Source organism: Lynx canadensis, chromosome B1 (genome assembly GCF_007474595.2).
Source record: "Lynx canadensis isolate LIC74 chromosome B1, mLynCan4.pri.v2, whole genome shotgun sequence".
NCBI lineage: Eukaryota > Metazoa > Chordata > Mammalia > Carnivora > Felidae > Lynx > Lynx canadensis.
The window spans coordinates 95,798,535-95,870,623 of record NC_044306.2 but is presented as its reverse complement, the minus strand read 5'-3'; positions in this window follow the sequence as shown (position 1 = coordinate 95,870,623).

The window sequence follows — 72,089 nt, the reverse complement described above, 5'->3', positions numbered from 1 at the left end:
ACTTAAGAGCATTTTTAATTTTCTCTCCAGATATCTGGGATCATCTTTTAAAGATATAAATCTTATTATTTCATGTGAAAACATTTGTATGTCTTTCTTATGCCTTACAGATAAAAAGGAAAATATTCAGCATGATCTATATGACCTTACATAATCTGGTCCTTCCCAGCCATTTCAAACTCATGTCACACCCTCTGTGTCACTTTCTGCCATTCAGTCTCTAAGGATCTTTAAGTTCCTCAAATATACACCTTCCCTGAGAAGACGTTGTTAGATGCTTTCAAGTATACCATAACTCTTCATGCCTTTTATCACATTTATTTTGTAGCTGTTTAATGTTTTCCCTGCTTATCTGTAGGCTCCATACCCAAAAACCCTGTGTCTTTTTTGTTCATTACTGTATCAATATTATCTAATGGAATGCAAATATAAATTCAGCTCTCAAAAATGTGTTTATTGAAAAAATACAAAGGAGTCCAATTTTGTATTTATTGGGCATATTCCATTTATGTATATTTTCTGATTCACTGTATGGTCACCAAGATTAGAGAATGACAGAATTTTACAATCTGGCTAGTCCAAAGATTATAAATATAAAATAGGGTCAGCTGTTACCGACGTGTCTTTCCTTTAAACCTTCTGCTTGCAGACAGTTCTCTCTCTACTTGGCTAGGCTCCTCACTCTTTCCTCATCTCTTTCTGATATTTTATGACTCTTAGCAGAGGTCGAACAGGAAATTATTGGAATAGTGGAAATAACCCCCACTGCTAGGTGTTTCTTTTTTTTTTTTTTCCTCCCCAGGTATTTCTTAACAATTTTCCTTAAAGACTTTGTTCTGTTTAGATACAATGTCATTTTTGTTCTGTTTAAAATGGAAATCTCTTCTTTTAAGGCACCATATGTTTATCTACTAAATAGTTAACACATGCAGGCTCTGACACCAGTAAATTCCACTTACTTGCTATATGGCCTTTAGCAAGTTTCTGAACCTTTCTACAGTATTCTCACCTGTAAGAAGTATGAATGATAGCACCTACCACATGGACTATAAAGTGATAAGAATGTTTGACACTTATTAAATACTTAATAAATATTAACTTATATCTAGTTTCTCTTGCTATATATTACACCTTTCCTCTCAAATTATGGGGCCCATTTGCCACTTAATTGTACACAATCAGAAATCTTGGGGGAGAGACATCTATATCTTGCTCCATCAGATTGTACATTCCTCAAAAATGGGGACCATGTGCTATCACAGTGCAATATATTTAAACAATTCAGTAAATATTTGTTGATGGGATGTCCTAATTCTGGAGTGCCTGGGTTGTTCAGTTGGTTAAGCGTCTGCTTCTTGATCTCAGCTCAGGTCTTGATCTTAGGGTCGTGAGTTCAAGACTCATGTTAGGCTCCATTCTGGGCCTGGAGCCTATATATATATATATATTCTCCACTTTCCACTCAAACTATCAATTCGTTTAATTTTAGTTTAATTTAGTGTATTTATTTTATCCCATTAGAAACCCCCAAATTAGTTTACATTAGACTAATATCAGAAGTCATATATTTTTAATTAGCACTGATTAAGGCAGTTAGTTACCATTAATAAACAAGGAAAACATGGAATAAGCTGACTCTTTAAAATCTGTAAAATCTTCTGGATGCGGGGCCTTGGTGAAAGTCCACTTATTAAAATGTTTAAAATATCAAGGGCCATGAGACTGCCTTGGTATCAAAGCAAGGCCAAACAAAACAAAAAGAAACATGGAAAAAAGATATGCCAGCTTCAAATAGAGTAACCAGCTGCTGTGGATACCTTTCAATCAGTCGGAGTTATGAACCAATCGCACAGTGTAAAGTTGAATAGAGGTGAACAAAATTAGGTCAATTGATGGAACTATTTTAACAAGCTAGTCAGAGCACAAAAAGAAGAACAACAACTTAACTTGGTATACTGGCATCTGCTGGATAGGAAGCTGAAGTCCAGTGTGCTTTTGTTATTAAGGTGATTCACATTTGATGAATTTTAAGGAAATATTCTGTCTTTCTCTAATTGGTTGGTGTTATAGATAGACCTACTTTACTTTTATTGCCACTTTTCACTTCTGTCATCAGCTGGAAGCACTCACAGCTGAGGCTGGAAGGAAGCATAATAAAGAGGTTTTGCTTGGTTCTCTGTGGTCTTCGCATCCTTAGTTCTCCATGGGAGAGCAGTGCTGATTGAGAAAGAAAGGGACTTAAGGAGTCAAAGACAGGGACACTGGCATCTGTCAGAATCACATCTCTTAGGCTGCTTTAATCAGGGTCAAGGGCTCATGGGAGAGGAGAACAATTCCCTACCTTCTGTTTTCTTTTGTATGATATTTATCATGTTTTCTTTCTGAAAGAAAAAGAAATCCCCTTTTCCCATGTAATTCAAACCTGAAAAGTTACTTTTATTTTTCCATTTTTCTTAAACTACTTATTTCCGTGATTTACATGAATTGCACGCGCGTGCGTGCACGCATGTGTTTTAAATTCTACATCCCTCTCCCCATGGCCATTCAATTTTCTCTCCCACTCTATTTAAGTATATTCCCAGAGAATGTGATAAGGCTGGTCAAAAAGTAGATACTTGTAATCGCTAACTTCAAGTAAATCATGGAAGATTAACTTTATCTTTCTATAAAAGATAGAATAGTGTGTGAAATGGGCAATTTGAATATTTTCAGGAAAGAGGATTCTTGCCTTACTTGATTGCTTTAAACCAATTGGAGAGATAAAAAACATTGAACACTTGCTCCCCCCAGCTCTTCTCCTACCAGGCATTCTCTCCTTTATAGAACTCACATTGACAACATAATGAACGCACAGCACAGCTGTCAAAGGAAATGTTTGAGCACTTGTGAAATTACAGGCTGCTGCAGAAATGACTTAAGCATGCCATTACCTCTTGCTGCATTTAGAACAAATAAGCCACCTGCCCTTTAGGTATTATCTGATCTGTTTGAATAGACTGCCATATAGACCCACATAGAAGACTCCAAACATTCTCTCCTACAATTCTGCTCAAAGAACTGCAGCTTCAGCATCTCAGGCTTCCTTTTCTCAGTGCTTTCCTCTTCAAGCCAGCTTTCGCATACATTATATAAACAGTCACACCGTGTTAAAGGAAGCCTCATTCTTGTGATGGCAGTTACTTAGCCCTGGACTGCTGTATCTGCAAGCTATGCTGGTCTGACTTAAAGTCTGTGTACCCTCTTGCCTCTACAGCAAATTGCTTGATCATGAATCCACATCATAACTAAAATCCCTTTCTTTGCAGACATGGATTGAGTTTCAGAAATGCTTTGTGATTGCATCATCAATCTAAAACGGATGAATTAACTAAGATATCATGACTGGATTACCATAGCTATTATCTCCTCAGCAAGGAGGAAGCTTTTAGGTTTGTGCCCTTAGGAGCACCACTCTTGCGTTTCTATGCTCTTGGCCAACACCCTGGCTCAGGGATGCTTAGTGGCTCCTGCACCAGTCAGGGCCCTGGCAAGACACCAATGGCTTCCTGAAACTAAGTGAGTGTGAGAAGTATATGGAGGAAAGTTTGATAAAACATTTATTTGCTAAGGTATGGGCACAGTACAGGAAAACCATCAGGGATAATATGGTACTTCAGGGCTCCTGGGTGGCTGCTGTTATCACCTAGGAGTGAAGGGATAAGGAGAGAGAGCAGCTCCCTGGTCTTAGGGTATGGGGGGGTGGTCATGGAGCAGACTGGCTGACAGGAGCTGTGACCTTATGTTAGGACAGGTCACAGCCTGCCCTAGGTAACCTCATAGTGGAGGGAGGTTGAGGAAGTATACACTTCAAGCTCACTCTCCTGCTTCCCCCAGACCTCCTGTGGGTCTTCATCATTGGCTAAACTAATAGAAATCCAGACATAAAGGGAGATGGTGATTCAGTCAGTGTCTTAGGTGAGAGAGCAGATGGATAATCTTGGAAAGTGGCCTTGAGGACAAATAGACGTTATCTAGCTCACTTCTGAGGAGAATAAATATCTAATGGTTCAAATGATTTTTAATGATTTGTTTCTTAGTAACCTCCTCCAATTCCCATTTATGCTTTAAGTGGCAGCCAATGTACTGTTCTTAAAGTATAGCTTTTTCTATTGCATCCTTACTGAAAGACCTGTGATAATCACTCCATAGGACATAGAGTCCAAATTCTTTTTCATGGAATTCAAGGCCATACACATATTCTTTCCAACCCACTTTTGAGCCATTGCTAGTCACCTCTCTATTACCTCAATTTATTTCTTTAACCTGGTAATGTCCTAAATTTCCCCCCTACCCATTCACTCTTTTCCCCTAATCTAGATTTCTTTTAACGCTTGATAACTTCTTCCTTTTTCTTTAAGACAAATCACGAACATCACATTTCCATGAAGCTGCCTTCTGCCATCCTAGCCAGAAATCATCCTTCTCTCTATTATGCTGTGATGGCATTTTGCTTGTTTGTCTGTTTTCCTTATAACGTTTAATACATTCTGTCTTGTGATTAATTGTGGATATGTCTGCACATGTCTCTTGGTAGACTGTAAACTATATTGGGTTGAGATATGCCAAGAGTGAACAGTGATAGGTGGAGTTCATGGGTGAATCCAGGTTATGTCTGAGTCCATACATAAAAAGAAGGGCTAGAAGTACAATGTTCGTCTGATAAATGAATGAAGGTATGAATACAGGAGAAAAAAGCCAAGAGGGAATCAGCTCTTGGAACACTTCTGGAAGCAGTGAGTGTTAGGATGGGGATAGTGTAGATGATTACAATTCCCTGACTATGAACAGAGCTGTGATGGTGAGAACTGCACTTGGGGTTCTGGTCATCTGGAGCATTATCCCTCTGGCTGGCTGTGATGAAGAGTTGGGTCAGTCCAGGAACATGAGTATTTTGAAGGCAGGGATGATGTTTCATTCATTTTTGTTATTATCGTTCTCTCCTCCCCCTATGTCCCCTTAACATAGTGTCTGGAGCTTAGCAGGTGCACTAAATATGTTTGTTGAATTGACTGGAAGTCAGCAGATTTTATTTATATAAAAATATTGTATGGAATGTGAAAAGATGTGTGTACATAATGATGATCTGTTAAGAACAGTTAAAAGATATCCTGCTGTAAATATTTTTCAAAAGTGCATCTTTTGTATTTTCAGCGTACGCTGTTGTACCCACCTCAGGTGAACTTGCCTTCAATAATGTCTGCATAATTGGGATCCATTGGGTACCTGATGTCTGTATCCATCAAGTGCTTATGTGGGGACTGAGTAACGGAGGAGGAGGAGGAGATAAGGAAGTGAATTTGAACTGTGGTCCTGAACGTGTTGATGATGTAGGAAATACTTGCCCATTTCTCAGATGTCTTCACTTATGGCGCGTTGGAGTGGTGTGAGAGAATAAAAATTGTCTAATTCTGTGCCTTCTGAATCAGAATTGCTTGGGCTGGGTCCTGATGAAAATGTCAGTTTCTGAGCCCCAAGCTATGTTCCTGAATCAGAATTTAAGATGATTTCTGTGAACACTAAAGCTTATGAATCTTTGCCCTGGATCACTGAGGGCACATTAAAATCACTTGAAGAGACGTAAAAAATATTGATACCCTAGTCTTCCCTCTCTCCCTTCTAGCAAGTCTAATTTTAAGTGTCTAGAGTAGAATTTCTAGCGTCAGCAAACCTCAAGCTTGTCTTCAGTAATAGCACTTCTTATATGGGCCTTTGAAGCCTACCACATTGACTGATAGGTTGGAAACAGCTCATCCTAAACTCATGGGGACATAAAAGACAGACTAACTGTGCTAAGGAGAGCAAAGAGAGTGGTAGGAAACCATCAAAGCCTAGACGGTAAGGGTGAAGGCTCTGGAGTCTGAAGCCTGGGTCCCAATCACGGCTTTGGCACTTGTGAGCTCTGTGCTGGCAGGCATCTTTCTGTGTGCCTTCTGAGGATCATAATAATACATCCCTCAGGGTGTTGTTCTAAGAATTCAAATAAGTTAATATAAGTAACTTAATATAAATAAAGTATTCAAACAGAGTCTGTTTGCAATATTATGACTTATAAAGAATATATATTTGGTCATTCGGAGGACCAAAATATATTTTTCATATATATTTGGTCCTTGCTCACAGTTCCTGGTTCATGGCAACCAAAACCCTTGGAATTTCTGAAGGGTTGAAAGTGATAAATATTGTCTTTTGTTATGTGAATGAGGCTACTTTTTTAAAAAAAATTTTTTTAATGTTTTTATTTATTTTTTTGAGACCGAGAGAGACAGAGTGCGAGTGGGGGAGGGGCAGAGAGAGGGGGAGACACAGAATCCGAAACAGGCTCCAGGCTCTGAGCTGTCAGCACAGAGCCCGACGCGGGGCTCAACGCGGGGCTTGAACTCACAGACCGTGAGATCATGACCTGAGCTGAAGTCAGGCGCTCAACGACTGAGCCACTCAGGCGCCCCATGAGGCGACTTTTGAAAGCACCTGAGGTTGGCATCTGGTTGCCAAGAGAACGAGCCAAGTGGTTAGAGGGCTGGAACTTTCAGTCCTACTCTTCAGCCTTTTGGGGAGGGGCGAGAGACTGGAGATTGAATCAATCACCAATGGCCAATGATTTGATCAATCATGCCTGTGTAAGGAAGCCTCCATAAAAACCCAAAAGGACTGAGTTCTGAGAGCTTCTGGGTGGGGGAACATATGGAGATTTGGGGAGAATGACTCACTCTGAGAGAGAACATGGAAGGTCTAGGTTCTTCCTGCTTACTTTGTCCTATATAGCTCTTCCATCTGGCTGTTGATGAATTATATATATCCTTTTGTATTAAACCAGTGATCTAGTGGATAAAATGTCTCTCTGAGTTCTTGAGCCACTCTACGCAACTAATTGAACTTGAGGAAAAGGTCCTGGGAACCTCTGATTTGTGACCAGTCAGAAGTATAGGTGACAACCTGGGCTTGCAACTGGCATCTGGTGTGTGTATGTGCAGTCTTATAGGACCGAACCCTTTACCTGTGGAATCTGATGCTGTCTCTGGATAGAAAGTGTCAGAATTGAGTTAGGTTCTGACACACTGAGATTTGCTTGTTGGTTCCACCATGTTGGAAATTGGGTGCTCAGAATACCAATTTCTTGTCATACCGTAAGACTGAATAAATGTTAGCCATTGTTATTATTATCAGTAATTACAGGAAAGAATTATGTTTTCCAAATATGGTGATAGGAAGATAAAAGGGTGTCAAAGGACTAGAGGTTATGCATATTTTGTGAGACTCTCAGTGGCCAGAAATAGGAACAAGGAGTGGAGGTAGCTGGGAATTTGATTAGGATCATAATGTGGAGCATTTTAATAACTAAAGCCCTCTAAACTAAGGAATTAATGGCTGTGTAAGGTAATGAATTCTCAGTCTCTGGAAATTTTCCAAACAAGTTGGTTTAGCATTTATTTGGAACTTTATAGACAGAAATGCATGGAAAGGGTAGCAATTTGGACTATAAATACAATTGATAAACCCTGAAAGTGCTTTATAATCTGTAAAAGCACCAAAGTCCAATTAGTTATTATTTCTACCGTAATTACTTTGAACAGCTAGCTCTTAGAGTCCATAGTCCTATGGTTTTATCTTAGTTTTTGGAAATCATTTTGGTCACTTTTCTCCAAATCTTGTTGGAGGAAGCAGTTAAGACTAATCACTAAAGGATGAAGATGTGTAGATGGCTTTAAGGCTTTGGTTTATCATGAAATGTGACTATAGCCAGGTTTGAACAGATGTAAGAGTGGCTGCTACATAAGACATAGACCAAACAATGCTCAGAAAGTTTATTCTGCTAGGATTAACATTTTAAAACATGATGTTGTATTTTAAACATGAAATTCAAAGAACAACTCATTTGTATGGCAATAAATCACTTTCTCAGAGCACTGGAGATTTTAATTAATGCATTAGAGGCAGCACCCCTTGAGTCTCAGCTTGTAGACAAAGCTAGGGCTTTCACCACAGTTCTTTTATCTCAAGTCCCAAATACAAGCAGAATTGCCTTAGACCTCTAGTATTTGTTTGAAAAAGATGTATAGAGTAGAGGGAAGAATTAAGTGGGAACAGAGTGAAGTGTGTGCATGTGCGTGCAGAAATGCACGCATGTGTGTAGCTTTATGAATATATTATTGCTGTGGGTAGAACTGTGTTCTCTCAAGACAGGAATGTTGAGGCCCTAACTCCACACGTGATAGTATCTAAAGATGAGGACTTTGGGATGTAATTAGGATTAGATTATGTCATGAGGGTGGGGTCCTTGTGTGAGATTAAAGCCTGTCAGTTTATAAATTGGACCCTCAACACAGAGGGCGAGGAGAGACTGAAGAAAGGGGCAGACCATCCAGATTGGAAGGTAGCAGTTTTAGTAATTAAGGGAACCTATCTATGAGGCTTATCTTGCAGCCATAAGACAAGGCCACAAGCTTATCTTAGGCACCCATCCACCAGAATCTTAACAGTTTATATAGAAGCCTTAATTGAGTTCAGTTATGTATTCAGTCAAGATGGTCTCAGAAACATATTATTTTCTCAAGGGTGTATCTTTGAAGCTGGTTCCTACTGTGGGAATGGTGGGCAGAACATACATTCCAAGGAGAGGGGAGAGGGTGGGAGCCTTCAGTTGCCTGGGTCTAGCTCATGGGTCATCTGGTGGTCATATCCTCTTAGTAATTTCCCCCAACAGTGCCCTTCTAAAAGGGAAAGAGAGAAATCTCCTGTCCTCATTCTATGTTGCACAAAAAGATCAAGTCATGTGAGCACACAGGGAAGTGATGGCCACTTACGACTCCGCCCAGAGCAGAGGCCTCAGAATGAAACCTACCTTGCCAGCATCTTGATGTTGCACTTCTAGCCTCCAGACTGTGAGAAATAAATTTCTTTCATTTAAGCCACCCTATGTATGGTATTTGATTATGGCATCCCAGGCTGACTAAAACAATTATCAAATGGTTTTCAGATTACAAAGTAATATGTATTCATTTATTCACTCAATAATCTTTAGTTGAGCACCTAGTATGCATGAGGCCCTGAAGGATAGAAAGATGGATAAATCACACCTTCTGTCCTTCAGAAATTTAAAATGGTGTATGAATAATGTAAAACAGAACAGAATAAGTGAGGATTTGAGGAAGGTATTTCAAAATATCTTATTCAAAAAATAAGGATTTAAAAAAAAAATTTAATGTTTATTTTTTGAGAGAGAGAGAAAGAGGGGGGGGGGCAGGGGCAGAGAAGAGAGAGAATCCGAAGCAGGCTTCAGGCTCCAGCTGTCAGCACAGCCTGCAAACCGTGAGATCATGACCTGAGCTGAAGTTGGATACTTAACAGACTGAGCCACTTAGGTGCCCCAGATATACCTGATTTAATCCTTACTGAGGGATGGTTTTCCTGGAAGTTTTCCTGGAGACTGGTGTATTTGACCCAAGACTGTAAGGAATAATAAGCTTTTTTAAAGGAGAGAAAGTGAGGAGTGAGGCTAGTGCAGAGTTGGAGTAAAGGCATGGAGGATTGAAAATGTGTAAGCCTATTAGAAAACTAGTGTAGGGGCGCCTCGGTGGCTCAGTAGGTTGAGTGTCCAACCCTTGATTTCCGCTGAGGTCATGATCTCATGGTACATGAGATCGAGCCCTGCATTGTTTTTTTTTTTCCTGACAACTTGGAGTCTGCTTGGGATTCCCTCTCTCCCTCTCTTTCTGCCTCTCCCCTGCCAGTGTTTTCTCTCTCTCTCTCAAAGTAAATAAATAAATGTAAAAAAAAAAAGCTAGTATAAAGAGAGATATATATCTGTGATCTGAACTGAGAAGCTTCACTTGTTTCTGCAACTTAGCCAGCAAGCCCACACTACCCAGTGAGAAGTTGAGTGGCAAAGAAATAAAATAATAATTTTCTGGAGTGAAACTGATCTTTTAGGAAACTGATAAAAATATTATTAATGTAGAATTAAATTTTCTTTCAATTTAAATAGCTGCTGTGTGTTTTTTAATTTTTTAAAAAAATTTTTTTATGTTTATTTTTGAGAGAGAGAGAGAGAGAGAGAGAGACAGAGTGCAAGCAGGGTAGGGGCAGAGAGAGAGGGAGACACAGAATCTGAAGCAGACTCCAGGCTCTGAGCTGTCAGCACAAAGCCTGATGCGGGACTCAAACCCATGAACCATGAGATCATGACCTGAGCCAAAGTCTGACACCTAACCGACTGAGCCACCCAGGCGCCCCAATAGCTGCTGTGTCTTAAGAAATATCCAACTTCTTAACAGCAAGAAGACTTAGGCTTGCCTCAAACTCACATCTGTGTATTTATAAGTAGAATTTAAATATAAAGGATGAGCTCAAATCCTAATGATAAGGTAGCTATAATATATTAAATGGCTCTTGTGGATGGAATATTTGTGGAGGACATGTGAGGCAGGTTATCTAAGGAGCTTCAGTTGGGAAGATTGAAATGTTGATATTACAAGCTGGTGCCAGAGTGGAGGTAAGGATAAGGGAAAGTTATAGAAATTTTGTAAGAACAGAGGTAAGTTAGACCAGACATTTCTCATGCTATCACACTGATTTCTGCCAAGTCAGTTATCTTTCACCCTGTACTCCCAAAACAGTTTGTCATTCTGATGAGACACTTCCATGTTGTTGTCTGTTTGTTTGCCTTGTCTGATTCTCCAGCTAGAACATGAGCACCTTGAGGTTGGGACAGAAGCAGTTATTTTGTAGTTCTAGGGTCTAACATGGGGCCTGGCATATATTATTTACTTACTTAAATAATTGCTGAATGGTGGATAAATTGATGATATGGCATGGCTGAAATTTTGCAAAACAAAAATCTATAATACAGGATGATTGAATAGACTTTGAGAGTAGGAGTAGTTAATTTTGGGACTTAAGTTGAAGGACACAGATTAAGACTGCAGGTAAACATTACATTGATTTAGTATTTTTTAAGGTAGGGAGCATTTTCTGGGGGGAAGGAGGAAGAATCATTAACAAATAACTGTTCTCATGGTCTAAACAGTGGAACAAGCAGGATGAAAAAGACAGGCACACAATAAGCATCGAAACTGATGTTTGATTAAATACGATAGAAAATCATATTTAAGGTGTAACTTTACAACATCAAGACTGATCTCCATAAACTATACTGGAAAACATTATTAACAACTCATGGAAGCGTGAGGCATCATTTTCTAATAACCTTCCCCTTTTCTTGCTGATTCACATCTAAAGATCAGAAGGTGCACTGAAAGCAAGGACCAGCAATGAAGAAGCCAAGAAGTGTTTACTTAGCCACCACGGACTAGTTTTATGAGGGGCTACTGGAGACCCATACTCATATGTATGTATATTGCAATCCTTCAAGGATACTAACAGACGGAAGTTTCATTCCAGTGAAAACGGCTTGTTCTACCAAGTGACTGGCTTTATTCTATCAGCTATTGCAGCATCATATCCCATGCCGAAAACAATCTGCTATGTCAGTTGCCATTTTCCAATTATTTCCTAGCACCTTTTTCCTTCATATCTGTTGAGACAAAATCAAAATTTTAAAAACATGTGGAATTCATAGCTCATAGTAAAACAGACTGTAAAATGCTGAAAACTTGAAGCTTTCATCTGGCCTGGCAGGAAAAACTCTCCGATTCTAATTTGAATGAGGCCAGAGATGCACAGAATAATTTGAGTAGCTGCTGGTTAATGAGCTGTGGTTTACAGGTTGGGCCTCTGCATGCTTCCCCTGGAGTACATTGCATGCTAAGTAATCCACTCTCATTATACCCTCAGCCCAAGGAGCAGCCCATTTGGAGGCAATGTAATGATGTGATGTTATATATCACAAAAATTAGAGAGAGGGAACAAGAACTGGTAGGTCATCTTGACTCTCCCCTGCTGGGGAAGGCTTGTTTCCCACACTGTTTCCTTGAGTGCTTTTGTCCAGTCCAGTTTTAAATGACCTGGACAATGGAGCTCAAACCTCTTCCCTTGAGAGGCCATTTGGCAGTCTAATAGGCTTTGCTGTTAGCAAACTCTTCCTTGATGTTCAGCCTAAGTTTTCCTTTGCTCAATTTCATCTCATTACTGCTGTTATTCCGCTTTTGTGCACCCCAAACAATTCCTCTCTCTCCTTCATGTTTACCCTCTCCTTGTGCTTGTAAATGTTTTCCTCATACGTCTTAGTCATTGCCTGGCCACAGAATATTTGCTACAGTCTTTTAAACCTTTCTGCTCTTCCTCCATCCACGTTTGTAACTCCCCTCTGAGTTCTTCCCTCTTTGATCAAAACTTTCCTGATTTGCCAGGGCTGGGAGCAGTATACTGTATTTCATAGTAGATGATGCTCCTAAGGGCAACATTGGGGCATTCTTACCCTGCTCTATGACAGATGTGTTTGTGTACACAGGCTAAAATTGCATTGCTTCTCTTTGCTGGCAAGCCACCCTAAGAAAGTTGAGGCCTGATGTACTATCAGGGCTCACACTCTGTTGAACCAGAGAGAAGAGTTACTCACCTGGCAGTGGTGATTGGGCATGTGTATTTGGCCATTTTTCTTTTCAGAAGTCTGCTTTAGGCTCTTGGCTTGATTAAAGTTTGATTAAGTACTGAAGAAAAAAACAAATTGCCCAAATAACAACATTAAAAATAATAATACCTTGTCCTCTGAAGCAGAGCATTAATTTTTTTTTCTCTCTCTTTTTTTTTCTTTTTACTCTATAATTGTAATGTGATGATGGTAAAGTGAATAAGCTCTAACCTTAACTGTTGGAGGGAAACACAGGGTGTTACAAAAGATTTTTTTTTTTAAGAACATTGCAGTTGCCCAGTTTGAAGGGATTGATAAATGAGAGAAAAACAGGAATGAGAAGTTATTAAGCCTCACCTTCCTTTTGCTCCTCAGAAATGAATTCACATACATGTGGAGGTCAGACTCCAAATGGAAAGAGTCTCTGAAATATTCCACTTAAATTATATTTCATGAAATGCAAATAAATATTCAATAACATAATATTTACTACAACATAATTTGACAGATATTGTGTGGATGCATTAGCTGTCTGTACTGTTTACTCCAGTCATCACAGTATAATGAGCAAGAGCTGTTTGTTATTTATTGCTATTCATGATTCTACTTGTTTGCCTTGAAGTAGCATCGAGCTCATTTGTTTTATTATTTTGGGGGTTGCATCCTAGATTGGTTCCTATACAACCTGCAATGATGTGGCATCACTTGAAACACTGGTCAGGAGAAATCATATATATATATATATATATATATATATATATATATATATATTTTTTTTTTTTTTTTTTTTTTTTTTTTTTTTTTTTTTTGCCTGATTTAGCTTACTGCACAGGCAGGTGGGGGTTGGGTTGGTGCTGCAATCTTCTGCAGAACTCTGCTATAGTAAAAATTCCTACAAACTAGGAAGTTTGACTAATGGCAAAAGCTGCCATTCATGTGCCAGGCACATTTTTTGATCTGTAGTAAACTGTAGTAAAAATATTTATTGGCAACATGATTAAAAATGTGACCCTGCGTTACCTGTTATGTAGCATTTGACAGTCATATGCTTTTGAGGTTTGCGGGTACTGTGCTGGTCACTCTTGGCTTTTTGGGAAAAGGTAAAGCTTTAAGTATGGCCCACAAGGAGATTCAAATTCCTTGTTAGAGATAAAAGACTATACATGGACATTTAGAAAACTATCAATGGTAGTAAACCGGTAATGTTCTATAAATTCATACTTTTATATGTTAAGTGATATAGGAAAGCCTGAAAGAGGGGGCACAGGCTTCAAAGCTATGTGAGCATTTACTGAATGCTTCCTACCTTCCAGCAATCGTGCTAAATAAATACTGCAGACAGATTATCTCTTTTAACTCACATTTGTACTCAGTAAAATCTCAGAGATGTTAAATAACTTGATTAAACTCACACAGGTATTATGTAATGAACATGAGAGTCATACTCTGAGCTTTTTCAATGCAGAGCTTATGGTATTAATTGCTATAAAAAAAGATTTGAACTTGGCCTTTTAATGTGGATATTATTAGCAATTCAGGTGCGGTACATATATGTATATATATGTATATGTATACACAAGACATAATGGTACATGGTAATTGAAGTCCCACTCTGCCAACAGAGTAGGGATCTGCATATGACCCAGCATAAATGGAGATCTTTCTCTACCTGTTTTCAAATATTAACCTTAATCTTTGGACACACAGAATGTCAGATTCCCTGACAACATTTATGGCAAGAAGAGAGACAAAGATAGCTAGATTTTTCCAAGGATACAGGTTCTAGTGCTGTGGAGTATAGGGTACTGGAGAGTACCAGAGAGAGAAGCTATACCAACATATGTGAATCACTAATGCCCTGTCACTGCAAACATTGTGGTTCAGTTGCATCCATGGAATATGATTCAACTCAGATTAATATTCAAGAGAGAAAAGAGTCATCAAGACCTTTTCCCTCCTCATTCTACTCATGATAATAAAGAGGAAGAGAAGGAACTAGGCATCCCATGATAGGGGTGAAGTGTGACCATTAACCACATTAGAGAAAGGAGAATCTTTGGTTTGCTGAATGTACAGATTTTGATGGGCCACTGGATCATCTGAATGGATATATCATATGGATGACTGGTCCTACACTGGTGAGGAGCCAGGGCTTGAGGTGCAGGTTTGGAAGTCATTTGCATTGAGATATCAGGAAAGAGCAGAGGGCAAATAGAACCTTCAAGAGAATTCACTGGAAAGGGGTTATTAGTTGGAAGACAGTCCAGTAAAAGAAGTAGAGTAAAAATGGCAGTAGAAGGTGGTAGGGAAGAAGGGAACAGAACAGTAACTCCAAAAAGATGAGAATTTCAAGTAGACTATAATTATCTATACAAAACAGTTTAGAGAGACCTAAAGGGATATAATTTCTAAAAGAATTTTAATCAAAAGGGAGTTAATGATGACCTTTCAGAGAATAGTTTCAGTAGATTGGAGGAAATGGAAACTTAAATTATGGGTGTCTAGTAGAGAATTATTGATAAAAAAGATAAGTTATAGAATACATATATCTCAGTTGTGGAGGAAGAGCAAGATATCTCTAAGAGGGAAGCAAGATCCAAGATTATTATTATTTGTATGGAAGAGAGGTAGGAGAAAGCAAAATGGTGAACTGATCATGAATTACAGTAATGCTTATTATTACCTGATATTCTTGTTTATTTGCTTATAGTTTATTTATTTGCTTATAATTTATTTGCTTGTAATTTATTACCTGTCACCTCCAACTAGAATGTAAGATTCAGTAGAATGGGGGCCTTGTTGACCATGATCAAATGGTAATATCACTACTGGAATATAAGCTTTATGAGATTTTGTCTCTTTTGTTCTTTGGTAGATTGCCAATACCCCAAACAGTGCCTACCACACTGTAAGTGTTCAATAAATATTTATTTAATAAATGAGTAAGTTAATGAATTAGATTCTAGCATCTACAGTAGTGCTTCACACACAGTTGTGTGCTCAAAGCCCCACATTCAATATTTAACAAATTAATGGTGAATAAGAGATGAATAAGGCAGTGATAAGACCCAGTGGAAGCTAAATGACATATATTTGTAGTGGGTGAAGGTAACGTGTTCTATATCTTCCTTTATAAGTGTGGCCAAAAGTAATGGAATAATATTGTTAATAAGAAAAAAACACATTTAATGTCTTTTGTAACTCCACTGTACTGTAGGGGCTATTATAACTGCTTTCTGTATTACAGCTTTGTTTAATTCTCATAGCAGCCATATGGTGAGAACCATCATCATTCTCATTCTACCAGGAAGAAACTGAAGCAAAGGGAGGCTTAGCAGAAAAGATGATCATGACAAATCAGGATTTGGAGTTATAACTGTTGTAACAGATTGGGCTGACAAATTCTAATATGATGGTGAAGACAACATTAAAATGGCTTTCTCTGAAGTTCAACATGATGTGGAGCCCAGTGTAATCAGGAGGCAAGCATTCAGAACTAAGTGAGAGTGATGAAAAATGGCTTGGTGAAAATAATGGAATCATAATATCAGAGTCAAAAGGTATTTTAGAGATCACTTAGCAGAATTCCCTAACTTACAAAGACATTTTAACTAAACTTTTACTGAATTTTTGCATTTTTCAGATTAAGAATGTAGGTCATAAATCATAGTATTATAACAATACCTGTAATTTTTTTCCCATTAAAAATCACAGATATTTTCAGATACTTATAATTAAATCAGATTTTTCCATTTTTATTTAAATTCTAGTTAACAAATAGTGTAACATTGGCTTCAGGAATAGAATTTACTGATTCATCACTTACATATAACACCCAGTGCTTAACACAAGTGCCATTCTTAATACTTACCACCCATTTAGCCCATCCCCCACCCATCTCCCCTCCATCAATCCTCAGTTTGTTCTCTATAGTTGAGTCTCTTACGGTTTTATTCCCTCTTTTTTACCCCCTTCCCCTATGTTCATCTGCTTTGTTTCTTAAATTCACCGTATAAGTGAAATCATATGGTATTTGTCTTTCTCTAGCTGACTTATTTCACTTAGCATAATACACTCTAGCAAATGGCATGTTTTGCATGTTGTTGGAAATGGCAAGATTTCATTCTTTTTATGGCTGAGGAATATTCCATTGTATATATACCACCTCTACTTTATCCATGTATCAGTTGATGGACATTTGATTCTCTCCATAGTTTGGCCATTGTTGATAATGCTGCTATAAATATCAGGGTGCATGTACCCGTTTGAATCTGCGTTTTTGTATCCTTTGGGTAAATACCTAGTAGTGCAATTTCTGGGACATAGGGTAGTTCTATTTTTAACTTTTTGAGGAACCTCCATACTGTTTTCCAGAGTGGCTGCACCAGTTTGCATTTCCATCAACAGTGTAAGAGGGTTCCCCTTTCTCTACATCCTCACTAACATCTGTTGTTTCCTGTGTAATTAATTTTATCTATTCTGACAGGTATGAGTTGGTGTCTCATTGTGGTTTTGATTTGTATTTCCCCAATGGTGAGTGACATTAAACATCTTTTCATGTGTCTGTTGGTAATCTGGATGTCTTCTTTGGAGAAGACTTTATTCATGTCTTCTGACCATTTCTTCACTGGATTATTTGTTTTTGTGTGTTGAGTTTAAAAGTTATTTATAGATTCTGGATACTAATTCTTTATCAGATATATCACTTATAGCAGATATTTTGAAGTATCATTTATAATCATTTCTGCCTCAAACTTACAGTGATTTTAGACCTGCCAGTAAACCATTTTATTAATTGAATTAATAAGGAAGCATAGATATTATTATATCATAATTTTGTTTTTAAAATATTTGACAACTATATTTTAATGTAATTGGTTTTCTTTGTATTCCTATTATTTTATTTTATACATTTAAATGCATTATTCTGTGGGACACCTGAGTGGCTCAGTTGGTTAAACGTCGGACTTTGGCTCAGGTCATGATCTTGTGGTTAGTTGGTTAGAGCCTGATGCTGGGCTCTGTGCTGACAGCTTAGCTCCAAGCCTGGGGCCTGCTTCCTATTCTCGTCTCCCTGTCTTTCTCTCTGCCCCTCCCCTGCTTGTGCTCTGTCTTTTCTTTCTCTCAAAAATAAATAAACATTAAAAAAATTAAAAAAAAAATTTAATGTTTACTTATTATTGAGAGACAGAGAGACACAGAGCGTGAGCAGGGGAGGGGTAGAGAGAGGGCGAGACATAGAATCTGAAGCAGGCTCCAGGCTCTGAGCTGTCAGCACAGAGCCCCAGGCAGGGCTCGAACTCACAAACTGTGAGATCATGACCTGAGCCAAAGTCGGTTGCTTAACCAACTAAGCCACCCAGGCGCCCCCCAAAAATATTTTTTAAATAAAAAAAATAAATGCATTCTTTTGAGAAGAGTTTCACAGGCTTCATCAGACTGTCAAAGGGGTCTTTGGTCTAAAATGATTATCCCTGAAAGAAGAAATGGAGGCCAAGAGGTCTTATGGCACCAAAGATCTCATGGGTAAGTAGTGTCAGATCTGAAGCCAAAACATGGTTCTCCTCACTTCTAATTCAGTGAGATTCTCACCACCACCATACCGGTACACTTTGGTGTGGAGGAGAAAGAGAAGTTTTGCTTACAGAAATGGAAGAGTTCTGGGAGTGTTATGAACTGTATGTGTTCCCCCAAAATACACATATTGAAAATCCTAACCTCTAGTGTGATGGTATTAGGGAGTGGGGACTTTTGTTGGTAATTAGGTCATGAGTGTGGAGCCCTGATAAGTGGGATTAGTGTCCTTATAAAAGAGATACCAAAGAGCTCCTTTGGTCTTTCTGCCTATGAGGACACAGGAAGAAGATAGCTGTCTATGAACCAGGAAGTGGGCCCTCATCAGATTCTGAATCTACCAGTGTCTTGATCTTAGACTTTCCAGCCTCCAGAACTGTGAGAAATAAATGTTTGCTCTTTAAACCAACCAGTCTATGGTATTTGTTTATAGCAGCCTGAACAAAAGAAGAGGGCATATGGAATGGTTGGAGATGGGCAATTGCTCATTTCATCTCCTTCTTCAACTCTCTCTTATACGCATGTTGAGTAAAGAGAAAGTGAACTCTTCAGTCTAATGTGGTGGAGAGGGTATTGTGAGCAGCTTCTATTTGGGAAATCTGTGCCCAGTATTGGATGGATTATTATTTCTTTTATTTCATTATTAATTCCCAACTTACCTGCTCAACTTCAAAAGAGCTTGAGTCAGAACCCAGTCTGTTTGAGATTCTGACATTTCTTTTTGCTATTTATGCTTTTGTATATCTACCAAAATTTTCCAGAGATATTTTAATATTATAACTTGCCCAATTTGGACACTGTTTCCATGGGAAGCTTTCCAATCGTCTTTGTCTTCCTGGAGAGGAAGTACCTGGATACTCCAGGGGAAAATGAATTGGGAGAGGAACTAAGGAAGTGCTAGAAGAAGAGAGGGAGAAAGGAGAGGGTGATTGGGGACATTGGTCTGAAATGCAAACCAATGCAAAATGCAAAAGGAATTCGATAGGGTACAGCCAAATGGTCTAACTGATAAGGCTTATGTGGGTATTCAGTTTAGGATATAGTGGCATTGTTAGACTATTTGTTCAGGAAAGTTTTTGTGAAGAACAGTGAAAGGGGAAGCTCTTAGGAGTACTTCAGTGAACAGGTGAGCATGATGGATGGGGCAGGTGTCCTGAAGGAAGGTAGGAGGAAGGAACTAACCTTGACTGGATTTCTATCATGGGGCAGACACGTACACACTCAATATATTATTTCATCTAATCTTTAAATAGTTGTGATCCCCATTTTACATATGAGGAAAATTAGATGCATGAAATCAAATGACTGACTTACCTAGTGTTACAGAGTTGGGAATTGAGACTTCAACTCAAGTTTAATATATACCAAATCCTGTGTGTTTCCCTCTGTGCCTTGGTGCTTTCCAAAGAACAAGGAAGCATTGAGAGGTCCAGGAAATAGGACAAAGTGAGAAGATCTGAATGGGAATGCATGCATAGATTGGTCATACAGTCTGGGAAGTCTGCCCAAGAAAGAGGCAAAGAGAGGATTAGAAGTTTTGTTACTTTTTCTTTCAGGTGTCTGTTATTGATTGCTCCTCCATGTGAGATATGGGTTTCTTTTGGAATGAAAATTACTACATTCCTGTATTGCAGTAACACAATATAACAGCCCTCTAAATAGTTTGCTAATAAAACAACAATGCATTGCACGTTGTCTTTGCTTCTGGAGATTTTTATTGTAGTATCCTGCTAAGAGTGAACTTTGTTTGAACTGCAATGAACAAACTATTTGGGAAACAGATTTTTTTTTAATATAGTGCATAAGAATAAACTGTCCTAGCTGCCAGCTTGCAATATCACATAAGCCTGAAGAAAGATTCTCATTGTTAAGGATGATATATAGCCTTCGGACAGACAGGGGCTGAAAGACGAAGGTGTCATTCTATTGAAATGGAAGATATTGGCTGGAAACACTTGAAAAATATTAGATGTTGAGTACTTTTAGAGGATACATGTCCATTTGCCATTTCTCAAAAAGCAAACATTTAAAAGTGTAGCTCTGATATTTTTCTCTCATCTGATTAATTTTACAGAAAAATAGCATACTTCCCAAGTTAGATTCTAATATTTCTGTCATACTCTATCAGGAAATCAAATTTCCCTAATAAAAATGAAAAGCCAGAAATGGTATATACTTTTTTATATTTCACTTTTCCTTTATAATCAAAGTTAAGGAAATAGAAATTAGAATTTTGAAAATGAGAAATTTTTGTAATGAGTCAAATTAATAAGTCCAGTTTGTCAAAAATGCTTATTATTTTTCATTCATTCAGTAAGCACAGTAAATATAATCAGCGAAAACTTTAGTCATGCGAAGAATTTTTGTACATCTATGTGCAATGAGAACCAACAATTTGATTCTGTTAAGCGACCTTCTTAACTTTACCTGTGTGTATTTGTGTGTGTATGACCTCTCTTTCCCTCAAATATCTCAAAGCAGGGTATTTTAATCCCCATTAGGTGCTCTGGGCAAATCTAAATATCACCACCGCTATAGTAAAACAGATTTTCTGTGTTTATTTCTTCTTGGATGAACATTTGGCTCTCCTGTTCATTCATCTTTCTTATTTGTTTGTTTATATGTGTCAAATAAGTAAAGGTATAGAAAAACGATATTTTCTGCTCTTTGCAATTTTTCTGGGATGCCAGGTTCTGTGAGAGTCCTGGCTTATTAATGTACCTGACTTTTCCAGCATTTATCACAAATGTAAATGAACAGTCTATGGGGTAGCCTGTTTTCGGGATTGCTCTGATGATCACGTTGCCATGGTGATAGCAGAGCATACAGGTTCATGAGATAGTATTAGTAATGCAGCAGCTTGAAACTTAATCAGTGCACTGCGACTTCTCCCCCATATTTCAATATCACTTCGGCAAATTGAATTCCAGGCAGTTGTCAGTCCAATGTATTCCCTGTGGTTTCTCCTCTGCAAAATTGCCTCTTTCTTCTATACACTGATGATCATGGAGTAATTGAAATCTGCAGCTGTTTGTCATGCTATTTATACAACTCTGTCTTGTAGCCAGCAACCTTTGTATGTTGTGCGCTGCAGGTAACAATTAGATCTAGAAACCTTTTTTAGGTTGAACAAGTGAATGATTGTTTTTCCCCAATACCCCTGATTTTGGATACTTTATGTGATACCTTGTTTTGTGAGGCAAAGTTCAGCCAAGGTTTAATCACAGTCTATTACGGCAGCGTGACGGGCGGGGCTCTGCATTCTTTGCCTCCAATGACTTCGAGGCAACTGGCGCGTTGAGAGAAAAGGGCTCACTCCTCAGGGAGGGTGCCCCCGATCCCCGACAATCTGCTCTCCAGCCGTGTCAGAAACAGGACTCACTAGCTTCTAGTGGCCTTGAAACATTTGCAACAATAGATGTGAAAACACAATTCGTTGTGGAAAAGAAAGCAACCATCGGGGCATGTGGCACGACACGGCTGGGGCATGGAATAATGCTTTCTCTTGGGGCTGTTTTGTAACTCAGGAACTTAAGCCTTTTGCTCTTTCCCAGTGAACTATTCCATTATCAAGTCTCCCTGTAGCCCTTTTGGGGTTGTTTAGGGGGTCACTATGTGATTTTTTTTTTTCTGAATGTGAACTCCAAGGGAACATAAACAGAGCTTTATTTGGAGCCCAGCAGGCAGAAAGCATCCCTTCTCCTCTCCTTGTAATATGTGCTGACAGAAGAGGGAAGCTGTGGCCTTCCCCATCCAGATGAAGGTAGAGGACTTCATTTTATGCGTTCCCCTTAGCAAAAATGTGGACGTGGAGCACGAGATGGGAATGAGGAATTTTCTGTTTTTATAAAAGGAATTAAAGAAATGACTAAAGTCAGATTTTTAGAGGTTGGAAGGGATTTGGTCTTTCCTGTCTCCCCATGACCCATCAATAGTCTTCTCTACCACATTCTGTCCTTTTCCTAGCATTGACTGAGGACCACAATTACCTGTCTTCCTGCTAAGACTCTTCCCTGCTGTGTGCATTCTTCTCTTTTCCTCCCTCCAGCCCTGGCCTCTCCTCCCTAGGGCTGTTAGGGTATTCAGAGGCTGACATTGTCTAGGGGTTCTTTGTACAGTTTAGAAGTTACTGAAGGTCAGTCTGTGAACAGTCTTTTTATAGTTGTTGTGGAATACTAACTGGGTATAGAAAAGAAAGTTGCTAGAGAACCCTTAACAGAATAGTCAGAACAAACATGGATTACATCTCCACCTCATATAGCCAATGCAAATATGAGAGCTAAGTTTTGCACTATTTCGAAATACCAGGTTTTAAATTTTAATTTACACAGAAACTTGTCCAGCAATTGACAGTATTCTGACTTAGCTAGCTATCACCTTCTGGCCAGCGTGCTGCCATATGATACTGACCTCTTCACAACATACGGCTTTATATGTTCACAGAAAGCCATTTACTGGATATTGGGAGATTGACAGTAGCCAGTGATCTTGGGAATCTGTCTTTAACATCACTTAGATTTATCCTTTATTTTCTTCAAGTCTTCGTAAATATATCCCCCTCCCAATACCTTTCAATGACACTTGAGATCAGATGTCGATGAAACAAGTTTCAAGGGCAGAGCTGTAACTAAAGCAGTGGGCACAAAAGTGTAGAGGATATCCAAATTTAAAATAATGTTTAAAAAGATTGTTACATTTACATGTTTACAGCATGTGCACTCCTTCAGCACTGCAGGAACAACTGATCTTAATATCTACTTAGCAAGAATGATTGGCTAAAACAGGAGGCCACCAGATGGCTCAGCATTGTTAATAATGCCCCTCTGGGAGGTGCATCATGAATCACAAAGTTGAGGACAAACTTTAAGCCTCCAGGTAAAACAACCAAGAGCTTGTTTCAACTTTTTAATTTTTTTTTAAAAAATAAAGGAATGAATACTAAAATGCAAAGTGGAAACACTCTTTCTTGCTATATACTCATTATTACTCCATTATACAGAATTTGCTGTAACTTGACTTGCTGTAAAAAACCCCAAGTTGTCTAAATATGTCATGCCATGGGTTTTTTCTTTTCTTTTGAATTTTTTCATTTTGAATTATTTTCTTTTCCAGCTTTCTTTCTCGTGCTAGGATTATCTTATTACAACAAAATTACATGCTGATGTTACTAGAAAGTCTGTACAGTTATCAACTTGGGGCATATGGGGTTTTGTTTTCAGTGACCCCAAGTAATTCTTTTCGTATCATGGAAAGAATCATGGTTAATTATGCTTAAAAGTGGTTCTCCAAGTTTGAGACTTTCATAGGTTCCAGTCTGAAGGGGATCCGGTGTTTCTTAATTACTCCACCTAAATCCTCAGGATAGCTGAGAAGTCAGTCTGCCTGAACTGGGCCTCTTTAGACTACTCCTTGGAGCTCTTAGCTGAAATCCCAATTATCATTTCCCTTTAGGAACTGACTAGACAAGAATAATAAATTAATAAATAAATTAATTCACTAGCCCACCTTGGATCCCAGATTGATTTAAACTTATGCATACTCTTAAAAATTATTCTCAGTTGCCTCATAGGCATGTATGAAAACATTGAGTGGCCAAAGCAGCCTACTTGTGGGCCCAAGTCACTTTTCTCTGAGCCCCTACCCATTCCCCCCATATGGAACCTGCCCCTTTAAAGTTCCCCAGGCTATTTTTGGGAGCCCCTGAATGGGTGTCTCATGCGTCTGCACAGACATATCCAATATGGTCTTCTATTTCCAGGTCATGGGGCCTCTGAAAGCCTCACCCTGGTTGCTGCTAACAGTATTCACCTTTTTGTCAAGGGTGCTGTCTTTGAATGGTCCCAAAGCTCCAGTCCTCAGACAGACAGAGATGAGGAGAATTTTCTCTTCAGCTCTATGCTATATTTGGTCATTTAAGCTCTAAGGCAGCTCTATTTGTACCCAAATTTATTAATTACAGTTTCTGAGTGCTTATTATGCATTATTGTTTTGTTTGTTTGTTTTCTTTTGGTTTTACAAAAGGTTCAATGAATTGTTTCATCAGTACCAGGCCCTCAACCCCTCACCAACTTCTCAGCTTCTTATGAAGTTCGTCTGTTAGTCATCTGCCTCATCCCATAGATATTCAAATCTTCTCCAAGCTGATGGGAGGAATTTTCAACACCCCATCTCTGTCTCCCACAGCAACCTAATCTTCCTCATGTGATTATCTTATCTACAAAACAATCTCTTTTTTTCTTTTTTTAAAACTCTCTCCTATGCTAACTCCGACAGGTAGTATTTTCTTCTTGGGATTAAATTAACCTGTATACCTTGAGTCCAGAATGGGTGCTTTGCTTTATATTTTGCACAATTAAAAAGTTTTGTAGAGTGAGTAATTCTTCCTAAGAATTGCCTGTTCAAAAGGTAAATTAAAACTTCTTGGAAAACAGACAACTTCTTGAACCTGTGATTTTCATTTTTTCTGGGTTCTACCTTCCCTATCTGAAAGACAAGGACCTCTGGGTCAAGTTTAGTCATACCTGGAGCTCTCAGAAATCTGTGCTTCCCCATCCTTTAGCAGGATCTGGAAGAAAGTTGCATCTCTCAAGCAAATATCCTAGGAATGGGATCTTAGTCTTGAGATGTAGAAAGGTATCTCTGACTTTCTTACTCCTGTGTGTGTGTGTGTATGTGTGCACGCATGTTTCCCAGGTAAGTTGGGGACAATGTTATCATCAGGCAAATGAAACTGATTCTGTGTTCAGAGCAATATAAAAGAGCAGATTCTGCATACTGGTCATGAAGTTGTATAAAATAGATTGACAATCCCAATTAAACTCCTAGGACATTTGGTTTCACCATTGGAACTCAGATGTAATATGTGGACTTATATGACACTGGCATTCACTCATCTATTTATTCACTGAACACATTTATTATACTATGTACCAGGCACTTGTAAGGATAGTCAAGAGCAAAATAGTAAAAAATTCCTGTTCTCCTAGAGCTTATAGTCTGGATAGAGGAGAAGACAATAAACAGAATAAGTAAGTAAATTATATAGTATGTTAATAAGTGCTAAGGAGAAAAATAAAACAGGGATGGGAATATGGAGTGCTGTAGTAGAGATGGGATGAAATTTTAAATGGGTGATCATAAGGGCCACACTGAGTGAAGATCTAAAGAAGGTGGGCCATGAAACCATATGAGAGAAGAAATGGATAAAGAAGATGTAGTTTATATAAACAATGGAATACTACTTGGCAACAAGAAAGAATGAAATCCTGCCATTTGCAGCAATGTGGCTGGAACTGGAGAGTATTATGCTAAGTGAAATAAGTCAGTCAGAAAAACAAATGAAAAAAATACTGGGATACCATTTGTTTTCACTCATATGTGGATCTTGAGAAACTTAACACAAGACCAGGGGGGAGGGGAAGGGGAAAAAAAGTTACAGAGAGGGAGGGAGGCAAACCATAAGAGAGTCTTAAATACAGAGAACAAATTGAGAGTGGATGGGGGGTGGGGAAGAGGGGGAAATGGGTGATGGATATTGAAGAGGGCACTTGCTGGGATGAGCACTGGGTGTTTTATGGAAACCAATTTCACAATAAATTATTTTTTTTAAAAAAAGAAAGCATGTGGAAGAACAGCAAGGGTGGAGGCAGTGGTGTGGGAGTATGCTTGGCATGAAGAATGAAGAAGAGGCGAGTGTGACTGGTGTTGGCTGAGTGTGGAAAGTTAGTGGGAGAGGTCAGAAAGGTAACTATGGGGGTGTCATTGTGGAGGACTTCCATTGTGAGGGAGGTGGAAAGCTACTAAAAGAATGGAGTAGCATTTTCTGAGGTGGGGAGGCTGTAGGAGAGGAAGATTTGAGGTGGGGATTGGTGAACAGGAGCTTGGCTTTCGCCATATTAAGTTTGAGGTGCCTCTTAGACCTCCAAGTAAATCTGCTGAACAGGCCATTAATATATGCAAATCTGTGGTTCAGGAGAGAGAGTAGTGCTGGAGACATAAAATGGGCATCACCAGTGCAAGGTGTTTAGAGCATGAGGTCAGATGAGATTTATAAGGGCACTAAGGCCCACCTGGAGTCAGTTTTGACAAATTAGAAGTGAGACCAGCAGCATGGCTGCATGTCTACCTCCAACTGTGTTCACATGCTGGCATGCAGGCCCAGAGTTCACAGACTTAGATTTAACCAAGACTCAAGTTTTACTAGGACAGTAAGACAAAGCAAGAGGGAACAAAAGAAGAGAGACAATGCAAAAAAGTGATTATAATAAAGAATTAATGGCATTTATTTGGTGTGAAGGGTAATGAGGCTATAAAGGGACAGATTCAAGGAAAAATGGTAGAATCAATGGGTTATATGTTCTGCTGGTATAGAGGAATTATAGGAGCTGGGATTCTCTGAGAAATAAGCTGGAAAGATAAGAGGGAAAATGGGGATCTGGGTGCTTTAACAGGGGCTATGGAAGTGTTGGAGTTATTTGTAATGACAGAATTTATGGCTATCATTTCAGGGTGGGTCATGACTCATGTCAGCTGTTGTGAAATAGGTCTAGTGGGTCAGGATCAGCATTATTAAAATAGAGTAGAATGAAAAATATTAGAGTGTGTTAGAAGTAATAAGGACAAGAATTGCTTTGTGACATGTTTTTTTCAATTATATATAATATGTATATTCATATAAATCATGTACATATACAGGTCTGTTTATACTGGGTCACAATACAAAATGAATTTCTTAATTTATAGTAAGTTCAAGAAGTTTGGAAAATGCTGTAGGGTTTGGTCATGGGAATGAGTAGCTGAGGACAAGATTATTGGAGGTGTTTTTGTCCTGAACAGAACTGACTGTCCTGAACAGTCTAGAAAAAAAATCAATTCCTGAGCCTCTTGTATGTGGTGATGGTTAATATGCCAGGATGCCCAAACCAATGACACACTTATGAAGGACTCTTGTCAAATTTGCAAGTCTTTAAATTTTTTTAATGTTTTTTTATTATTTTTGAGAGAGACAGAGCATGAGCAGGGGAGGTGCAGAGAGAGAGGGAGACACAGAATCTGAAGCAGCTCCAGGCTCTGAGCTGTCAGCACAGATCCCAATGCAGGGGCTCCAACTCACGAACTGTGAGATCATGACCTGAGCTGAAGTTGGACGCTTAACCGACTGAGTCAACCAGGTGCCCCAAATTTGCAAGTCTTCTTCATAATTAAATACCATTAAAGCTATTATTTTCTTTTTCTGTCTCTTAAAAGTATGGATTCCTTTGAAAATTAGATAAAAAGCTAACCCCTTTTATTTACCTTTTATATTCAATGAATATACATATATTCATATATATATATAAATATGTATATAAAATATATATACAGTTGGCTCTTGAACAATGTTGAGGTTAGGTTAGGTTGACCTTGAACAATGCACGCAATCAAAAATCCACTTAAAATTTTTGACTCCCCACAAACTTAACTACTAACAGCCTACTGTGGACCAGAAGCCCTACCAATAACATAGGCAATTAACATGTTTGTCATATGTATTTGTACATCATATGTATTATATATGGTATACCTAAAATAATGCCAGCTAGAGAAAAATTTTTATTTCTCTAGTCCTGTACTACAAAATTTCCACCTATAATTGAACCTGCACAATTCAAACCCATGTTGTCCCAGGGTCGACTGTATACACACACACATGCACCTGATTTCCTCAGGTCCAAACCAAATTTTCCCCAGTTCTGTGTTTATTTTCATCATCAGAATAACATAATTTATAAAAAAAATATAAAATTATAAAATTTTCTTAGATTAAAAATGAATTATTCCTAGACACATCCATTACAAAACTAAATGACATATTAAAAACAGTCCACTTCATCCAAATAGGTATAACCCATTTATTTTTTTTTTTATTTTTATTTTTTTAAAATTTTTTTTCAACATTTATTTATTTTTGGGACAGAGAGAGACAGAGCATGAACGGGGGAGGGGCAGAGAGAGAGGGAGACACAGAATTGGAAACAGGTTCCAGGCTCTGAGCCATCAGCCCAGAGCCCGACGCGGGGCTCGAACTCACGGACCGCGAGATCGTGACCTGGCTGAAGTCGGATGCCTAACCGACTGCGCCACCCAGGCGCCCCAGGTATAACCCATTTAAACAGATGTTTCAAAAATACGTTTTTAAGTTAAAAATAGAACTATGCCATGATCCAGCAATTGCACTATTAGGTATTTATGATATAAAAATACTGATTCAAAGGGATTCATGCACCCCGATGTTTATAGCAGCATTATCAATAATAGCCAAATATGGAAAGAGCCCAAGTGTCCATCCACTGATGAGTGGATAAATATTCCACACAATGGGATATTACTCAGCCATAGAAAAGAACGAAATTTTGACATTTTGACATCCAACAACGTGGATTGGGCTAGAGGGTATTATGCAAAGAATAGTAAGTCAGTCAGTCAGAGAAAGACAAATACCATATGTTTCACTTATATGTGGAATTTAGGAGACAAAACAAATGAACATAGGGGGAAAAGAAGAGAGAGGCAAACCTAGAAACAGACTCTTAACTATAGAGAACAAGCTGATGATAACCAGAGGGGAGGTAGGTGGGAGGATGGGTAAATAGGTGATGGGTATTAAAGAGTGCACTTGCTGTGATGAACACCAGGTGTTGTATGTACATGTTGAATATGTATGAATTCTACACCTGAAACTAATATTACACTGTATGTTAACTAACTGGAATTTAAATAAAAATCTTGAAAGGAAAAAAAATTACTGATAAGATTTGTGGTTAATAAAGTTCAAGCTTAGCTTTTATGCTACAGCTAGAATTTTGGAAAATTTGTGTCTGCTATGATGAGCTTTACAGCTCCCCAATTTTTAAAGACTTTCTGATAAATTATGATATTAAAATTAAATGTATATAATATAATCAAAAATGTGTTTTTATAAAAATTATTTGGAATTTAATACCGTGTCTTTATTACGAATATCATCATTTGATGGTTGACTTTTCAAGCTAGTGATCTGTGGGATCTGTAGGATCTGTGGGATCCAGTGCACCTGCAACATCAGTGAAACAAACTCATGATTACTTCTAAGTCCCTTTGACTCCCAGGAAGTGGGCAGTGGTTGCTGTTTGTGTGGTTGATTTTAGGCCAGAATAAGCCTCTGGTAGGTGGGTGGGTGTATTAATTTCCTAGGCCTGTGCTAATGAAGTGCCACCAACTAGGATGGCTTAGAGCAGCAGACATTTATTCCTTCACAGTTCCAGAAGCTGCAAGTCTAAAATGAAGGTGTCAACAGCACCATGCTCCCTCTGAGAGTAGGTAGAATCGTTCCTTGTTTCTTCCTAGCTTCTAGTTATGGCTGCTAATCCTTGGTAATCCTTGGCTTGCAGCTGCCTCACTCTAGTCTCTGCCTCCATCATCACAGGGCATTCTCCCTATGTGCCTGTGTTCTATAAAGACACTAATCATATTGGATTAAGGGTCATCTTGCTACCATATGATCAGACCTTAACTAATTACATCTGCAATGATCCTATTTCCAAATAAGGTCACCTTCTGAGGTACTGGTGTTAGGGCTTATAACATATCTTTTGGGGGGACTTAATTCAACCCCTGACAGTGAGAGTTTGGGAAGCCATGGGTGACTCTATAGCTGGCAGAAACCCTAGTATGGAGGGTTGGGGCTTCCATGGCTGGTGTGTTATTGGCAGGACCTAGAGAACACTAGTTGGATGAGTACATGACCCATAAATCAGTGTAGTCATGGATGCTTCTGTTTTAAAGTTCACAGTTGTACTGGATGGAAATAAGCAATAGGAGAATTTTATACTTAAATGAATTGCATTCACATCTATAAAATTTTCATTTAAAACATGTCCTAAACAGTCTCATTCCTACTCTAAGGATCTAAGCATATCACCATCAGAGTGAACTGCAATTTCAGGGAAAGATGGCCTCAGTGCGAATTACGGAAAGGGTGAGGTGTGTTACATAACACCTGGTGGATTACAGAGTGAGGAGCACAAAGACTGCAGATTGTCAGCTGAAGTCTCCTCTCTGCATGCAGCTCCTAGGCAATGGACTGGAGAGTGTGAGCAGCTAGGAGCAGGGGTGAGCTTTGAAGCAAATTGCTTTTTCTACAAATGTTCTTTTCTTTCCAAGCTCACTTCAGTGCAGATGTGTCTCCTGAATAAGTAAATTTCAAGGACCAATTTATAATCTTGGATTCATTCTGTGGATGCTGTGCTAGTCATTGTCAGCAGCAAATTTGGGGACCAGAAAACACCAAGGATTATGGTTCATACTGGGGGACAGGGGGATTAACATCAAGGCAGCTTTTCTTCTTCATTGGGTTTTTAGAGAAATGTTCTTTCATATAAAAGGACCCCTGATGTCCCAGCTTATTTCTTTCTCATCCTTTAATAGGTAAAATATTAAACTGAATTAAAATTAGGAGTAATATCACATGTTTACATCATGTTGTTATTTTAGGAAGCTTCACAAAAAGTTGACTACGTGCAGGGAAAAAAATTAAAACTTATGAAAAAGGCATAAACTGAAAAGTACGTTTCCTCACCCCAACAGCATATTCTTGTTTTATCTTCATAAGAAATATGGCGAGATGTTCCTTTTAGTGTTGTTTTCATTTGTGAAGTTGCCACACTTGCTTCCTTGTCAGCAGAATTGGTGTGGTAAGTTGCTTTTCCAGGATCAGAAAATGGTTTCTTGATAATCATACTCTCCTTTTGGTGGCCAGTGTCAAGAATTTAAAAGATGGTGGTCAGGCAGACGAGCAGAATCTGTGATCTGATCACCTCTGGTGTCTGCACGTTGTACCTAGAAACTCTGAGGGAACCAAATGCAGAAAAGCACACCCAAATTGAAATCAGATTGAAAAAATTATCTGGGGTCTGAGTCTATTTTTTTTTTCTTATCAGAAAAAAGGAAGAGTGGGCCTGAGAGGCCGTCCTTATTTGGATGGAACTTAAAAGCCAGTGGTGCAAGTGGTCCTCATTAAGATGTCGTGAGGGTGCTTCAATCCTCCTGGGAAAATTTGGTTGCTTTCCCGAAGACGGGTCAAGCTCACTCAGGAAATTTCTAAACCACATCAATTATTCCTATGCCACCCCAGAATCCAGTTTCTGGTTTCAAACCTTGAAACTTGCTAGGAGTCTTTTGCTCTTGCCATGGGAACCCCAACGAAAAGGTATTATGAAAGGTTATTGCAGCCATGAAAGTCCTGTCGACTGAGAGAGAAGAAAATGCACGTAGACATTATAAAAGATTACTTTTTGTGCCGCTAATGATCGCTTTTGGTTTTGGTTTTCCTAAAGGCTCAGGAAATAAAGAGAGCTCACAGGAAAGGAATTTGTTGCAAAAGAATAATTGTCCAGTACGTTACACAGCGCAGTGGGGTTATAATGAGTATGAGAAAGTGCAATATCCAACCAACCCTTAGAGTTACAGTAATAGTTTGATTCAGTTTCTCAGACAGAATGCTGAGCAACCAGATAGTTTTGCCCAGAGGATCAGACTACAATTGTTTTGAAAGTTTCTTGGGGGAAATGCAATTAGTCACAAGATTTAATAAAGCCAAAACAACTGAATGTGATGAGATGAGACCCTATTCTTTTGTTCTCTCTATGTAATGTAAGAAAATAGCAAGAAAACGATTACATTATAACTAAATGAATTAAACAAAGCTCCAAAACATAAATTAGAATTTAACTATGCCATTAAAAACTAATTTAATTTGCAAGCCATCATTACTAGATAATAAAGACCCATTGCAAAATGTACAACAATATCTTGTGAACATGTGAAAAAAAAACAAGTAATAAATCTCATTGAGCAGATGAGTTTCTGTTACATTAGCAGATAAAAATGCTGAATGGATGTTTCAGTATATAATGAAAACTAGCAAGTGATGGAACTATTGGTTTCTTTTTTGGGGGGTGCATAAATGGTTTTATAGTTAAAGTAAAATCTTGGGGAAAGTTAGAGAAACACACATAGTGTATGGATTTGGTGTAATGAAGCCTGCTCTCAAATCGAGACAAAAAAAGGCATTTAAATATTTGTCAATACATGAAATATAGTGTAGTCTACTTCATTCAACTGCTGACAGTATCTTGTTTTAGCTAATTGAAAATCTGATGGCAAATGCAGCCTTTTCCCCATAGTGTGTCTTATTAAATTGTGCTGGAAAAAACAAGGTATACATAAAAAATTCAAGAGGTGTGAATAAAAAATGTGTTTCTTCTGGGGTTATTATTTTAAAACTTACTTACAAAATATCATTAACATTTCCTTATCTGATTATAATACAATGAAAATGAGTTTCAGAAAACTCATTTTATTGGAAATGGGTTTTAAATGTATATTCTCTAATATAATAGCTAATGAGAAGTGTTTTTCCCCACACCTGTACTGTTACTGCTGGCAGAACCGAGTTGGACCCTGCAGGTAGAAACCAGTACCCATTTACTGACAGTCGTCATGGAGTACTGCCAGTAGATGGCAGTATAACCTTTTTTTTTCAGTCGGCCTGTGCCAGAGTTTAAAATTATCTTAACAATTTTTATGGTATTACAACATTAATGTAGGGTGAAAAAGAAAACCTCTGTATTTCTCCTGCTTGTGTAATCTCCTTTGAGGTTCAGTGACTGTGTAGTGATCTGCCTTTGAAGGACGTGATTCTTCTACATCATGATGCTCTCATATAGGTTTTTATAAAAGGTCACATGCTAAATTATTGTAGTAATAATTTTATTAAATTTCTTAGTGATTTGATAGAGTTAGACATTCTCATTGTTATGGACTGAATATTTGTGTCTTCTCCCCCATTCATATGTTTAAGCCCTAACCCTCAATGTGACGGTATTAGGAGGTAAGGCCTTTGGGAGGTAAGTTCACATAAGATCATAAGGGTACAGCCCCCATGATGGGATTAATGCTCTTGGAAGAAGAGGAAGAGACACCAGAGTTTCTGTCTTTACTATGTGAGGATGTAGCAAGAGGGTGGCTATCTGCACCTTGATCTTAGACTTCCGGCCTTTATAACTGAGAAATAAATGTCTGTTGTTTATGCCACCCAGTCCATGGTATTTTGTTCTAATAGCCCAAACTGACTGAGACACATTTATGTTTTATACTCTGTTGAGAAATCTTAATGTTAAAAGGGTTAACATGTAGCCTAAATATTATCTGTCTTGTGCAGCAGTCCCTAAATTACCCCGCTGGGCTGGCATTCTTGTTCTGTGTATATATCTGCTTTCTCATTAGAATGTAGGCTTCTCAAGGACCAGTGTTATAGTTTAGTTCTTGAATCCCTGGCACTCCACCCAGTGTTGGACATTTTGTTGTTCCTCAAAAGAATTTATTGAACTGACTCAAGTCTAGTCTGAAGGCTCACGAGAAGTAAGTTTTTATATATTGCTCCATTTTACAGAACTGCTAAAGGAGACATTTTAGGAGAAGCCAGGAATTTTTGCCTCACAAAATGAAGAAAAACACCCCTCACTTTATTTTCCTGAGCAGACAAACAAGAAACTTTACTGATTATAGTAATTAATAGAAAATGATATATTGAGTTTCACTGCCCAATTCTGAAATGGGACCACCTTCTAACATAGGAACTTTCTTACAGTTCATTACCAAGAATGAAAAAAAATTAAATCTAATGAAATGGCAGGGGAGACAGAATGTCAATACTAAGGTGAAATGAACCTTTAAATGCAGAATTATCAATAAACGTATTATTGACTTGGGGAGAGTAGTCATAGATACAGTCATTTATTTATGAAACCACTTACATTTTGTAAATGATTTATTGCAGAAGAAGTGAGAAAAGACGATGTTTCATTTCAAAATGCTGGATGCAAAGAGATGAAATAATTGTCCAAATGACCCTTACAGTGACTACATTTCCTTTATTTATATTACTTTTAATGCTGTAGCATTCTTTATTAAATTATCACTAAATGACATCTTAAAATTTCTAAGTTGAAAGATTCCATCTATAAACCATTATTAATACGAAAACATTTACTGAGCTCCTGGGACTTTTAGCTGGAGAGCATTTCCCCCCACAACTCAAGTTTACTTGCCTTCACAACTAGATTTACTGGTTTCATATGGCAGAGAGGGATGTCAGCGCTTTTTCCCATTCCTCACTGCAATAGCATCTTGCTAGCACCAATTCCGGGACCCTCTTGTCTTTAGAGGAGAAGGATTCTTCCTGGCAGAGGATTTTCCTGTCAACACTTGGGCAGACAGTGTGGATTACAGGGCCCAGGGTGCGTGTGCTCTGCGCCTGTTGTGATTACTTAGTACTCAGGCGGTGCACTCATTCACACACGCCTAGGTTTTAGCCTTGGCAGGTCTTCTTTCGACATAATTCATTTAAATGTAATTCATAAAAGGAAAGGAAGAGGCTGCTGAATTTGAAACAGACTTTGCCTAGTCCTTTTGCATTTGAGAAGTGTTCCTGCAATTTATTTTTAGTGATTTAGATTAATACAGGCCCAGTGTACATTTAAAGCTTTGTAAAGCCTTGTTTTATAGGAAGGAAAACTGAGGTACCTAAGGAGTTTCATATATCAGTGATTCATTTGTTATAGAAATGAGGAAGATAATCACCTATTCATCTCTGTTTTTCCCCCCTAAGGATCAAATAAGAAATGGAAATTTAAAAATGCTTTGAATATGACTATCCCTGTTATAATTGTGATTATTATTATTCTTACTATTTTTAGTTGAGAGAACAGGCCTTGGGAGGAGCTAAATCACATTCGGTGTCATAGGGCTAATGATTTGAGCAGCAGTGATTCTAGTCAGTTGCAACTCATGTCATTATGACACTAATGGGACAGTATTCCCTGATTCCTCTGCCTGTTACAGAGACACAACATAAATCACACTTCAATAAAAACCAGACTTGATAGAACCACCTTTGGGAATCCTCCCCCATGACTGCTGATCTGTGTTCGGGAGAGGGTGGGTAGGTATACTGTGTTGGAAATAATTTTCTCTTGTTCTGACCTTCTAAGTGGCAAAGGTCATCAACAGGAGGGAGTGGACGTTAATCTAGAGGCTCTTGCTTATTTTATTCACCACCCTAATTTACGCTCAAGAAGACAACATGGCATTCATTTGTTCCTAATAGGGGAATTCTGCATTCAGGTGGTGGTATTTAGCAGCAGGCTCCGCTATTTTTGCTTCTTCCTGGTGGTACATGGGTATTGCTCCTCACAGAGTTAAATTGTAGTAGGGAAATACGAAAAGAAAGCTCAAAGATGCTGTCTTGTATGGAACATAATGCACAGTTATAACAAACAGAGCTTGATAAAATACCAGCAGCAGGGAGCACAGTTATTTATTGCTTTGAGGGAAAATCAAGCAAAATAGCTACAAATTGTTTAAAGTATGTTCTCTCCACCCCACCCGCCACCATCTTTCTTGAGCTTCAGTCTCTTTGGCTATGAAACAGAAAAGACCTCTGTTATTTTCCAAGCCAAAGTTCTGCCCTCCTTGGTGTGCAGGGCCTGCCTTGGCTTCATGTGAAGGAATGAGCTTAAAGCAAGCTTTACGAGCAATTACCTCACAACCATTACAAAATATGTGTAAAAAGCCAAGTGTGCGCCTCCTGGTGGATACACCTCTGGGAGCCTTGGCGTGGGAGCCATGGCTTGGGAACTAGCTCATTGTAAAGTCCTGTCACATTCCTGCTTTCCACTGTGCCTTAGAGCATCACCCAGGATCCTGGGGATGCCCTCTCTTGTTTCATGGGCAATATTAAGGAATTAAATGAGTTGAGTACTGAGTCAAGGGTAAAAGCCTTTGGGAAAAATGCCAGGTTGTGTGGAGAACCTCTAATTTCTGTATTTCCCCCAAATCCTGTAATGGATTTCTATCATTTCTGATTCATACTGCATCATTATATCATTATACAAGACTTTGACAAGCTTACACATAGGCACAGCCTTCTGACGGAGAGCTTATGGATCATCTAAAAATATTCCCTGCTTTACTGACATGGCTGACTTCAAACATCTCTAGTAACTAAGAGGTTGCCTCTGCTAGGCTGATGGTATGATCATAAGTCGTGAGAGTATGTGGAAATGCCCACGTTCATTGCAGCGGATGACCACACTTTATCATTGAAACATGCATTACTTTGGTAATGTGTTCTACAACCTTCATTTTGTTCTTCTCAAAGGAGTACAAGGTCAATTAGAATATAACTGTTGAAAATAAAGAATAAAGTGAAATCTAGTTAATGATAGGGATTGGTAATGTATGGAGACTAGTAAAATAATTGACCATAAAATTTATATGCCTACAGACTTCTGGGGATTATATCAGTAAACACAGCATGTTGCTGGTATTACATATTTGCAATTAATCCTCAAATGAATGCTAAGAAGTGTAAAAAAAAAAAAAAAAGCAAAGCTCTAGAAGTAATACTCCAAGTCCAATTGAGAGACCAGCTGCTATGAATATTCTGGGTTAGAACCATCAGACCTAACTGAGAAGTGTGGACAAACCTCTCAGGTGCAGATGCTGGTATTTTTTTAAAAATTTTTGAATGTTTTTATTTATTTTTGAAGGATTGAGAGAGAGAGCATGAGTGGGGGAGGAAGAGAGAGAGAGGGATACACAGAATTAGAGGCAGGCCCCAGGCTCTGAGCTGTCAGCACAGAGCCCAATGCAGGGCTCAAACTCACGAACTGTGAGATCATGACTTGAGCTGAAGTCAGACGCTTAACTGACTGAGCCACCCAGGCACCCCCAGATGCTGCTATTTAACAAAATCAGTCATGCAAAACATTGTTTTGTTATCTTTCTTAAGTAGAAACAGGACAAAATATTTTGCATAAATGAATAAGAATGTGGTGATAACCCTTATCCAAACATCGAGAATGATTTGCCTAAATGAACACAGCTAGTGAACGGCAGAGGAGTGAAGGCAAGTGCAGAAATTGAGTATTACTCACTGAAAGCCAGTTATGGTGTTTCTGAACAACATTTTTTTCCTACCGAATTAATTGGTTTGGCTGTCTTAACAATCTAGACAACTACCATGCTTTGGTATCAGCTAGGAATATAATGTCTTTTTATGGTATTTATATTTTTAAATTCTAGATTATCAACATGTGTTTGGTTAGTAGCATCCATTCTGTTATTATAGAAATTGTTCCCAGGTTATTATTTCATTAATTCCACAGGAATTGATTGAATATATAGTTGGGACTTCTGGGGTTACAAAAATGGTTAAGATTTAGTTTCTGTTCTCAAGGAGTTTACAGCTTAGTAGAGATACCAAAAAAGGGGCTTATAAATAATGAATAATTCAAAGTAGTGCATAGTGAGTGCCAAAAGTTAGATCCAATATGCTTTGGGCAGCTCCATTTAAAACTGGAAGCCCTACACTGGATGCTCAGCCACCTGCCAGAGGTTTGACCTCATCAGGTTGCATAACTTTTCCCGGCTAAACATCATACATACATTAAAATGTATATTTTAATATTTTTATGAGTATCAAATATATATAATGTGTGAAAAAGTGCTCTAGTAATGTACCTTGCTGCATTCTAGACTGCAGGTAGGATTCAGATGAGGATGATGGTGCATCTCGTTGAGGGATTTTACTAAGAGGAGTGTTTAATCAGCAACCTTGAATGGAAGGTTGGATTTCAAAAGCTGGAGGTAGGGTGGGGACATTTCAGTTTAAAGGAACAAAGCTACACAAAACAAAAAACAGTGAGTTTTTTTTCTTTTTGTAAAAAAGTGATATTAAAAAAAAACCTGTGGTAAAATAACATAACATGTATTTACCATTGTAACCATATAAATGTACAGTTCAGTGGCATTAAGTACCTTCCCATTATTGTGTAGCCATCACCACCCATCTAAATCTTTTCTTCAGCCATCTTTTTCACCTTGCACAATTTAAATTCTGTACTCATCAATAATAACTCCTTGTTGGAGAAGGTCATCAAGAGGACATGAGTGCTGGTTGGCCCCCGAGCTGGACCCAGGCAATCATAGGCTCCTCACCCCTTCCCCTGTCCTTGGAATGTACATCTGCCTACCATGGCCACCATGGGAACCATTTTCAAGGGTGAAGTCTTGATAGAGCAAAGTGTTGTTGAGACCATCTGATTGGTATACATGACCAAACCCCATTTGCCCCTACATATAAACTTTTATGATTCTGAGAGGTGGGTGCAGAGATCTACTTATCTCATGGCTGCTCAAGGCAAGCCTCATAGTAAGTTCTCTCTTTGCCTTCTGTGTAAGGTGGCTGGTTTCAGATTTCACCCCAAAAGTGCCCGAGGTTGCAAACCAACGTTCCTCATTCCCTCTTCCCTCCAATTCCTGGCAATGACCCTTCTACTTTCTGTCTCTATGACTTTGACTACGTACCTCAAATGAGTAGATTCATACAGTATTTGTTCCTTTGTTACTGACTTATTTCAGTTAGCTTAATGTCTTCAAGGTTCATTCATATTGCAATTATCTGTCAGAATTTCCTTCTTTTTAAAGGCTGATTAATATTCCACTGCATGTATATACTGCATTGTGCTTATCCATTTATCTGTTGATGAACACTTAGGTTACTTGCTCTGTTTGGCTATTGTGAATAATGTTGCTATGAACATGGGTATACAAATCTCTCTCAGAGGCCTTGCTTTAAATTTTTTGTGGGTATATACCCAGAAGTGAAATTGTTGGATTACATGGTAATTCTTTTTTTTTTTAATTTTTGTTTAACGTTTAATCATTTTTGAGAGACAGAGAGAGACAGAGCATGAACAGGGGATGGGGGGCGCAGAGAGAGAGGGAGACACAGAATCTGAAGCAGTCTCTAGGCTCTGAGCCATCAGCACAGAGCCCAATGCGGGGCTCAAACTCACAAACCATGAGATCATGACCTGAGCCGAAGTCAGACGCTTAATGAACTGATCCACCCAGGTGCCCCTATATGGTAATTCTTTTTAACTTTTTGAGGGACCATGCTACTTTCCATATTGGCTGTACCATTTTACATTTCCACCAGCAGTGCACAAGGATTGCAACTCGTTCATATCCTTGAGAATATTTGTTATCTTCTGTTTTTTTCTTTTTGATAGCAGCCATCCTAATGGATGTGAAATAGTATCTAATTGTAGTTTTGATTTACATTTCCCTGATTATTAGTCATGTTGAACATCTTTTCATGTGCTTAGTGGCTGTTTGTGTATCTTCTTTGGAGAAATGTGTATTCAAGTCTTCTGTCCATTTTTTGACCAGTTTGTTTTTCTGTTGTTGAGTTAGAGGATTTCTTTATACATTCTGGATATTAAGCCCTTATCAGATATATATAATTTGGAAATATTTCTCCCATTCTATAGATTGCCTTTCGCTCTGTTGATAATGTCCTTTAATCACAAAGTTTAAAAATTTTGATGGAATCTGATTATCTAAGATTCTTTTGTTGCCTGTGCTTTTAGTGTCATATCTAAAACGTCATCATTGCTAAAGTGTTTTTCTCTGTTCTCTTCTAAGAGATTTATAGTTTGAGCTCTTAACATTTAAGTCTTTGGCCCATTAGGATTTAGTTTTTGTATATGATATAAGGTTAAGGTCCAATTTCACTATTTTGCATGTGAGTACCCAGTTTTTGAAACACTATTTATTGTTGAAAAGATGGTTCTTTCCCCAGTAAATGAAATGTTTTTGAAGGAGGGACTATGCATGCAGTAGTTAAGGATTAGTCAAACAATAAGCTGGTGAGTTTGTTTGTGGTCGTGTTCTAGGCTCAGTAGTTTGGACTTAATTTAGGAGAGATTAAGGTGTCACTGATTAGGGCTGAAGTTTAGGAAAAAGAATCTGTTGGCTAGCGCAGGGTGGGTTAGAGTGGAGGGAGTGTGCAGTCTAAGTGTGTTTGGAAGCAAAAGAGAATATTGTAGAGATGTTTATTTTTCTTTTTTCACACTCATATCTAGTATAGAAACTTTCAGAAATGTTATTGACCAATACTTTCACATTTCTATGATCTATAAAGCACTGTTAATGAAGTTTGCACTTTGAATTGTTTTTCTCATCAAAGATTTGATAGCTCATCACTTAGAACTTGAAAAATAACAGCGGCATGAAGAAAAAAATGCAAATAACCATTAATCCCACAATCCAGATGCTTTTGCTGCTAATAGTGACTGTCCACAAGTCTAATTTTATAAACACACGCATCTTATATAACTAAGAATGTTGAATGTGAAGTTTTCTATTTTTTATTTCACTTGGCGTTGTTCTATGAGCACTTCTCCTTGCCATTTTAATGAGTTTTAAAGTGTGTTTAAGTAATAGGTATTGCAAAAGGAAGGCGGAAGAACTGGTTTTAATCTTGGCAATAGCACAGACTTGCTCTGTAACCTTTACCCAGATGTTCGGCTAATCACAACCTAACTTTCACTGCGTGCGAAATTGGATAATACTTGGTCCCTATTCCCTGAGGGCATGATGAAAAGCAATGAGGTAATGCTTTGGAATTGCTTTTTCTTCCCTGTAAGGAAGGTGCTATGCACGTACAGATTATTATATCACATTGGGTGCTTGCTGAGCTGACGTGGAACAAGGGCAGAGCCACTTTCTTTCCTTCTCTACTTTCGGCCCCTGCATCCTATCTCTGTAAGCTTATGGACCTGCTTTCTATATGGAGAGCTTATCACATAAATACACAGCTGCATTGTGTTTCTGCAGCTACAGAAAATATTTATGGCTTTGAAAGCAGTCATTCTCGATGATTTGATTAGTGTGTTATGAACACACAGACAGTATCAGGAGCATCTCCGTATCCCAACTTCATCTATTCCTCTAGTTAGATTTATCATTGTGCTTTAAATGTGAGGGGGCTGTTGCTGCCTCTGCTGACAGCGTTTCTGTCTGTGGGAATATGTGTGACTGTGCGGCCTGCTGTCCTTGCTACACTCCCTAACTGTGTCATTTTGTCTGCTCATTGCAGGGCCGGCACGTGTTAATGTATTTTCCTTTTTCTACATAATGGAGTGGGCAAGATGATTGTTTCATGCCTTTCTCCTGATTGCAGAATTGCAGGTTTATCTATCACATCTGCCCACAAACTCTCAGGTATTCATGGAGCAAATTTCTTTCAGGAAGTTGACTACATTATTCATTTCGTGAGACCAAGGTTTTCGTGTGCTCTGCAAACTTCTTTCCACCCCGGGTCCACATACTGCTCAGTTTTCCACAGATGGAAACTGAATGATTTCTCTGTAGTCTTCATGAAATTAAAAGGCAGGCTTCTTCTAACAGATTCTTACATTGAGTGCTTACAGTTGACAGTATCTTTGGAATCATTTTAAATAGCTCTTTAAACAGTCATCCTTTAAACCACCCATAGTGTAAGGAATCACATAAGTGATTTAAAGATGAGAACACATAGGTTTGAAGTACATAAGTCTTGGCCTGTGTAAGTGGCCGAATCTGGATTTTAACCCAGGGCTTCTGACTCCAGCCCAGCCCTTCACTCACTGCAGAGAGAGAAGAGGAAAATGATTTTCCAAGTAGAGCACTAGGAAATCAGAAATCTAAATAAGAATTTAGGATAGCTGTATTTTAATCCTGTGCTTTTGTCTTTCCTCTAGCTTGTGTGCTGTTAGTCAGCAGAGACTTACCATTTCAGCTTATATATTGTACAGAATCTGAAATAGCACCCTGGACAGTCAGCAAAGGCTTGAGGTCTTATTCTGTTCTCCAGATAAAACAGTGAACTGTTTGTTTTGCCACAGAGGCCTTTAAATATCCTATCCATGTGAACAAAGCCTACTGCATCTAGAGAAATCAGGACTATTTGAAAAAGCATCTCTGAATAGCAGTTTTTATGCTTTATTTTCATTATGCTTCATCTGTGCATTCTGAAATGCAGTCCCAGCCCAGTTGTATCAGTCCTGCTGACTCTTAAATGATGAAGGGAGTGCATCTTTTGTCTCCATTTTACAGATTTACAGACTGAGGGACGGGCTGTGTCAAGAGAGGCGTTTAGGCTTTCTGACTTGTGGGATCTAACCTTGAGAGCAGGGGTCCCCTTGTGTGACTCTCTTCTCTGTGTTATTTTCACTTTGCTTTCTCATCTGGAGAGAGCATTTTCATTCTTTATTTTTGGATAATAGTTTCAAGTTTTATCTGCACTACCAGATCTGTAAAGTCTTTTGTTCTGAAGAAGGCCTGGTCAGGGTGACATCTCTCTCCCTCTCTTTCTCCTAGGGGGTGGGGGCATGGGGGCGGTAGATAATCTAATAGAAAAACCTGCACCAAAATGAATCATTTTCTTTGCTTTTAATTCTGTTTAGTTTATTATATGCTGAAGACTTAGATTTAAATTTAAAGGAACTGGCAATAATATCTATGATAGTATCATTTAAAATTGGTAATACATACCTAACTTATTTATATCTCTTAGTACCACTTATAAACACATAAATATAGATAAACCAATCTTAGAAAATTAATTGGAAATCAGAACATATATTTACCAAGTTTTTTTTTTTTTTTTAACTATGCTCACGGAAACTAAGGATGACTCTCTATTTTCCAAGTACAAAGCTATAGGTAATTAATATTACAAACTGGTTCTTGCTGGCCATTATGCTATAGAATGTGGCTTTTGTATATGCTTTAAAAAAAAAGGATAATCATAACAGGAACTATGTGATGTGCTTATTACTCAACCAGCAGAGAGGTCCTACCTGCTAGTTCTGAGACTTGTTCGGTAAATGCACACTGAAGGGATGAATAAACGAGTGAGTGAATGAGTATATAAACTAAGTTGGATAAAGCAAGCTAATAGAAATAAACTGGACATTGGAGGGCAATTCATGTGTTACTTGTTAGGAGATCGATTGGGACAGCCACCAAGACTCTATTAACTGACCTAAGGGAAGTCAGGTGGGAAAAGTTATAAACTAGGAGTTGACATTTAAGAATCAATCTCCCATGAGGGAAAATAATCTAAAGAAATGGCAAGGGCATTGAGCCTAGCAGGCCAGGTACAACTCTCCTAGATTCATTTATTTAATCAACAAATATGTATTGACTATCTGTTCTGTGCCAGGCACAGTGCTAGGGCTGAAGCAACAGAAGTCAATCCTTCTGTCTTAAGCACAATTCAAATGGAAGACACAGACTGGAAATCGAATGGTACCAATGTAATATTATTTATATATTAGAAATATCTATAAGATCTATCAAAGTACATAAAGAGGGAGTGATCAATTTTGCTTGGCTAGTTATAGAAAGTTTTATAGAGAAAGGAGCAGGAAAGAATTTTGTTTTTTGTTTCATTTAAAAATTTTCAATTTGTAGGCAGTCTACTATGAGAAACCTTGATGGACTATTTATGTCCAGTATCTTTTATACTCACCTCTGCTATTTTCACTTTCTAAACAAGACAGTTGAGGCTCCAAGGAGCCTAGTAAAGTGTCCAATATCACTCAGCTAATGAGTGCATCAAATCCAGTTCTGTGGGTTCCAAAGCCACTTTGTTATCCTGGCTTTTGAGGGATCAGGAGGAATTCATCAGGAGCGGGAAAAGGGAATGTATGACTGCAGGAATAGCACCTCAAAGTGAGGGAGGCATTCAAGAGCATGGAATATTACGGGGTGGGGGTGGTGGTATGAGTGTCTCCTTGGATTAGAAGTAGGGGCTATGTTGTGTGCATGGCTGTCTGAGGAGCACTGTAATCAATAAAAGGATTTTAATGTGCCTTCCAGCCTTGAGGCTTTATAATAGTTAAAAAATTATTGCTGGCCTCAAGGGACTTACTAAATCCTTCATTAATTTGCCAAATGTTATTAAGCATTTACTATTTTCCAGGCTCTGTTCTAGGTGCTGGTGATATAGCAGTAAGCAACACAGAAAAATTCCCTGCTCTTATCAAGCTCATATCGGAAGGGAAATAGATCACAAGCAAAGGAACAACAAAGAAACAAACAATGTCAGATAGTGATAGTTACTATGAAGCAAAAAAGCAGAGAAAGAGGATTAAAAGGAAATGTGTGGGTTACCCATGAAAATCGTGGAAGTTTTCTACAATAAGTTGATATTTGAGCGATACTATCTAGCAGAGGTGACCAGACATTTTTATAAGCAAGCACAGAATGAGACAGTATGTGATAAATACTGAAAAGGACACAATATAATTTAAAATGTGGAATTGGAATTTATTGAGTATGTTCATATGTCAGACAACACTCACCATATGCCTAAAAGGCATTTTTGGTACCAATTCTCTAGTTGAAAGAAATGAGAATCAGAAAGGTTAGGTAACTTTTCTAATGGCACACAGCCTGGCTTCAAACTCAGATTTGTCTGAATCCATAGCTTGCCCTCTGTCCCACCTACAGGACTATAAGAGCCTTCTTCTGGCATGAAGGTGGGCAGCTTGAAGGAAGATTTCAAGCTTCAAAGTGGGCAGCTTGGAGGTGTTGCATGTCAAAGGTTGGGTGGGAATTTGATATAAGAAAAATGAATGGGAATGGAACACCCAAAGCAAAGAAAGCAGAAGGAAAAAAAATGTGCAGTTTGCCTAAAAGCAAGGTGATGGAAGCTCAGGCTAAGAGTGGACCCACAGAGAGAGAGATATCTAGAAAGATGATCATATTTCAGAACCGAACAGGAATGGGAACAAATGTGCAGGACCTGGAGAGCCCTGCTGAGGAGTTTGTTTTATATCAGGTAGGCGTTGGGGAGCCACCAAAGGTGTTCCTCATGAGACAGCTGCTTATCCATAGGACAGATAAACTCTTTTGGGGGGCTCTTATAATTCCTTTTCTCTGATCATTTTAATAACTCGCCAGACTGAGCAGCTTATTGTCAGTGGGGTATTATCTCCACTTGCTCACTGCAAGATTAGATCTAGCATTAACCTGATGCAATGTGGTATCAGGGAAAAAAGGTACTTGGACACAGCTTTGCATGAAAAATTTCAAGTGTGCCAATTCTCAATTGATTCCTTGGGAAACAGCATTGTCCTAGATGTCACATTGTTAGATGGATGGAGTGTATTGGATGAACTCCATTTGGCTGATCCAATCTCCAACAAACTGACGAGATGCTGACAGGAAGAGGAGATAGAGGCTAGAAGTGCTGGCATTACAGTAAGCAGTCAGGGAGATGTTATTCACGAGAGAAGAAAGAGCACAACTAAATTCACCTTTGCTCCCAGTTGGAGAGCAGATTACATTCTTTACAGCAATGTGATGACTCAAACCACCTGCAGTGGAGGGAGAATAGGCCAGGGTGAGTTCTTTAAGGAAGAGCTCAGTGGTATCATAAGAAACCGATATATGCCAACATGGTGCCATGCAGGGTCAGACTCCTAGAGTGTCCTTCAGGCATTTTTGGTGGCCTATTATGTAATCTGCACTTCTCGTGCTTTCTATTTATATTTTTTGCACGTGTGCATTGTACATCCTAGTCTTTGTATATCAAGCTGCTGTATGCCAAAGGTGACAGCCACAACGTGTTTGAAAATCATCTTTCAGTTATATTTTTCATTCAGAGACATGGTTTCGCAATAAATCCCAATGCAAGGGTTCAATCTATGAATGGGCTTTGGAGAGAGGTCTGTGTACTCTTGAACTTGTTTGCAGATTTTATATATATATGCATTTTCAGGGAGTGTAGTCAAGAGACTAAAAGATTCTGTTACTGGGGTACTTGGGTGGCTCGGTCAGTTAAGCATCTGCCCCTCGATTTCGGCTCAGGTTGTGATCTCAGGGGTTTGTGGGATGGAGCCCTGCATTGGGCTCTGCTCTGACAGCACAGAGCCTTCCTGGGATTCTCTCTCTGCTCCTCCCCAACACGCACCCACACACACATGTGCTCTCTCTCTCTCTCAAATAAATAAACTTAAAAAAAGAGATTCTGTTGGAATTCCCTCCCTCCATCCCTCCCTCACTTCCTTCCTTCCTATCTCCTTTCTTCCTTTTCTTTCTACTTGCTAATCAACTTAGTAGTTACTTTCTAGTGAACTTCATCTTCATTATTTCTTCTCTCACTAAAGTTTGCAACTCTCCCTTTCCCCCACGCGGCATAGAGCAGAAAGCTCCGGAAACATTGGTGAGGGGAGAATGGGAAGAAATGAGAGTAAGTAAGTAAAGGTTACAGGGAGTTAGTTGTGGGTTAGATTTGGGCACCAAAGTAGTTGTTACCATTTCTTTCCTCCCACGCTTCTCATTCTTACCTTTTATTGGTAACAGTAGTTATAGCATTTACAAAACAAAACAAAACAAAAAAACAAAACAAAATAAAACAAAACAAAATATGGGAAAAAAGGTAAATGGTAATCAGAAGAGATTGTGAAGGTCTAAATACTGCTCCGTGCAAAACTAACAAAGGATTGAGGGACACCACATACTAAATTTATAATTTAGAGTTTGAGATGGAAAGTTTTCTTACTTGATATAAAGGTCAGAATTTCAACTGGGTCAAAGAAATGATGTTTGAAACAGATCCGAAGCAACTAATGAATAGAAGACAGAAACTGAGTATAATGAAGAACGATCTGAGGAAAAGGGTCTCTAGTTATTTGGGGATAAGCAATTTCACAATATGTGTTACTCTTACAAAATTTACATGAAGTCCAAATTCGTCTAGAATTGTGCTGTAATTTCATGGGCCATCAGGAATCACAGTGTCTTTCTCTATTTGGAATAACTAGGTACATTAATATTATTGTATACTTGAAAACTGATATTATTTTTACATTAGAATCACTATAAATGAAAAGAAAAAGGAAACTAGTTAGGATTAAACAGACCTAGTTTTGAATCCTGGCTTTGACAGTTACTATTGCTGTGTTATGGCCTACTTACTTAAGCTCTTTGGGTCTTAATTTCTTCTATGTGAAATAAGACTAATAACATCTAACCCATAAAATTAGTGTGAAATTGAAATCAAGTGATTTGTACTTGGCATATGATAGATATTTAATAAATGTTCGCTCATACTATAAAATTTTTTTTTAATGTTTATTTATTTTTGATAGAGAGAGAGACAGAGCGTGAGCAGGGGAGGGGCAGAGAGAGAGGGAGACACAGATTCCAGAGCAGGCTACAGGCTCTGAGCTGTTAGTGCTGAGCCCAATGTGGGGCTCGAACTCACAGTCTGCGAGATCATGACGTGAGCCAAGGCCGGACACTCAACCTACTGAGCCACCTAGGCGCCCCTTGTTTGCTCATACTATAAAGACAGATAGAGGCAAAACAAACATAAACATTTTAAAATTAGTAAACCATCTTTTGTATAATCTGGTATTTTTCTTAATAATCCAGAATTTTGACCTTATCTGTGTGTTTTGACACTAATTATGTATAATGGTTGATCATGTATTCCTTTCCAACTCAGCAAGTAAATGGTTTCAGACTCTCAGTGCTTCTTCAGCTATTACTGTTTTTTTTTTTTTTTCAATTTCCTCCTCTTTCCACTACCAAAGAAGAAACAGTCAAAGGGAAGTGAATCACAACCCCAAAATGTCTACTCTCTGGTCCCCTTTTTCTAGCTTCACTCCACCTCCTGCCTACCACAAGGTGCAAGTTCAAAAAATATTTGTTGTTGTTATTATTATCGTCATTATTCCAATCTTCTGTGCAGCAAAAGCAGTAAGATAAGAAATATAATGGGCTCTTGAAAGGGTTGAAGGCCCTATGTCTGCTTTTCTTCTAATTAGAATGAAGTGTTTCTCCTGACACTCAAATGGGGGAGTGAAACTACTCCTCCCTTTTCTTCCTCTGATGTGGGTTATTTTTTACGCAGTTGATTGTTCACTCATTAAACACTTTACACTTGGTTCCCCTTAGCGGGACCCTACACATACTTTAAAAGAAGCATTAGATAATAGCTTCTATTAAAACTCCTTCGATCATACTTTTCTTAAAGGGCCATTATCCATTAAACAGAACAAAATATTTTGTGCAGAAATTTAAAAATGATTTTTTAATAGAGATTTTAACTTTCTTATTAGTAGCTAAAGAATATGCATGGCTTTAGATAGCCAAACACCTCAGGAATTACTGTAAGACAATTCTGATAATGAGACAGTTCTGAAGAAACAGCTCTTCAAACAAGAGGAATTCCAAGAGACATGTACAGGGTGGTCCGTCTGTCAGTCACAGCCATCAGTACCAGAGGCTGGGTGATACAAGTTCATCTATCCTTTCCCTCCTACCTTCTGTTTATTTCATTTTTATTGTGACACCTTTGACTGTTCTTTAATTGTCTGCATCCTGCTCTGTGGAAATAAAAACATTCAAGTTTGCCATCTACTTCTCTGTTGAGACTTTTTTTCCATTTCAGCTTCTGTTTATAATTGTAAATTTGAGAAAGGTAGGAAGCTTTTTCTCCATTGTACTTTCTGTCAGTGGAAGTATTTTCCATGGTGTTGCATATTAATTGCATCTGTAGTAGTAGCTTTTTCATTTCGAGGGGTTAAACTAGATTGCCTGATTCAATACTCAAACTTCTTTATGGCTTGTCTTACTTGTTTCAAAGGTGAAGACCTAGTATCCCCCAATACTACCAATGTTTTATGACATTTGGCCCTTTGCATGGAATTATATCCAATGCTATGAGTGTTCTGTTCCTAAATATTTGGAAAAAATAAAAGAGAGCTCTGCATTGAACTTTTGGGGGAAACAATTTGATAACTATGGACCATCAAAGGTTCATTTTATTTTTCTTGTGTACTTACCTTCAGGCCAACTTTATTTAGACTTTCCCATAATTGAATAGCAGAAGGTACTTGTCAGCTCATAATTCTAGTTTACCCGTCATTGTTAGTTTTATTGTTTTCCTACCTCATATTGGTGAAATTTCTCCACTTAGTATCATCAGCACATTTCATCACCTTACTGTATTTTCTTTTCTTTAGGTCAGAAAAGTAACTAAAACCAATACTAATGCTGATCCTTATGACATGCCACAAGTCACTTCCCTCCATTTGGCACAGCTGCTACTTACAAGCACCTTTGGCTTCAATATCCTATCCAGGTCATTATCCACTTCAGCAACTTGTTTCTCCTGGTTCACTGTATGTCTTCCTGTAATCCATGTTGCTCAAAGGAGAGCAGGCTTCCTTGTAAAGAGACACTCATGTTTAGAATCACAGATTCTTTTTCTAAATTGGATAGAAGAACCTTTGAGAAAGCAGTAATCATATAATAGCATGTTACTTCTCAAGGAGAAAAAAAGCTCAGTTATACTTCAATAGGAGGGTGAATAATGATTGGACAAAAATTCAGGAATGAGAGACAAATTACCTAAATACCGAACTAGTCCCTGATTCACTTTTGCCACTGGTGACACCAGTGGTATCTATTTAAACATTTATGAAACATTTATTTGTTTCATTGTATCTTTATACTGGAATCCTTATTAAGAGTATGTTATGGGGGCGCCTGGGTGGCGCAGTCGGTTAAGCGTCCGACTTCAGCCAGGTCACGATCTCGCGGTCCGTGAGTTCGAGCCCCGCGTCAGGCTCTGGGCTGATGGCTCAGAGCCTGGAGCCTGTTTCTGATTCTGTGTCTCCCTCTCTCTCTGCCCCTCCCCTGTTCATGCTCTGTCTCTCTCTGTCCCAAAAATAAATAAAAATGTTGAAAAAAAAATTAAAAAAAAAGTGTGTTATGTTGTTGTACAATATCAATGCAATAATAATGAATTGAGAACATTATCTATAGAGAGATTTAGTGCTTACCATCAGAAAGTGAAAAGTAAGAATTGTATTCTTCCCTTAAAAATGGGATTTCACAGACCTTATCATAAAATATTACTGTGTCTAAGATCCTGGAAAAACATGACTATTTAATTTAGATCCAGAAATTTTATAATAACAATTCTGAAGCTGACTCAAGATCTCAATTCTCTTACAGGTCAAAATTATGAACAGAAACTTAAAGAAGTTGTTTATATTACTTTTTTTTCTACTTCTATAAATATTTCTAAAAAGTTAAAGAATAAAAAACCCAAAAGTTTCCAGGGACTTCCCCCTGCTCCATGTTACTGATAATATCGTGAGTTTTCAATACTCTGTGCTCTAGATTTCGTGATTTTTAAATTCACTCTATTTTCTTGTGAAAATTATTTTCAGTGTGGTTTTTGACATACAGAACCTAGCACATTTCATTTGCTATAAAGAATGATGTCCATTGTGCAAAATTAACATGTCTATAAATTGCCACTTTGCTCTATTTTCATCAAAATCAAAGGGCTGGATGACTAATTACTTCGGTGTTTTAAAAAAATCCCAGCAGTTGCTGCAATTTCAGCCTGAAATCATTTAGCCGGTGGATAATTTTATAGCATGTGTACACTATTGACTAAGTCAAATTCTTAATTCTGAAGAAAAAAAGGACATCACATGAATCTTGAAGGCAGTAAATTAGAACACAGAAGCAAAACAAGTGACTGAGGGATCAGAGGAGGGTGTAGAAGAAAGGTAATATTTATGTGACTTGTAGGCATATCACACTGTTCTTCCTCCCTTTAGTTACACACAGGCTAGATTAGGGTCTGTTTACCTCTAATCGTTTTAGCTGTTGTTTTAATGAATGTCAAATTACCACAATCTCCTAAGATTTTAGTTAGGAAGACCTTCTGATGAGTCTTTTACCTTGTTTCCTTTCAATGCAGTTGGAATTATAATGAAGAAATTAAATCATTCTTCATAGACAATAGGAATACAGTCCCAAAAGCTTTTATGATTTGATGTCCTCTTGGCAACAGCATTAACTGAATTTCAAATTTGTGTTCAATATTTTGGAAGATTGCCTTTTCAGGGTAAAAATAAGTTTCTGAAATCACAATGTCCTTAAAGTGAATGCAGATCCCCATATCTTTGTATTACTCAATAATTTATGACTCAATCAAAAGAAATACCCAAGTACAATAATACCTTTGTTTACAATTAAGAAAAAGCTAAAAGATACATTATTTTTACATAAAAAAATTCATTGAGTGCCTATTCTGTTGCAAGGATTGTGGTAAGTGCCAAATAAATAATTGAATAGGACAAGTATACATGAGGCCTGTGTTACAGTGGGGTTATTTATTTATTTATTTGTAAGTAGGCTTCATGTCCAGTGCAGAGCCCAACGTGGGGCTTGAACTCATGACCCTGAGATCAAGAACTGAGCTGAGATCAAGAGTCAGATGCTTAACCAACTGAGCCACTCAGGCATCCCATATAGTGGGGTTATAATTATAATTGTAGTGGATATAGTTATTTACTCAGAAATATAAACAAGCAATTGGGTAACAGTGTGGCAAATCTGTGATAGGAATTCAGCATAAGGCTGCATGGGAGGACAAAGGAAGAGTATGACTCAACCTTGATTTGGGATTCAGGGAGGACTTCTTGCAGGAGGTGACAGATAAGCTGAAACCTGAAGAAAGACTAGGAGGAGAACAGTGCTCTAGCAATGAACATGAGAAAAGATTTAAGAGAGTGTGACTCAATAGGACTGAATGATGGTTACAATCATAATGGTGTTGATGGTAGAGAAAGGGGAGGCTAAAGAATTGAATAAGATCTATGCATACTGTAAGACATGTTACGGAGACTGAATTTTATTCTATTGCAAAGGACTGATAGGGAAAAGTTTAAAGGGGAAAATGGCATAATTAGATTTATTTTTGAAAGATCAGTCAAATTGTTGAGCAATATCATAGCAAGAAGCTGAGTTTTCAGTATCTCAAGTCATAGGAAATGTAATACATATATAGGTTTATGTTTGGATTTCAATACAAATGGACCTCTGTTTTTACCAGGAAGTCAGTCTACATTCTGTGACAGATCTTCTGGCTGAAAAACAACAAAAATCTCCCACATTATTATATCATTGACATTCTGGCAAAGAATTAAGAAATTCTGAGGCAAAACATAAGTGAAAGTGAGAACTCGGATAACTACAGGAATGAGGCCAGCTTTCACTCTGAGAGTATTTGCCAAATCCATGTGGCCTGATCTTTAGTTTTTATGTCTCCATAGGGTATGAAAAATAAGAGAAAAAGACTAGGACCTTCTAAATTTGGAGATTTAAAGAAGAGACCCCATATAAAAATGGGACCTTAAAGCCCTGTACCCTTAAGGTAGAGATGAAATAAAAGCTAGAAATAATACTCCTTGCCTTGTCACTTTTATCACAGCAAGCAAAATCATTTCTTTCAAAGTTTGACATTGATTTGAGAGAAAAAAGATCTCTTTAGAATTGCTAGCCACACGACAGTCCCCAGTAGGTTTGAAGTGATGTGAGATTGGTGTGCATTAGGATCGTAGAAGAAGCAAGTTCAAATCCTCTTGGAAGAATCTATCTTCAACTCAATTCTCAAATAGTTCCCACAAATATCCTAAGGAATACGAGCTCACAGTTCAAATCCCAAAATACACAAAGAAACAAAACAGGAGTGTGAGGACTATCAGAAGATGGTAATGTCAAGACTAGTAGATGGTAGTATCATGTTCAAAAAGTCTTCAGCTATTGGTAGTATTAGACAAAAAAGAAAAAATAGACATATTTAATGAGTTTATAGAAATAAAATGTGATATTTTAAATGAATAAGGAGCAAGCTAATGAAAATGGCTATGCAGATAAGAAAAAGTAGCATTTTAAAAAATGGAAAATGCATTTTTTGAAAAAGCATCTTTTAAAATTAAAAACTCAAGGAACAGGTTTAACAGAAGATTGGAAACAGCATTAGAGAAAATTAGTGAATTGGAAGACATAGCTAAAGAGATTAGGTGGAATTGAGCTATGAAGAGACAAAGATGGAGAATATGAGAGGTTAAAAGCATATAATATAGAATGAGAAGGTGTGGCCTATGTCTAGTCAAAGTTCCAGAAAGAGAGGACACAGAGAATGGGGGAGATAAAATATTTCAAGAAAAACTGGCTGTAAGTTTCCCAGAATTGACAAGAGATACCAACATTCAAATCATAGAAGCCTAGTGATCCATCCAAGAAGGGCGAATAAAAGAAAATTTGTATCTTGATCCATCATCATCAAACTGCAGAATCAAAAATAAAAATATATTTAAACAATTTTTTTAATGTTTTTATTTTATTTTTGAGACAGAGAGAGACAGAGCATGAGTAGGGGAGGGGCTGAGAGAGAGGGAAACACAGAATCCAAAGCAGGCTCCAGTCTCTGAGCTGTCAGCACAGAGCCTGATGCGGGGCTTGAACTCACAGACTGTGAGATCATGACCTGAGCTGAAGTCAGATGCTCAACTGACTGAGCCACCCAGGTGCCCCAGAATATATTTTTTATAATGAAATAATTTGAACGTAGTAATTCATTACATCTATGTTTTTCTTTCTTTTTAATATAGTGAGCTAATTACCACCTTAAAACCTTTATGTAACAACATTTATAAGGGCCAAAAAAGTTTTCTGCTCTATCAACTCCAAAAACACTTATAATAAACATACGTATTTAGGATAAATTCAGTAGATTGTGGGTGAGAAATTATTTTTATGTGCTTTACTGTAATGTTAAAGGGTGTAGTTTTTTTAAAAGTTTTTATCCAAATTCGTTAGTTAACATACACTGTAATATTAGTTTCAGGTGTACAATATAGTGATTCAGCACTTCCATACACTACCCAGTGTTCATCACAGCAAGTGCACTCCTTAGTTCCCAATGCTAACACATCCCCCTGCCCATCCCCCTTCTGGTAGCCATCAGTTTGTTCTCTATAGTGAAGGGTCTGTTGCTTGGTTTGCTTCTCCCTCTCTCTCCCCTTTGCTTTTTTGTTTTGTTTATTAAATTCCACATATGAGTGAAATCATATGGTATTTGTCTTTCCTTGGCTGATTTATTTCACTTAGCATAATACTCTCTAGCTCCATCCATGTTGTTGTAAATGGCAAGACTTCATTCTTTTCAATGGCTGAGTAATACTCCATTTAATGGCTGAGTAACAGTCCATATCACATCTTCCAAAAGTAAGAATATTTTAATTCAGTATAAAACAATTTGTTGTTATACATCTTATCCATATCAACATCATACTTTTTGTTTATAGAGACTTTCCAATATTACTATAGTGATTATAACTAAGTTTTTAATCAGAAGAAATATTGTGGGTAAAACTTTGGCTGCACTCTATTCATTTATTAACCCATATTTAATTATCATTTTATTTTAGATTGAAACTATTTTTAATGTTTATTTATTTATTTTTGAGAGAGAGAGAGAGAGAGAGAGAGAAGGAGAAGGGGAGGGGCAGAGAAAGAGGGAGACAGAATCCCAAGCAGGCTCTGTCAGCACAGAGCCTGATGCAAGGCTCAAACCCACAAACTGTGAGACTATGACCTGAGCCGAAGTCAAGAGTCGGACGCTTAACTGAGTGAGCCACCCAGGTGCCCCTATATTGAACCCAATTTTTAACCACATGATCATATGGTAATATAACTAGGACTTTGGACTCCTAGAGTGAAAAGAGATCATTAACATCATTTAGTCCAGTTCTTACTTTAAAAAAAAAAAAAAGAGGGGCGCCTGGGTGGCGCAGTCGGTTAAGCGTCCGACTTCAGCCAGGTCACGATCTCGCGGTCCGGGAGTTCGAGCCCCGCGTCAGGCTCTGGGCTGATGGCTCAGAGCCTGGAGCCTGTTTCTGATTCTGTGTCTCCCTCTCTCTCTGCCCCTCCCCCGTTCATGCTCTGTCTCTCTCTGTCCCAAAAATAAATAAACGTTGAAAAAAAAATTAAAAAAAAAAAAAAGAGGATATGGAGGTATTGCTTTCCTGTATTGTAGAGCCACTTCATAGCTGCAGACTCATGTCTCAAACAAGAAATCATTCTAAATGACTAATTGCTGGTTGATGCTACTCCCCCATCTTTAGTATAATGAAGGGAAAGACCATAGTTTATAACACTGACAACACTCATATGACAGGCAAATGTTTTGTGTTGAAACAGTATAGTAAACTGAAGTATAATTGAAGTCTTTTTAAAATAGGAATTTTAAGGACACAGTGGGAAGAATTTTTTTTGAACAATATAATTGACTATATTCCTTATGCTGTGCCTTTTATTCCCATGACTTATCCATTCCATAACTGAAAGCCTGTATCTCTCTCTCCCCTTCACCCATTTTGCCCATTCCCCCATCCCTCTTGCCTCTGGCAACCATCAGTTTGTTCTCTGTATTAATAGGTCTGATTCTATTTTTTGTTTATTTATTCACTTGGTCTTTTAGAGTCTCCATATGAGTGAAATCATATGGTACTTTTCTTTCCCAGTCTGACTTATTTCACTTAGCATAGTGCCTTCTAGGTCTATACATATCACAAATGGCAGGATCTTATTCTCTTTTATGGCTTTATGATATTCCATACTGTGTGTGTGTGTGTGTATGTGTGCGTGCGTGTGTGTGTGTGTGTGTGTGTGTACGTGTGTACCACATCTTCCTTGTTTATCCATCTATTGATGGACACTTAGATTGCTTTCATCTCTGGCTATTGTTAATAATGCTACAATAGAGTAGGGGTGTATATATCTTTTCAAATTAGTGTTTTTGGTTTCTTTGGGTAAAAACCCAGCGGTGGAATTATTGGATTATTGGATTGGAAATATTGGAATTATTTACATTTTTATTTTATTATTTTAGGAAGCTATACTGTTTGCCACAGTGGCTGTACCAGTTTATATTCCCACCAACAGAACATTAGATCTCCTTTTTCTCCACATCCTTACCAACACTTGTTATTTCTTCTCTTTTTTATTTTAGCCATTCTGACAGATGTAAGGTAATATCTCATTGTGGTTTTGGTTTGCATTTTTCTGATGATTGGTGATGTTGAGCATCTTTTCATATGTCTGTTGGCCACCTGTATGTCTTTGGAAAAATATCTTTTCATGTCCTCTGCCCATTTTTTAATTGAATTATTTTTTTTTGGTGTTGAGTTGTATCAGTTCTTTATATATTTTGGATATTAACCCTTTATCAGATATATCATTGACAAATATCTTATTCCATTTAGTAGGTTTCATTTTTTGTTGATAGCTTCCTTCATTGTGCAAAACCTTTTATGTTGATATAGTCCCAATAGTTTACTTTTGCTTTTGTTTCCCTTGCCTTAGGACATGTGTCTAGAAAAATGCTGCTATGGCCAGTGTCAGAGAAACTATTGCTTGTTCTCTTTTAGGATTTATATGGTTTCATGTCGTACATTTAGGTCTTTAATCCATTTTGAGTTTATTTTTGTGTATGGAATAAGAAAGTGGTCCAGTTTTATTCTTTTACAAGTAGCCGTCCATTTACCCAGCACCATTTTTTGAAGAGACAGTCTTTTCTCCATTGTACATTCTTGCCTCCTTTGTTGAAGATTAATCGACCATATAATTGTGGCTTTATTTTTGGTTTCTTGATTCTGTTCTCTTGATCTATGTGTATATTTTTTAATGTTTATTTATTTGTTTTGAGAGAGAGAGAGAGAGAGAGAGAGAGAGAGCACACATGCACACGAGATGGGGCAGGGGCAGAGAGACAGGGAGAGAGAATCTTAGGCAGACTCCATGCTCAGCGTGGAGCCTGACCTGGTACCCAATCTCAGGACTACAAGATCACAACCTGAACTGATAATCAAGAGTTGGTTGCTTAACTGACTGAGCCACTGAGGCACCCCATGTGTCTATTTTTGTGCCAGTACCATACTGTTTTGGTTACTACAATTTTGTAGGGTATGTTGATGTCTGGAATTGTGATACCCCCAGCTTTGTTTATCTTTCTTAAGATTGCTTTTGCTATTTGGGGTCTTTCATGGTTCCTTACAAATTTTAGTATTATTTCTTCTAGTTCTGTGAAATATACTGTGGTTATTTTGATAAGGATTGCATTGAAGCTGTAGATTGCTTTGGGTAGTATGGATATTTTAACAATATCAATTCTTCCAATCCTGAACATGGAATATCTTTGTTTTGTCATCATTTCTTTCATTAATGTTTTATAGTTTTCAAACTACAGATCTTTCACCTCCTTGGTTAAGTTTATTCCTAGGTATTTTGTTCTTTTTGGTGACATTATAAATGGAATTTTTTCTTACACAAGAATTTTTCTTAAATTATTAAGAAATACTTCTTTTTGAGTCAAAGCCACAAATTGCTATTTAATTAACCCCTAAATAATGTTTTATGTAGAGATTGTGATTACAATTCACAGAAACTCTTCCCCAAACCTGCTGAGAGGAAAAATAAGCTACTTTCTCTTCCAAGGGGGAGAATGTTTTTAAGAGGTGTAGTTTTATGCATGTGGACTACGTTCTATTTTTTTCAGATTAATTAATTAATTAAAAAATTTTTTTTACATTTATTTATTTTTGAGAGACAGAGCACAAGTGGGGGAGGGGCAGAGAGAGAAGGAGACACAGAATCTGAAGCAGGCTCCAGGCTCCAAGCTGACAGCACAGAGCCTGAAGTGAGGCTCGAACTCACAAACCGTGAGATCGTGACCTGAGCCGAAGTTGGACACTCAACCGACTGAGCCACCCAGGCGCCCCATAATTAATTTATATCCAAGTTAGTTAGCATATAGTGCAACGATGATTTCAGGAGTAGATTCCTTAATGCACCTTACACATTTAGCCTCTCCTCCCTCCCACAACTCCTCCAGCAACCCTCTGTTTGTTCTCTGTATTTAAGAGTCTTTTATGTTTTGTCCCCGTTTCTGTTTTTATATTGTTTTTGCTTCCCTTCCCTTATGTTCATCTGTTTTGTATCTTAAATTCCTCATATGAATGGAGTCATATGATGTTTGTCTTTCTCTGACTAATTTCATTTAGCATAATACCCTTTAGTTCCATCCACGTAGTTGCAAATGGCAAGATTTCATTCTTTTTGATTGCTGAGTAATACTCCATTGCATATATATATCACATCTTCTTTATTCATCTGTTGACGGACGGTTGGGCTTTTTCCATACATTGGCTATTGTTGATAGTGCTGCTATAAACATTGGGATACATGTGCCCCTTCAAAACAGCACACTTGTATCCCTTGGATAACTACCTAGTAATGCAATTGCTAATAGTCTAAGGTATTTCTATTTTTAATTTTTTGAGGAACCTCCATACTGTTTTCCAGAGTGGCTGCACCAACTTGCATTCCCACCAGCAGTACACAAGAGATCCTCTTTCTCTGCATCCTCGCCAACATCTGTTGTTGGCTGAGTTGTTAATGTTAGCCATTCTGACAGGTGTGAGGTGGTATCTCATTGTGGTTTTGACTTGTATTTCCCTGATGATGAGTGATGCTGAGCATTTTTTCATGTGTCATTTGGCCATCTGGATGTCTTATTTGGAGAAATGTATATTCATGTCTTTTGCCCATTTCTTCACTGGATTATTTGGTTTTTGGCTATTGAGTTTGATAAGTTCTTTATAGATTTTCGATACTAACCCTTTATCTGCTCTGTCATTTGCAAATATCTTCTCCCATTCTGTCGGTTGCCTTTTAGTTTTGCTGATTATTTCCTTCACTGTGCAGAAGCTTTGTTGTGCCAATATTTCATTTTTGCTTTTGTTTCCCTTGCCTCTGGAGACATGTTGAGTAAGAAGTTGATACGACCAAAGTCAAAGAGGTTTTTGCCTGCTTTCTCCTCTAGAATTTTGATGGCTTCCTGTCTTACATTTAGGTCTTTCATGCAATTTGAGTTTATTTTTGTGTATGGTTTAAGAAAGTGGTCCAGGTTCATTTTTTCTGCATGTTGCTGTCCAGTTTTCCCAGCACCATTTGCTGAAGAGACTGTCTTTATTCCATTGGATATTCTTTCCTGCTTTCTCAAAGATTAGTTGGCCATATGTTTGTGGGTCCATTTCTGGCTTCTCTATTCTGTTCCATTGATCTGAGTGTCTGTTTTTGTGCCAGTACCATACTGTCTTGATGATTACAGCTTTGTAATACATCGTGAAATCTGGCCTCCAGGTTTGGTTTTCTTTTTCAAGATTGTTTTGGCTATTTGGGGTCTTTTCTGGTTCCATACAAATTTTAGGATTGTTTGTTCTATCTCTGTGAAGAATGCTGGTGTTATTTTGATAGGGATTGCAGACTATACTCTATTTTTAAATTAAACCTACATTTAAATCAAACAATTGTATGTCCAAAACAATTAGTAACATAGCATAATAATTCATGTCCTCTCACTGTATTTGGCCTGAATGTTGATGAAAGCATCAACCCCCTTATTTTCTTAGCCTCCCACCCCCATAAGTTCTATATGCCTAATAATGTCTCCAAATTTAACTTCTCTTAAGGTAGTTGTACTTACTATTTTTTCATAATTTTCAAGACTATTTTATTTAATGTATATTAAATATCTTAACTTCATTTAGGGGAATGTCAATTTTTTTTTAAAGGGGAAAATGTTTTTAATTCTGTAAGACAAGTTAGGCTGTTAGGGGGAAATGTCATAAAGACGTTGAAAGAAATAGGCACACCAATTTTGGGTCCAGAGGTCTAAGGAAAACTCACATGTGATCTTCTGAATGTCAGAATAAAGTAATTTCATTCAATTACATGGATATCACATCAACTCTTATGTACCTGTCAGTAACTCAGAAGCATCTTGCTAGGAGAGAACCACTTTTCGTGAAGTCCCACATCCATTTGTCCCCACCAAGTCTGTGAGTGTTTAGAAGAGTGAGTAAAGGTGACCTCTGTGCACCAATAGAATGGGAAAATTACTGGCAATGCAGGATGATAATTAAAATAATTTCCCTGCTTGTTGAATTTATAGCTGACTACTATCATTTCTCCCTGTAGATGGCAGTGGCACTCTTTCATTCTGAGACTATTCTGCCTTTTTTTTTTTTTTTTTTTTTTTTTTTTTAAATCTGTTCTCTCTCACTCTCCTGGATAGTTGTTCTCAGCTCTGCTGGATGATGATTTAAACAACACTTTGATGCAGTAGGATGTTGGTGTTCACAAATCAGGTCTATCCTTTTCTTTTTTCTAAAAAGATAATATACTGCTTTTTCAAAGTCAATTAACACTTAGGGCAAATGAAATGGGGAAAGCAAAAGGTCACTTTCTAAAGGGTTGCCTTAAAACCTTTTGGTATTTTTCAGGTTTCATCTAGGAATTACAAATCATTGGAAAAAGAAAGGAAATAATAATTAGTTCATTTTGTTTCTTGATAACACCCAATGAAACAGCTTAGTATGGCTTTTGTGCTTTACTTCCTAGCAATGACTGTGGTATGCTCAGAGTATTGGCTAATAATTTCTATCTGTCTTGTAGTCAGCAAGGTCATTGGGATGCTTTTGGGACAATTTATGCATTGGGAGAAGGCTGATGGAAAGAATCAGTAACATTTCTGGATTGTGATGTGGTCAAGTTATGTTTTGTAAAAGAAAATTTTTCAAATTGTGACATGGCATTACAATGGGGTGGTGATAGTCAGAATGGCAAAAATTACAGGACTCTGTTTTACAGTATAATCATTATCAATTCTTAGTCGAAAACAATGCCAAGTGAACTAAGTGAACTAAGTGAAAAAAAAAGTCTGCAAAAACATGGATGTAGTTCGTGTTCTGACCACAGATGCACTTTGAAATCATTGCTTGAATGTTAAGATACTTTCCAAATGAGCATCTCAGAATATAACAGATCAAAGTTTTAATAACTTACTTGAATTTCATTTAGAAAGCAGGTCTGGACACCCCCAAACAATAAGCCAATATTTAAAAATAATCGAAGCACATTGCAAATGAAATTAACAAACTGACTTTTAAGTTGACTGCTGGCGACATGCCGGTTTGGACAGGAGGTCTTGGAGCTGTGCTCTGCTCCCAGCTTCTCACATCATGCCTCACAGTTACAGCTGCAGTCAAAGTTCTTTTCTGTCATTTTATTTTAATATAGAAAGGCCTTCACTTGGTTTAATAACCTTTTCCTTCTTGAATGAGGAGTTTCTGTTTGCAATCACATGAATAGAAAAAGACCTGCTCCAGAAACTCTGGGAGATTATTTCGTGCCTAGCTACAAAATAAGGTTTTGAAAGAGCAGAAGGGATGGAATAACTACATAATGAGCAAATTCTTGTGAGGTAAATTATTGCTCGGGATTTTTGAACCGATCTTTTAAAATGGCAAATAATAATAATAATAATAATAATAATAATGATTAGAATCCTACAAATACTGTTGCCTAGAGGGAGACAATACTAGCTTTGCTGGAAACACCACCGGGTGCCTTCACTTTGCTCTCCTCCCACATCACAGCCTGAAACATTCTAAATGCAGGAAAAAGAGCTGCGTCCACCCATGGGCAATGTCTCCTTGCTTTAATTCTGTGTACATTTTCACCTCCACAGGGATAAACACAATAATGTGATCCCCTTCTCCTAGATAGGTCAGAATAAAGTTTGAGTCCTCAGATAAATTATAAGCTGGCAGAAGGGTTGATCCAAGCCATGTGGTGTCATCATTAGAAATGTTTCTCCTGGGGTGTGGGTGCCACCTGAGCTTCTGTGGTCAAAACCAGCAATAAAGTAATTGAAATTAATTGAGGGAGTGAAGGAGAGGGTGGGTGCACGCCTGTATTCACAGGTCAGATCTTCTCTTTCTAGTTCTAATATTCCCTCTGGAATCTCCCGCTTCACTAAGCCTGCACCTTTAACCTTCTTCACTACTTCTTCTTGCATCTATTAGGACTGACTTGAGCCCATTCTTGAAACTTTAATGATGACAAATATCTTCTTTTGCATTCAGCTGAAGATTTTAGCTGCATTTTGGGAGAGAAGTTTAAATTCAGAGCTGATCAGAGCAGTTTTAGGAAGGTGTCCAGGAGGAGGGAAATGGGTGGGGAGGAATGATTTCTCTACCATCTTCAGAATCTCTTGCTGAGGGAAGTGGAAGTTGATGTAAGGGCGACCGCTTACTGTGCTCTTGACCTATTTCCAGTCTGACCGCTCTCTCCCCCTCTCTCTGCAGTCAGGAAGAACTTCTGGGTCTGTCTTCCCTTCATTTCCCACATCAGCACATTCAGTAAATGTGACACAAGATTGTCATCAGATTCAGCCTGGGCCTTCCCTTGTGAAAAGGACCATCAGCACCTGACCCCCCTCTTCCCAAGTGACTCAGTCTCTGGCGGGTGTTACAAGCTAAAATTGAGTTTTGTGGCAGCTGCTCCTGGAGCCTCTGAGACCGTGTGGTGCTCCTGGAGCAAGGGGGGCAATGAGGAAGCTACCCATCATGGTCCTGTGCCAGCACCGACTCCCCCCTCTGGAGAATGTGGCTGCTTGCAGAGAAAAGCTGTTTTATCTTACATGAAAAAAAAATGTTTTTTGTTTCTTGTTTACCCAGTGTTCACCATTTTAAAATAATACAATGTCTTCGTTAAGGGATAAACTTACGAAGCATTACTCCTACTTGTATTTTTTTCTAGGTGCTAACACACCTCAGCAAGCTTTCAGACAACAGTCACCTAGCAACAATTTTTTCATACATTAAATGATTTCAAACTCTCACATTTTCCTCCATGAACGCAATATATTTCACCTTTTCTCTCCCTCTTACAGTTCAGGGAAAGAGCAACCAAGAAAGAGAAAGTATATTCAGTTTTTTCATCATAAAACATCAATTTTAAACTATTGCTTTTATGTGTATATGTTTTCTGCTAATTGTTTGCTAATCCATTTGTGACTTCTTATTTTAAGTGACCAGGTATTAATTGGGATTAGGTTCTAGTGCAAGTGATGGAAATACCAAAATATAGTGAGTTTAACCAGATAGAAATGGAACCAGCCCATACCTGGGCTGGTATGCCAGTGCCAGGTCATTGGGAATCCAGGCTCATCTTTCTGATTCACCTGCCAACCTGTACAACAGACCAAGGCCTGATGTGGCTGTTGGAGGACCAGTCATTATAACCTTATTTCAGATATTAGGAAGAAGAAAACAGAAATAAAAAGGCATATTCCCTCACTTTAAGGTTACTTCCCAGGAGTTTCAAAGATTGTTTCTGCCTAGATTTCATTAGTCAGAACTTAGTCATGTCACATGTGACTTCCAAGCTGTCTTTATTTTGTGCCGTCACGTGATCAATTAATACTCAGGGGTTCTATCACTGAGGAAAAGGGGAAGATGGATATTGAAGAATACAAATGATCCCTGGTGCAGGTCAAATATTAACATTTAGAAAGGGGCTCCTGAGTGGCTGCCGGAGACCAGCTCCAGCAACCAGGGGTTCCCAAAGGAAGAACGGCGTCAGTGAAAATAAAACAAAACTAAAATAAAAAACTAAAAAATAAAAAACTAAAATAAAAAACTAAAACTAAAGTAAAAATGGACACAGACAACAACAGTGTGTTGAACTGGCCGATTTATTGTAGTAAACATGGCATTATATATGCTAGTGATTTCCTTGTAGTATACGTCATCTATGTTTTTCTAACATTACCTAATTTTGAAAATGTTCCTATGTGTAAACAACCTTTAAGAAATAACATGGAGATTTTCCCCTAATTTTCCCGCATACCCTTTGATTATTGATTAATTTCTTACATTATTCCATTATGTGTCTGCGTTTATCTATAATCTACAAAGCATTTGTTTGCTGTTCTCGTGAAAGGCCCTCCATTTCTCAACACCTCAAGTGGAACAGTTACAGGGACGTGACCTCCTTACCACATGAGACCAGAAGAACAATGTGTTTGCCTCGGTCCGAGGTGCCAGAAAGGGGCTGAAAAAGTCTTAGAAATCCATGCCTTATACATTCTCAGAGAGACAATGCACCAGGAACCAATGAACCATTCTGTACCTTAACCGACTAGGTTCAGTCATCATCTGGAATGCCTCCGGGGGGCCAGGTGGGCCTAGGGGTTGAAGTCATCTGTGCCCAGAGATACACTCCTTAGTTACCGGAGTGGGGCTTTCAAACCCATATGTCTCTCCTTTACTGGCCCTCTTTGCTGGCAAATGTATGAGGCTATCCTTCCTGTAAGTAGAGTCTCCATAGGGGATGGCAAGGGCTACACATAAGGCTGCACAATTTCTTGTGGAACCTTATTTTCTTCCCTAATGGTTCTTTTACCAGAGGGCCTGTCGAGGGCAATTCCCCAACAGACAATACCCCAGGTAGTCTTAAGGCCAAATTACTGAAAAGCGGGAGTACAAGAAGCTTCCCTGTCGGTGGGCCACCTAGTAGTCACCAATCCGTCCACAGCCCGGGTCTTGCCACTCAGGCTGGTATAGCTCGGCTTCCAGCAGGTGGCTTAGTCAGTTGAGTATCTGGCTCTTGAATTCGGCTCAGGTCATGTTCCCAGGGTCGTGGGATCCAGCCCTGTGTCTGGCTCTGTGCAGTGTGTGGAGCTTGCTTAAGACTCTCTCTCTCCTCTCCCTGTGCCCCTCTGCGTGCACTCTCTCTCTCTCTCTCTCTCTCTCATAAATAAATAAATAAATAAATAAATAAATAAATAAAATTTATATAAACTGCAGAATTTATATTTAATCACTAGCTCTTTTTTTCTTCCAGAAGGAGAAATACTTTCTTCTTTTCTCGTGAGAGGAATAGATGACAGAGATAAAGATATAAACAACAATCTAAGTTGCAATTGCTAGCAGGTTTTGAAAACATCCTAGTGGATTACACAGAAGCTTAAACAATACTGGAGCAATATTGCACTGATAACAATATTGGAACTTGATTATACTATGGTTATCTTAAGAAGGCCTACCTTGGTGTCCATCCAAGGGCATTTTCATTAAATATCTTACTAAACGAATTTCTTATGAGCTGTGTGTCACAGCAGAGAGACAAGGCAAGAGAGGACCAATCATAAAAAGAAAACTTATTGAAATTGAGGAATGTGTGCTGAAAAGTATCTGAGTCTATGGAAATACTGAACACTTTTAATATTACACTTAGGTTTAAAGACAGTAAGAATTTAAAGCTCACCTATGGAATGTGGCTTGGCATTTAGGTCTTTATAAGCTGCCTGTTTCCTGAGTCAGCCTGACCACTCTTTCATTAGCATAATACTTCCCATTGGTTAGATCCATTGGTACAATTATAACGCATACTAGTATATGGACACCTGTTCCTCACCATAAAGGGGCTGATTTGGTGCTGGTCTGGAGTGGGTCCAGACAGTGTCATTTTTAAGTGTTCTGCAGATAATTCTGGCACTCAGCTAGCCTTCAGGACTAGTAAATAAGATGTCTTCAAATTAGACTCCTATGAATCCTTGAAGTAATCTCTTAGGAAGCACCATCAAACTGAATATTAAGGGCATGAATAACTTTCTCATCATTGAAAGGTAGCTCAGTCCATATGTTAAGTGATTTATCATTTAATGTTTATATTTTTGAAGATTCAGCAATAGTTAAAAGCAAAGACTTAGGGCCACATCTGTATGTGTCCAAAAGTCAGTTCTACAAATTGACAGCTGTGTTATTGGGACCAGTCACGTAATCTTTATGTGACTTCCTTTCCTTAACTGAAAAATGGGCTTTCCTTATCTGAAATAGGGTTTGTTTGATGATTAGATGAATGATTTAAGTAAAACAAACTGCCTGACATAATACAGGAGCTTTTAAAGTAATTTTTTATTTTTCCATAATTACATTTTATAGTGCATCTTTATGATTGAAAGGACAGATATGATTAGTATACTTTGATAATTAAATAATTATAGGTAGGTTAAATACTTTACTCTGGATAATTTGATTAATCATACTTGTTGAGTCTCTCCAGGGTGGAAATCCTGACTGCTCTAGACTCTATAAGAATATAGAATGTGTGTGTAATACCCAGTGCAGTTAGGCAGGCAGGGCATGGGTATAGAAGGGACAAAGTAGAAATATATCCAATATATTTGTGGCAGAGATTGCATATTGACCACCAACTCTATTTCTTCCATGTTCTATTTTTGAATATAATAGAAGACTTCTAAATTTTCCTTGCAGTTACTGTAGTCAGATGACTTAGCTTTTGCAATTGGAACATGAGTTGAAATGCCATGTGTCACTTCTGGGTCTGGACCTTAATTTATTTGGTATACTTTCCCATTCTCATTTGATGGAACCTGTACATGACTGAGTACCAGCATTGGCCATGCAGAAAATAATGTCCTAAGGAATGGTAGAGCAACAAAATAGCAGAAATCTCTATCCTGAATGGCAATCCTGATGTGAGCTGCTTTAGGTGTTTGTACAAGGGAAAAATGAATTTGTGTGTGTGTGTGTGTGTGTGTGTGTGTATGTCTGAATTCTATTTCTTTGAAAGAAATGTATAGCCTTCACCCTAACAGATACTATTTACTATGAACCAGGCTAGTTCCATATTCTACAATGATTTTGAAGAATAGTGGTTTTCAAAGTGAGGTTCCCATAGTAGCAAGATCAGCAGCAGTGGCACCCGTAAATTTATTAGAAATGCAAAGCTCAGGTCCCACCGTGGAACTTCTGAGTCAGAAACCTGGGGGTGGGGCTCAGTAGTCACTGTTTTAAGAAACTTTTCAGGTTATTCTGAAATAGAGTTAAGTTTGAGAACCACTGCTATGTGGAGAGAGGAGGTTAGGAAAGGGTAAGAGCCTAGGATAGGATAGGATTGGACAGGCTAGAAGTGCTTTAAGGTAATAGGCACTATTAGCTAATTAGCTCTATGCGTGGGTTTGAGTCCTGGTTCTACCACTTACTCTCTGGGTGAGCTTGGGCAAGTCAGCTTCTCTGTTTCTTAGTTCATTTATCTGTTGAATGGGGATAATAATTGTACAATAACTATAGGATTTTTTGAGGGCTAAATGAGTCAATATGCATAATGCATTTAGAATAGTGCCTGACATGTAATGAGTAATAGCTATAGTTATTATAAAGCAATGAAACTGAGGAGTGGAGAATTGATCTATATGAACAAAGGTCTATGAAAAACAATGGATCTAAGATTAAATTAAATAATTTAACACATTTTTATTCTTTTGCTTCTATACTTCAAGAACATAACTCAACAATTCCTTTTTTCTGGAGCTCTTCCTAATATCAACTTGAATCTGTGTCCCTGTTGTATTCCTAATTCTCCAAGTTGCATAGAGTAAATTTGATTTTTCGTCTACAATAACACTCGTTCTTTTGGAATGAAATTCCAGTGATTACTCCAAGGGAATAAGTCTATTCATAATAATAATGGTCCAGCCTCATTTTTAGAAAATGTTTCAACATAATATCTACAACTTCTGACTCTACTAGCCATTCCTCCACCCTCAATCAGCTTTATAATTGCTTCCTTTCCTCCAGATCTCAAATCCTGACCGCATCATCCAAGTATGTCCCAAAGCCTGGAGCCTTTGGGGTTTCTAAACTAGAGATTCTCTAAGCAGTGAGGTTCTGGGGAGGAAAGGCCACATTTCCTCTAATATCTTTGAAGAGTATTTAACAGAGTCATTATCCTGTAGGGACCACCTTGCATAAATCTTCATGTCCTAGCTTTGCCCTCTTATAGACAGTTATCATGTCAAAGCCAAGCTCCCAGTGTGGACTCACTTCCTTTCATTAACATGGGTTTGTATTGCATAGCACAATTAAAGCTATACTGTAAACAAGTTGCAGGGTACTGTATCAATAATCAGTTAAAGGTCTTATTTAACTCCCAAGCAATAGCACAAGTCATCTTGTCTCCTCCTTCATAGCACATCCAAGTCTTAGTTGGTTTCTTTCCATTTCAAGATGTCTCCCACCCCCCCAATACTACTACTACTACTACTACTACTACAACTACTACTAATAACAATAAATAATAAAAAGTAAAGCCCCTTTCCTTGACCTTTACGTCCTCCCTTCAGCTGCCATTCCCTTAAACAGCAGAATTTCTCCAAAGAGTTTTTTTTTACTGCTATCTCTACTCCCATATCTCTCATTTTTTCTGATATATATAGAAAAAAAAACATATTTATTGAGCATTAGCTCTATGCAAGACACTATGCTAGATGCTGGGGGAAGTAAAAAGGGAAGGACACAGATCAGATATTAAGGGCTTTAAACATTGCTTTACTGACGCCTAACCCTGACCTAGACTCTGCTTTCTTTTTTTTTTTTTTTTTCTAATTTTTTTTTTCAACGTTTATTTATTTTTGGGACAGAGAGAGACAGAGCATGAACGGGGGAGGGGCAGAGAGAGAGGGAGACACAGAATCAGAAACAGGCTCCAGGCTCTGAGCCATCAGCCCAGAGCCTGACGCGGGGCTCGAACTCACGGACCGCGAGATCGTGACCTGGCTGAAGTCGGACGCTTAACCGACTGCGCCACCCAGGCGCCCCGACTCTGCTTTCTTGAAATGATCTAATATCTATAATTCCAGCCAATTTCCAGTCAGTTTCAAAATGCGATTCTCAATTATTCCCACATTCATCAGGAGACACACCAGTTGGTCTGAGTTACAAAGCACAAAGGCATTTAACTGCTTATCTGTCTGATTTCAATGTTCTGTAAAAGCTACTTTTTATCAGAAAATCTGGGCTTTTATATCAAGTGATGATTTGACATTAATGCACATACTTCTTCAGAAGTAATCAAAGAACTGCGGTTTTCTATCAAAGTACCTGACTGCACTTTAAACTTTGTTTTTTCACAGTATGAAATATACTGAGAGCACTTCTGTATTCCATCCCATTCTATATAGAGTAAATAGTAAGTTCGGGCCTACAAGCACAGTAAACTAATTACAGAAGAGAAATTCCGAGCTTTGGTAGGAAGCACAGTTTATTACTGCTGCTGGGGGACATAGATTTCAACATTAAGATGGCCTTGCCAGTTTATTTTAGACTAGAACATCAGCAAATGTACACAGAAGAGGCCATTGGATTTTCATTTCCTAAGCAAAATTTAGTCAAATATTAGAATCTTTGTTCTGTTCTGATACTGCTTTTAGAAACAGGAGATACTATTTTCCTATGAGATTCATGCTTTTTCTTATTGGAAACTCAACATCTGTTCCTCTGCGGCTCAAAGAGAATGTGGCTAATGGATAAAAAAGAGAAGAAAAAAGAAAACTCACCAACAACTTCAAATCTTGGCAATTAGAATGTAGGCCTCTGTGACTTGGCATCCTTAGAAAATATATTCTGAAATAGGGTAAGAGAAAAGAGAGATTTAGATTGAATATCAGAAAAAATCCAGAAGAGGTGCGCATTTTTGAAAGAAAGAAGCCTCCTGACAAGAGAACACACTTGGAATCAGATTAAACCAAGCCTAGAAAAATATACTGAAGAAGTACTCTTGACCAGTAGAAAATGCATATTATGACCCCAAAGTGATTTTCCCATTATTGACATGAGGATTTCTAGGTGATTTTTAGAGATCTAAAAATCTATCTAGTTTGAGATGCATGTAACTAGTTTGAGAAAAATTTGGGTACTCAAGGGAAATATTCATTGTTGCTCTTGAGTTGTTGTGGTGGTTGTTTTGCTATTAAAAACTATACACACCAAAAAAAAATCAAATATGTTTTTAATCTCTCTTTCTCTGTCTTTAAGTGTACTTGAACCATGATGAAGATAATGAGTTGTTATTTGTAATACAAAATGTAGAATGAAAACTAAATGTTTGTCTTTGTGGAGAAGAAATTTCTTTTAACCTGATAGGTTGTGGCTTCCTCCTAGAAATGAGCTATCATTACAAATGATGAGAAAAGTATCAATTAATTATCTAACTACATGCAGGCATACATGTGGCACTGAGCAGACATTTACACAGTTACAGCTAATCTGCTGTCTTGGCAAGTGTAGGTAACTGAAAGCTTATTCTTTTTTTTTTTTCCTAAGAGAGGGAAATTTAGGTGAAATTCACTAATGTTTGGTAGGAAGCCCAGTTGCCTCTGTGCTCATTTGGTCTGATTTATGACTTTGAGGAATAACAGTGCAAGTTCCTGAGTTTGGTTAATGCAGGCTTTGTTTTTCAATTAATTTAGGATTTTAGACACATTGTAATTCTGTTTAATAACTCAGTGTTACCGATCAAAATAAATATCTCTTCCTGAACCCTAGTTTGCAAAAATGGACAATGCTGAGGATTATAATTCTTTGTACATGCTCAGCCAGACTTGAAGTTCCTTAAAAAATTGCCTGTGCTAACCAGTCTTAAGTTTACCACCGCTGGTTACTATTGCTTGTAGCTCAGTTCCTTCCAGAATGCCAGAAATCATCCAGGGATTTTATGCTTAGTTTGGTCTCTGCTTCTTAAATGGCTTCCTTTCGTGCCTATTAAAATTCTGACCCCCTCTCATGGTCCATTCCAAAAACTACCTTCCACATAAACCCTATCCTGATGCAAGCCATCTAGTCTACTTTGTCTCCCTGTCCCTGTCATTATTTTATAGACTCCTTATTGCCCTTATTGTAGTCTGCCTTTTATATTTACTCGAGTCTTCCCCTTCTCTCTAACAGATTATATTTGAAGTAGAGACTGGGCCTTATTCATGTTTCCTGTGGCCCCTAGTGCAGTGACCTATGCATTGACTGTATGTCTGACATTAAACACATCCTCAAATAATAATGAATACAGACTTTACATCAGGCACTGGGTGGGCACAATGAAAAACTCTAAACTATTACTGTCAAAAATGATCAAACTGGTGGGTACTGTAAGATATATGAAAAGATAACTATTTTATGAGAAATAATTCAAGAGAAATCAAATGAAAGATAATGAACACCATAAATATTCACAAAATGAAAAAGATTATTGTGTGTATGGCAGGGTAGGGGTGGAGTAGGCAGTGAATGCCAAAGAAAACTTCAAGGAGAAAATTACAGCTGGACCATGAAGGATGTTAGAACAAAGATAGGAATTGATAGAGGTCCCAGAATTCCATAGAAAAGATTAAAGGAGCAAAAGATCAAGCTTGATGACCAAGTGTATTCAAAGTTCTTATGGGCTTGGGGATGAGCTTATAAATGGCCCTCAATGCTAGCCAGAAATCACTGCAAAAGAATGTATCAAGAAAATTTTTCTGGTATTTGTATAAGATGTTTTCAAGGGAGGTGAGGCTTGTCACATTAATATGTTACCCATAAGGTGCTATCCTTCTAACATACATACAAGGTATTTCCCCATGTAAAGGATAACAATTTTTTACATTTATACAGTACAAATGTTCACAAAGGATTCTTTGCTTTACAAGAGGTTTAAACATAAAATTCTTTTGAGAACAGCAAGCACTTCTGGTGAGTATAAATTATTTTCCTTCAACTTTTACAAAACTCTTTCAGAAACAACTAGAGTGTAATGCAAGACACATCTGAGTGCTATGTTAGCATGCCAATGCCAATGTATTTCTGGTTTATAAGGAAGAGCATCCTGAACAAAAGCTCTTGCACTATTTCATTTAGATTTTAAGTCTTCCTCAGAGTCCTAACCTTCGAAGATCTCAAAAGTGAATATTCTAAGCTGTCTAGAAGTAGACAAGACAAAGTATAGAAACTCAAGAACTCATAGATTTTTTTCTTGAAGAAATGCTGCACTGACTTCTTAACTTCTTTGAGATATATGAGATTCACAAGGCCCACTCAGCCATCTGTTTTGCTTGATTTCAGACCATTTCCATCTTTTCCAGGGACACAGAGGCAAATAATGTATGTGCATATTATGCATGTGTGTGCATGAGCAAGCACACACACGCATGCCCAGTTTACACTGTGTTCTCCATATCAAGTGTTCTTTTCTTGGGGTTTTATGTAACAGTTATTTAGCAATAATATTTACTTTAAAGTTACAGTCATTTTTTTAAGTACATGAACTTTTTAAAACCTTCTTTTTTCTTTTAACAGAAAAAAAAGCAGCTTGGGTGATAATAGCAAATTTTCAAAGCCAGTGTTACCAAGTTTCTTTTTCAGGGTAGAAGGATTACTTAGTTTTTATTTTTATATAGTATTCTGAAGCT